The 72,089-nt window shown below is 44.7% G+C and overlaps 1 protein-coding gene and 1 long non-coding RNA gene across 2 annotated transcripts; one reads left to right on the top strand and one right to left on the bottom strand.

Annotated features, from left to right (window-relative positions):
- Positions 1–14,668: 14,668 nt before the first annotated feature.
- Positions 14,669–15,568, top strand: LOC135376191 (uncharacterized). The gene has a single exon (XM_064608790.1). It carries the CDS (start codon positions 14,669–14,671, stop codon positions 15,566–15,568), a length of 900 nt encoding a protein of 299 aa, XP_064464860.1.
- Positions 15,569–55,924: 40,356 nt separating this feature from the next.
- Positions 55,925–66,762, bottom strand: LOC135376186 (uncharacterized). Its single transcript, XR_010417570.1, has 3 exons — positions 66,685–66,762; positions 64,847–64,970; positions 55,925–56,087 (listed from the first exon to the last, which is right to left on the bottom strand). It is a non-coding gene; the product is annotated as an uncharacterized LOC135376186 (long non-coding RNA).
- Positions 66,763–72,089: the final 5,327 nt, after the last annotated feature.

Genomic DNA, 72,089 nt, shown 5'->3' with positions numbered 1-72,089 from the left:
AGCAATGGAACAACGTTTTTTTACTTTTTTGACCGAGTGACCTTTTATTCTTTTTCCAAGAGCAGCAAGCCAAATATTGGCTGACCTCTCTCAACACTTAGGTAAGTATAAAGGGTGGTACCTATTTCCGAGCGATCCGCCTGCCTGTCTGGCGGCACATGTTGCTCGTGCGGTTGGGGGGGGGGGGGCGGGGGGGGGGGTATCCTGGGCTAACTTCATAGGGAACTCCGCTGACATTTGTCTGAATGTGCTTGAGGAAGGTCCAGCCTCATACTGCACGGCCTGCGCCCGGATTCGAAACTGGGTAACTTTCGGCAATTACCTTCTGGAAACTTTTGCCACCATTGGGGAAGGCTTTGGACTATTTTTAATGGCGGGAATTTATTTTTGTCAATTGAAAATTGCCAAGCGAACCTCACTTTTTTACAGAAATATGAGGCTCTCCACGGATAACCGCAGACCCAACAAAAAGTATGCGCGGTACTGCAACCGAAAAAAAACTGCAATACTCGAAAAAAATATGTAAAAATTACCCTTTAGCCCCACTTCCTTTTTTTATTTTATTTATTTATTATTGCTTAGAAATGGTAAGGTACAAGTACATAGAAAATTGGGCTGAGAGGGCAAGCCCTGTCGAACAGCCCAGGAAGAAACATGGGTATATAACAATGTTACATGAGTCTTGTGAGGATTGTTCAGACAAAAAAAAAAAGAAGATAAAGGTGGAGGTTAAGCAGCAGACGAAAAACGGAAATACGAGTTATTGTGACAATAACAAAGTAGTCAAACCGAAAGCAAAGAGTAAGTACATATGTCATTCAGCAAAAAGGAGTTGGTGCCTACAAAACAAGCTATTTGTAGGAAAAAAGAAAATAAACAAGGTCACACAATATGAAAGGCACAAAATCTCAAGTGCAAAAAATCAATTGATAAAAGAAAGTTCATACATGTGAAAAACAAACAAACAAACAAAGCTTTTGTAACCGAGAAAGAAACTGTCAAACAAAACACGGTTCATGTCATATGAAGAAAATGGTCCCGAACGGCCTGTTTGAACTTCGCGGGGTTTGAAGTGGAGCGTGATTGAAGTGGTAGCTGGTTCCACAGTTGACCACCGAAGAAAAAAAATAGAGAAGAAGCCGTAGTTGGCACGACTAGTAGGGTATTCTAGACTGTACATTGTATGCCTAAGAGGGTAAGGGGTGTTGTAGTTTTGTACGGGGATTTGGTGCCTATTAGAAGGCGAGTAGAATAAGTTGTGCATGATGCTTGCTAGTTTACATCTGAGAAGTTTATAAATGTTGAGTATCCGTATGTTTGGGAAGGCAAAAGAAACAGAGTCACGAGGCCCCAGCGAGAAGATTAACCGAAATGCCCGCTTCTGTGCTATGAGCAACGGATGCAAGTTACTGGAATATGTGAGCCCGTATACCTCGAGGGTGTCCTTCATTTAGCCCTGCCTGCTGCTCACTTAACGCCACAGAAAAACGTCACACGCGATGTTGGCAAACCCTTATCTCGGTATGTTTCAAGATCTTGTTTTATTTTTATTTTTCATTTCTTTTGTTCTTTCATGTGTTCGTAGTCGCTTGCCGTATCAGCCGTTTCATCCTGCTGGGCACACTTCTGGCCCTTCCTGGGTAGGATAAGTGCTGACACGTAGTAGATATGCCCAAAGCTCTTTGCAAGCAAACAAGAATAACAAAACAAAACAAAGATCGTGAGGCATTGCGTTTCTCAGTGACGCTAAGTGAGGGCGGAGATATCGACGTCACCGTCGCTCTTTTGCCGACCACTTGGGGGCGCAACAGACGGCAGAACTGAAATAATTGGGTCTGCGGCAAGCCCTGCGATTAATTTCGAGCTTCGTCAGCGGTTCGAGCGCATCATGTGAAGATCAGACTTTAATATTAAAAATGCAATGTGCTTCCAAAAGCGAACAATTAAAATGTTGAGTAAAATATATCCGTTAATTAGTCCCCTAAAATTGATAATCTATACGGCTTCCTATGGTACAAGCCACGCCCAGCAGTCAAATGGCGAAAGTAAAAGCGTCCTAAACCAACTCCCCTTTTCGTGAAAATGTGTTGCAGATAAAAGGAAACGCCCCGTATGTGTCGCTTATCCTCCCGCATTCCGGATAACTTGTGCAGGACAAACGGCCGTGTGAAGCACAACTATTACTGGCACACATAGAGCTGTGTGTGACGTGTCCGATTCTTGTCTGTCTGTGTTCTTCGCTTCTGGCTTTGCACTGCATATACTAACTAGAGCACATCGCCGTCGTCGTTGTACTTTCCTCACAGGTGATTTTTATTCAACTCTTGAAAAAAAATTAAAAAAATCAAGACAGAACATGTGAGAACGCCGATCGTGGACCCCCATCAACCGCGTGCACTCTAAGAAAAAAAAGTAGTAAAACGGGGAGTAATTGCAGCTTCTACTCCCCTAGTATACAATTACTCCCCATTTTAGTCCCCTAACCCGACATTTAGTCCCGACATTTACTCCCCAGTACTGTAAATTGTCACTAAACTTCGCGAATGGTGTTCCGAATGCAACAGCCTGCGTAAATATGTGCCCTTGGTCAATTTGAACGACATAAGGCTGTATAACTCAGACAACGTAGCAATTTTCCAGCCACACAGTGTAAGAAACTGTTAGCGCATCTTTCTTCGCAAATTTTGCCCTAGTATGGTGCAAGATTTTATATCACTCGATATATCACGGTTGACGGTTTGCTTCAAAGTATTTTCATGCATGCATGCGAATTATGTACTTGGGACTCTTACAACAGCGCGTGAAATGTAGCCTCCACTCTGTGACATTCATTTACTCCCGTGCATTTACTCCCGAAAGGGATTATTTTTTGTGGCAATACATTTAGTCCCCAAAAGAAGTAAAAGTACTCCTTTTTTTCTTAGAGTGTAGCCCGCCTTGGAATCCGAAAAAAAGGACGACTCTTTCTTCCTGCGCAGCGTATTTGAGGTAAAGGTTATGGTTAAAAATCTGTAGACACGATTTTGCACACTGCACTGCATTCGCAGTCGGGGTATGAAATCGGATCGCAACGCACCATCTCCTGTTTGCCTCGGTGTTTCACGCACACGTTTTCTTACCTGCAGTTTCCGATGTAGTCGACACATATGACGAGAGAACATAGGGAAAACTGTTTGGCAATGGAACGGCGCAGATGTAAACAAACGAATAAATTATACTAGAGCACCAGTGGCGAAAATCCCCATTGGACGAATCAACTTTTTTATTACAATATTAATTTCTGTTTCTCACTCGATGATTATCGAGAGCCGTACATCGGCGCGCACACCCTTCGGCCTTTAGGATCAGGGATACAAACGCACCGTTCAAAGTTTTCACAAACTCCAGGAACTGGCGTGCACTGAAACGACATTAAAAGATGTGTGTTGATATCTGTACACCACACGTCAGCTCAATCCAGCCCGTTGCGTTCCTCTTCCTAATGGCAATATCTATATATGCAAGATATTTATTTGTAGCTTTTGCAGAAACTTTGTTTAAAAAGAACTATCAGAGCTGCATGCCCTACCTATCATGGTGAGCGGCACATCCTCCAATCATCTCCATTGCTCCAAAGCACGTGACCCTCTGACGTGAATGAGCGCTGTACCCCCCCCCCCCCCTCCGATCTGGGTCGCCGCTGTTTCGGCTCATTTGCATATGAAAGTTCTAGGATGAATATTTTAACGCAAGTGCCTGTTTCATGATTTGTTACACGTAAAGTGGCTTGACTAGCATAGTCTCTCAGTCTCCATCTCGCTTTCGCACGAAATCCTTTCATTAAAATCTTCACTAATGAACTTTAGGTAATCAGTGATCTGATAGTTGCACACTTACTCCCAGAGGATGTCCGCCTATAGCACTTAACTGCAAAAGTGACATCTATGCTGTTGCGTAGCTTTTCTTTTATGAAAAAATCTGTAAAGGCTAAAAATAAACAACCTGTTGCTTAACCAATGCATGATGCGCAATTGTTCAAAGAACGGTCAACAAATTACCATAAAGCACACTGGCAGTTCGGTGTACAATGCGGTGTCCGGTGTGTTCGGTTCGCGGTATAATGTGCACAGGACAAAGTAACACTCTCCTGAGACAGAGAGAGAGAAGAGATATGCAAGGATAGAGTAGGATCTGAAAATAAGAAGATAACATTTTCTTGAGATTGAGGCAAAAGAGAGATGCATACAGAACATCATGTACACAGGGCATGAGTTCATACACACTGAAAGAAGAACAAATAGAGACGCAAGACAGAAGACAAGTCACACGACAAAATAACAGTTGTTTGTGACTGCTTCAACGAACAGAGGGGTAATGCAGAACACGAAGTACACAGCACAAGGTAACGTTTTCTTTAAACTTAGGGAATGGATAGTCCAGACAGAACACTATGCATGCATGACAAAGCAACATTACTCTGAGACACAGTTAAGAGCAAGGTTACATAAAACAAAGGAAACAAGGTAGATACAGATATAAACACATGCAGGGAAGAGAGAAACAAGATAGAACACCAGGAACAGAGCACATTTTCTTGCGACTGAGAGAAGACGGAGACGCAAGAGTGAACAAGAGGTGTACAGAGGACTAAGTAACATTTGCTCTAGACTGAGCCTAAGTGAACGCAAAGCAACCCATGAAATACACAGGAAAGAGTAACATTTCGTTGGGACTGCAGTCTTCAATGATTATTGTAACTAATGACCACTCAACATGCGCGTAGCTCCACTAAGCGTGTAAAATGCAAACTCGGAAGAAAACATTAGATCCCATGCTCCTTGAAAGGTTTCCGCTCTATAAGCTTAGAGGCCCTACCCACACGTCCTATGGTCATTCGTTCCAATGGTCATTGAGGACTGCAGGTGTGTGTGTGTGTGTGGGGGGGGATGGTTACATGGGGGTTCGGCGAGCGCACGGTCACATAGTTTTTTTTTTGCCTTTACAGAATTTTAAAAAGCTACGCCAGCAGCATAAATGTTCTTTTTTTTAGTTGAGTTCTTTTTTCTTGACTTTTAAAAGCTAGAATGAATTTGAACGAGGATTGTCTGCCGTTCTCTTTCCTTGCTTTGGCGCGAAATTTCCTAGTTAAGGAGTTAATTAATACTCTTTTTCCGGAGGATGCCCGCCTTGCCGCAGAACTCCACTACGAAAACGACATCGATGCTGCCTGCTCTCATAGCTTTTTCTGCAAGGACTAAAAAACAATCTGTATGTTGTCAGAACTCCTTAAGCGGATACATTCTGTGACCAAGCCTTTACTAGCTGTTGTCGCTTGTAGGCTGTCGCTGTTGTCGGTTCCAGGGGTCGCTTCTGCCCAGAAGAGTACGCGTTATCATGCCTGCCGTCACCGTAATCATATTGGTTAGTAGTATTCAGTCTGGCAGAACCGAGCCGGTGTCCAAACTACGGCACCCCCTGCCCTGAGCCTTGCGCGTATTTTTTCCTGCGCGGCGCGTCCCTGCGCGTTTTTTCCCTGCGCGGCGCGTGTGGGGAGGGTTGTCCGCGCGCTTACCGGCGGGGGAGGGCTGCGCGTGCGCTCATCGAAGCGTATTTTTCAGCCTGGGCAGACTTCTTTGGTCGACTTCACATATTTTTCCGATACAGCAGGTGAGCGGTTTACATGCAGAGACATGCAAAGAAGGGTCATACACAAAAAGTACAAGTGAAAATATATTTATTAATGCCATTCAAGTTGAGATATATTTATTAAAGCCAATAGTGCTGGGAATTGTGACGCCAATCAGGTGAAGGAGAAAAACCGAGCCGAAAAAACCTTCACCACCTGTAACATGGCGGTGCTCGGGTGGAGGGTTGCTGTGGTGGGCGGAGCGTGACCGGAGGGCAGCGTGCGTGCTTACCCTTCACCCTGGGCTGACTTCTTTCACAATTTTCCTACTTGGGCGTCGCGTGGCCGGAGGGCTGCGTGTGCGTTTACCATTCAGCCTGGGCCACCGACTTTCGTCGTTTTTCAGCCTGGGCCGCCGACTTCCGTCATTTTTCAGCCTGAGTCGACTTGAATCGTAATTTTTCCAGCTACAACAGGTGTGCAGTTTACATGCAAAGGATAGCCATACACAAAAGTACAAGTGAAAATATATTTATTAAAGTCATTAGGAATTATGTTATGACTCCGCGTGAATGGGAAAAACTTAGCCAAAAATCTGAAATAGAAGGAACACAATACACGTAACAATACTTATTACAGGTATGATACATTAGCATTGAATAGGTATCACAAATCAAACACAATATTTTTATTAGTGGAAGTTTTCAATGAATCAGAATTGATAGCGCATTTAATCAAAGAAGATATTCTTAATCAATACGATTACAATCAAAATTACAAACTGTATTATAAAACGTCTAATATTCCTATACGTGAGAACGATCAGTGCAATAGCGGGAAGTTCTGATAGTTGTATGCAGTTAAATGTGAACAGCAGAGACTCTGGAGGACTATGGGACACGAACACAAAAGGAAATAAAATATATACCACTACATTGGTTAATCAAAACAACATAGTAATCTGTCATTCAGAAAATGAAAAAATCAAACTCATCAGGAAATAGACATGTTAAAAATGAACTTCACCACATAGCACACTCCCAGCCAACAAGCAGAACACGAACGACAAGAACACATGAGGAAATAAAATCTATACCAATACATTGTCAAACTCATCAGAAAATAGACATGTTAAAAATGAACTTCACCACATAGCACGCTTCTAGCCAACAACCAGATCTAATGATATCTACCCTGATTTGTTGAAGACGGGTGCCGATAGATGTATGGAGACCATGGAATACGAACGACAAGAACACAGGAGGAAATAAAATCTACACCACTACAAAGAAGTTATTCTTAATCAAAACGACATAGTAATCTATCACTCAGAAAAATCAGAAGACAAAATCAAACTCATCAGAAAATTAATATTCCTATACGTGAGAGCCATCAATGCAATAGCATGAATATCTGTCATAACATTTCGAGCGCAATAGGGAATCTCAGTTTCATATTCCAACATTACTCAACTTTTAATTCCTTATTAAGTGAATATCATAGACGTAAGGAAATAACGAGAAACAACACAATCAACAGCTACAATTAATAGAGAGCCAAAACCTGCGCACCATCCAACACATAGAGAAATAATAGCTAATCAATCTATCAAAGGCGAAATAGCACAGACTTAACGCTGAAGGACAGAGGAACACGCGGCGACACGTAAACATCAACAGAGGAAAATAATCTATCATTGAACCATCATAAAATCGAACAATATACAATTTTCATTCTAACAAACACTACGAACCTTGATGGAGGTATCCAAGACATAGGAAATATGCACGGTTTTCACTCTTTTCCTCTAAGCCGGGAGACTTTATGTCTCTATCTATGTGACCATAGCACAGCGCATGCTTTATCACTCAAAGGGTTAGGGGCTATATTACTTCGTCCAGCAAACGGGGCGCTCTAGGGGTCAGATAAGAGAGTTCAAAGGCGATATATTTTATTGTGCAGCGCAAATAGATGTCGATATCTCTCGCTGGGGTCACTATCTTTTCGCATCCTTTCCCTGAAATGGAAATCTTTCGTCAAAGTGGTTGTCAAGTCGGCTAAGTTTGTAGAGATGTGATATTGTTATTGAACACGTAGAGAAAGTCCAAATTATTAATTGATAGCAACGATACTCAATCAAAAACGAGAAACAAATTTAATATCTTGCAACAGAAATTTCTAATGAACCACACAGAAATATCAAATGTGAAATGCAACTCAGAGTCATGAGGCATTCCCATCTTAGAGGTACTTACTTATGTCAATCGAGTGAACAATTGAAACAAATACAAGACAATAATTATCTCGAGCGGTAAGTTCACAACTCATAGAATATCAGTCGAGTGAATACTTGAAACAAAATCAAAACAATAATTCTCACGACAGGTGGAGGTTATAGCATTCTAAATCAGATGATAAAATATTAATCAATAAAATAAACATAGATATGCTTTTAATTAAGTGTAGTCATGCACTTGAAAACAGAAGAGACTATTGCTCTACTTTGAAAAGATGGACAGATTTTGTACTCGATACCATAAGTCGTGGGAAGATGTGATAAAAAACTGCTTCGAAAAGGAGGAGCCGCGAAACGATTTCATTATCGCTGCATTTCAATACGTCCTAGACATGGTCGTATTCGGAGATATTGTACAAACTACAGAACTGAAGGTGCAAGAATTTATATGCCGAATCTACAATACTTATAAAAATATCTCCACATCAACGTCGGAAGGGCCATTGGGATTGATGGCGGAGTTTTTGAGGTTTGCCAACGAAGAATTGAAATACACTAGACCAGATGTAATTGTAATCATTGCAATGAGCATTGCGTACATCAAGAAAGCAGTCGGATCAAATTATCATATACAAGCGGTCTATATCGCACGATTCATTACGGATTTGTTGAAATTACACATGTCTGAGATGGAAAGTACATAAAATCTTATCACGTGATATATTCCACTACCACGGCAACGCAATTATTTTCTTCTACCAGTCTCTGCAACAATGTCGAATCAACAGGTGTTCAATATTGTCGTGCAAGGTCTGATGTATTATCACCTGTTGAAACTCAACAAACATATCAATTGCGGTGGACCACCGGACGATTTTCATCTAATACTCTCTTGCACGCCATTCAAGAACCTTCATACAAAGAAAGGAAGCATCAATAAGAGACTGTGCAAGTTCATCGCGACACAGTGCAAGTTATTGAAGCAATACAAACACGGCGACAACATAGCGCCTGCGTTAATCAATGCTGGATTCAAGCGCCCAATAATCAGAATAAACTATTTAATGTCTTCGGAATTCATCAATGAAGACAACAAACGAAAACTTCAGAGTTTGAAATAGAACTGTAATTTATCGAAATAAACAAGTGTATAAATGAAACAATAATTGTAATCTTTGTCATCATTATAATGAATTCTTCGCATCACAATGAAAAACACTTTACATTTAGCATGGCTAGACTGAGAACAATGATCGCTAAGGAAACGAGTATTCCACAATTTGTGTAAGAATTCTCATATGGAATGAGACCTGACCACCAAATAGGTTTTACTCGACTACACTCTATACAAATTCAACACCCAATGGATAGAATTGCCGGAGAAGGATCGGTCATTGAAATTTAGAGACATGATACATCAGTCTATGATTACAAAAAGGATCACCATTCTGATGTGAAAACTTATCATATTTTATGAATTAAATTCCACAGTGCATGTATATTTCTCAATCAGTTGCACTATCCCAGACTTAGTAAAAGAAGAAAAGGCCTCTTTGACATGCAGCCTGATTGGAGTGCGGAACAAATAAATAAATATTTTTGTCAACACAGTTGTTCATTGTTTGAGTAGGAAAAAGGAGCCGTCCAAGGCTTGCATTGTTGCAGTGGGGGCCAAGATATGGCAAAACGGGAAATAAGGCAAGATAACTGATTGCGGCGGGTCGTTCGCGACAACTTTTACAATCGCATTGGGGTTCACTGCCTGGGAGATAATACGAAGCCTTCGCGAAAAGCGAATCTATTATCAGATGCCACAATGCAAACGAAAGATTTTACGAGCACGACGTGCAGGCCAAGTCTACATTTCTAATCACATAGTCTTCGTAACACACGGCACACAAACGTATATGAAATAATTTCCAAGTGGCAATCAGATTTTGGGAGAAGCGGATCACACAACATCCATCAGAAGTGTTTAACCAATGTACAATGAAGATAAGCGTTATGCATAAACACAATGGAAGATATGTTATATTAATTATAATAACCAGATCAGCGCAGGTCACACATAAACGTTGATCCAATTCACAAGATATACTCCAGATTTCCCGTAATCATATAGAAAACCTATCACACTATTTTAGTGTCATAGCATCCGTGCACTACAAATGGAAAGGCCATACTTTAATTTTATAAGTCTTTAGCTCATAACGTTGTAACACGCAAATTCCACACTAAAGTTAATTTTCTTCTTTAAATTTTCAAAATCAAAACTGCACGCTATTTCTTGCATTTTTCTAAAGATATAGATTAAAAAGTTGTGCATATGCTCACACATACTACACGAGATATTTGATTGTGGATTAAAAATAATCCACATTTTTTAAATAAATTTATCGATCCACATTCAGGAGAAGTGGTGACTACCACACATCAGTAAGAGTTTAATCACAATTTGAACAAGTGTTGCGATTTATGATTAGTGTTGTAGAATGTGTAATTTCACAATACGCAAGCTTTAATTCGCTCACTTTGACGAGCACTCTTTCATGACGTCAGGGAATTTAATCGAATGGATTTATATTTTCTGTATACACTATAACATAATGCGAATTCTTTATGTCGTGGATATTAAAAGTTACGAATATTTTCCGAACGAAATTTACTTAAAACTCGAAGAAAGGATCACCCGCGTCGTCGAAGACGTTTCGGCAACACGCCGGGCCGCGTTTCCCCAATGCCGTACCCGAAACCGAACGCGATTCTGCGCCCGACGCGTTAACGCGGTACCGCACGCGAGCGTGTTGCTTTTTCCGGAAAACGAGTTCGTCGACGCGAGTTCGTCGATGTTATAGTGGATACAGAAAATATCAATCCATTCGATTAAATTCCCTGACGTCATGAAAGAGTGCTCGTTTGCGTGTTACAACGTTATGAGCTAAAGACTTATAAAATTAAAGTATGGCCGTTCCATTTGTACTGCCCGGATGCTATGACACTAAAATAGTGTGATAGGTTTTCTATATGGTTACGGGAAATCTCGAGTATATTTTGTGAATTGGATCTACGTTTATGTGTGACCTGCGCTGATCTGGTTATTATAATTAATATAACATATCTTCCATTGTGTTTATGCATAACGCTCATCTTCATTGTACATTGGTTAAACACTTCTGATGGATGTTGTGTGATCCGCTTCTCCCAAAATCTGATTGCCACTTGGAAATTATTTCATATACGTTTGTGTGCCGTGTGTTACGAAGACTATGTGATTAGAAATGTAGACTTGGCCTGCACGTCGTGCTCGTAAAATCTTTCGTTTGTATTGTGGCATCTGATAATAGATTCGCTTTTCGCGAAGGCTTCGTATTATCTCCCAGGCAGTGAACCCCAATGCGATTGTAAAAGTTGTCGTGAACGACCCGCCGCAATCAGTTATCTTGCCTTATTTCCCGTTTTGCCATATCTTGGCCCCCACTGCAAGCCTTGGACGGCTCCTTTTTCCTACTCAAACAATGAACAACTGTGTTGACAAAAATATTTATTTATTTGTTCCGCACTCCAATCGGGTTTCTTATCAAAGAGGCCTTTTCTTACTAAGTCTGGGATAGTGCAACTGATTGAGAAATATACATGCACTGTGGAATTTAATTCATGAAATATGATAAGTTTCCACATGAGAATAGTGATCCTTTTTGTAATCATAGACTGATGTATCATGTCTCTAAATTTCAATGACCGATCCTTCTCCGGCAATTCTATCCATTGGGTGTTGAATTTGTATAGAGTGTAGTCGAGTAAAACCTATTTGGTGGTCAGGTCTCATTCCATATGAGAATTCTTACACAAATTGTGGAATATTCGTTTCCTTAGCGATCATTGTTCTCAGTCTAGCCATGCTAAATGTAAAGTGTTTTTCATTGTGATGCGAAGAATTCATTATAATGATGACAAAGATTACAATTATTGTTTCATTTATACACTTGTTTATTTCGATAAATTACAGTTGTATTTCAAACTCTGAAGTTTTCGTTTGTTGTCTTCATTGATGAATTCCGAAGACATTAAATAGTTTATTCTGATTATTGGGCGCTTGAATACAGCGTTGATTAACGCAGGCGCTATGTTGTCGCCGTGTTTGTATTGCTTCAATAACTTGCACTTTGTCGCGATGAACTTGCACAGTCTCTTATTGATGCTTCCTTTCTTTGTATGAAGGTTCTTGAATGGCGTACAAGAGAGTATTAGATGAAAATCGTCCGGTGGTCCACCGCAATTGATATGTTTGTTGAGTTTCAAAAGGTGATAATACATCAGACCTTGCACGACAATATTGAACTTCTGTTGATTCGACATTGTTGCAGAGACTGGTAGAAGAAAATAATTGCGTTGCCGTGGTAGTGGAATATATCACGTGATAAGATTTTATGTACTTTCCATCTCAGATATGTGTAATTTCAACAAATCCGTAATGAATCGTGCGATATAGACCGCTTGTATATGATAATTTGATCCGACTGCTTTCTTGATGTACGCAATGTCCATTGCAATGATTACAATTACATCTGGTCTAGTGTATTTCAATTCTTCGTTGGCAAACCTCAAAAACTCCGCCATCAATCCCAAGCATGTGTCCTGTCACATGCTAAACCATCGCGATAATATTGTCACAATATGACAACGCTTACCTCGTTATATTTCTGCTTAAGGTTCTTCCAGTGAGCTCTGATCTGCGTCCAGGTGAACGAATCGTGCCCTATTTTTTTCATTCGTTGTTCGACGTTTTGGAATATTTGGATTATTTGGAAGCTGTGATGCAATATTCATTTCCAGGATGATACACAGCATGAAGGTCGTGCTCTCTTCATTCCAAATGCACCTTTGCTGGTTGCGAGGAGCTCCCGTTTCCGCCATGTTGCTTCTTGCGAAAGGGACGCGACTCGCGGAGAGGAAGTGGCGTAGCGGATACGACTTGCAAAGTCGTCTTTGCCGGTTTACATGGCAGATGGCAGTCGACAGCTGTCGCCTAAACTACGCTACGTTGTCGATTGAGCGACGTTCAATCGACGGCTTATTTAAGTCGTCTTGCAACCGTTTACATGCAAGCCGTATGTCGCCTTCTGTGACTAAGTCGCCTTCTACAACCTTCATGTAAACGCAGCTGCTGACACACGTCTCGACACAGTCGACACACTTACTTCCTCGTCTTCTTTCAGCAGCTGCTATGATGCAGTCTTCATATATATGTTTCCACTCCTCTTGCGTTTGCCGTCGTGGAACATTTAGCGCTACCTTAGAGTCTTGATTAGAATTTCGTAGACCAGGTTACGCATCCGCCATGTTTGCTGTCGACGCCGCTGTTCTCCCGTCCCAGCATTCTCGCTCGCGGAGCGCGCTGATTGGTCCAGACTCGCGTCTTTCCCGGGACTCCCGTCAAAAATAGAAGCAATGTCTACTCTCGCGCTGCGGCTTTCGGCACCCTCGTGGCGTCCGCGGGATTCACGGATTGCTGTGTGAACGTGACAAGTTCCACCGGCATCTCCGTCGTTCGCGACAAACGCGGCGTTCACTGACGTAGTGTGAACATAGCATTACGCTACTTACGCTGAAGCTTAAAATAAATGGAGCTGCAGGCGCCCACCAGGGAGACCACATAGCTCCAGACACCATCCAGTTAGATGAAGAATAAGAATAAGAAAGATTCAACTTGCTCAAATTACTCAGCGGCACTTTGACACTCCCCGTCAGCCACATACAATAAACGGCTGGCAAATCGCAATATCCTTCTTTTGTTATGGAAGGAGCTTCACTGCTGACACGTTAGGCCGCCTAAATTTTTGTCTCCCGCGTGCTACCCTGCGGAACCCCCCAACGTTCTATGTCAACCACTGCTGTCCTAATGACCCCCTTACACGATGCCAAATCTTGTTTAACTCGCTCCCTTCATCTCTTGATATTTTGTCAGCATCATGTACATCATTCAGGTGTCATATCTCTTCTCATTTTTCGGAGATTTCTTTTCTTTGACTTTTTCAGATAATTTCCCTTTTGTTGCAGTGCGATTGCATGTGTTTCTCACATTACAATGTGCGTGTGCTCTTTTCTCGTTTTCAATTCAAGTCATGTATTTTTTTTTCTTCGTGTACAGTCTCTTTTGTTTTTGTTTTTGTGTGTGTGACCGCGTAGATCGTGTCTTGTTGTTAGTGCATATTGTATTACTGTATTTGCATGTATATTGGGTCTATTTGTAGTGCATTGTATTGTATTTGTGTGCGCCAACATTAGGGTCGTCACGACCGTTCTTGGGCACCAATAAAACATTATTATTATTATTATTATTATTGTTATTGTTATTGTTATTATTATTATTATTATTATTATTGGCAGTCAGCGGCTTGGTTGACTAGCGCTAACATTGCATCTGATGTTTCTTTAGAACTATCTCGCCGGACCATTCCTGTCCTATCACCTGCCGAACGGGATCCTCGTGGGACCCAATCTTGTTCAAGTTCTTCAGTTCAAGGTTGCAGCGGCAGCACTGTGAAGCCCCGGAAGGTTTTATAAGCGTACCGTGCCTGTGACTAACTGCAGTCAGCGGCTTGGTTGACTAGCGCTAACATTGCATCTGATGTTTCTTTAGGTAAGGCGCACTATATTACTTACCGTGTGATACAACTGATTGTGCCGCTGACTGCACCATGAGTGATTGCATCTGTTGTAATAAGACTTTGCCTCGTGATGGTTATTTCTTGAGCTGTTCGAATTGTAAATACGAATTTCACCTCACATCACAATGTTCTGGAGTGACTGAAAAAACATTCCGGTCTATGAGTGTTTTAAAGCGCCAAGAATGGATATGTCGCACCTGTCGCACTCATGATGCCCGGTCCGGTGATGTGGTTTCAGGGTCGCAACCCAGTACGGCGTCTTCATCGGGTACGGGAGACATAAAAGATAGTATTGATAAACTAATGTGCGAATTGTTGTCAGTGAAAGCAACTGTGAACCAGATACCATTACTAAGCCAGAAGGTTGAAGACCTTGCAGCCCTCAAACCAGTGGTTGAATCACTGTTGCCTATTAAGGACGCGATCGATGAACTCAAAAATTCTATCACTTTCGTCTCGAATATGTACGATGAAGTTCGCGCTAACGTCAACAAAAATGCGGATGACATAAATGAAACAACTAAAAGAGTGACTGTGCTTGAAGATACGGTGGAAAAGCAAGCTGAAGAAATACAGAAACTACTAACATTACAGAACGATAGTGAGCAGCACAATCGTAATCTCAACCTAGAGCTTCACGGGATACCCGTACAGGAGGGCGAAAACCTCAGAGACATTGTTCGGAACCTAGCTAGTAAAGCTAGCATATCTGATTTTAAGCCTGAAGCTGTGCAACACATTCACCGTCTACCTGTGAAAGGTGGCAAGATACCGCCTATATTGGTTAGGTTTACTTCGTTGGAAGCCAGGAACGCTCTGTTGCAGAAGCGCAAGATGATAAGAATGCTTTCAGAAAATAGAGATTTGCCTGATAACCTGTACGTGAACGAAAACTTAACAGGTTTCAACAGAGACCTGTTATGGAAGGCAAAGCAACGTGCGAAAGAACAAGCATACAGGTTCGTGTGGACAAAGAACGGAAAAATTTATGTCAGGAAGGTTGAAAGGGATCCAGTGTTGCGTATCACAGGCCACAAAGACCTCGCTAAAATTGTCTAAACCGTCATGAACACTTGCTTTGTATTGCCAAACTTTGATGCCTTGTTGGAGGTAGTAAACCCACCTAATCTTCGTACTTCCTTTGGTGTCGTCCATATCAACATCAGAAACATGCGCAGACACTGGTGTCAATTACAAACAATTATTAGCAAATTGCAAGATTGCATTGACGTGTTTGCTATCTCTGAAATAAACATAACCTCGCTGGAGACAAACCTTTATCAGGTTCCTGGGTATCAGCTTTTCTTCTTAACACGTGACACGAGTCGTGGGGGTGGCTTAGCGGTTTATGTTCGGAAGGGTTTTCATGCTCAGATAGCCCCTGTTTCAGCCAATGAAATGGAATGTATCGTGTTAAATGTTACTGGAAATAACACCTCGTTGACTGTGCTTTCTGTTTATCGTCCCCCTAAGAGTAATGTCACGCTGTTTCTTGATGAGCTAAAACATATTCTTTCTAAGTCTCTGTCCACGGACATTTGTATGTTTGGAGATCTTAACATAGACGTTATGAAAAGCACCAACCGTGTTGTATGCGACTACCTTGATATCCTTGCAGAGTTTGGTATGAATGCATTGATACAACAACCGACTCGTGTAGAGCCGTTACGTGATCATATTGTTTCCGCGTGCTTGGATCATGTAAATGTAAGATGCCGTGATGGCTCTGCATGGGGTGGAGTTGTTGAAGAAAAGCTGTCTGACCACTACTTCACTTTCGGTTTTTTGTGCAATCAAGGCCAGGCCGATGCCAGTTGCTCAACAATCGCTCAAGTTATTGATACTGACTTATTTGATAGACAACTCGCACAACAAGACTGGTCGGATGAATTCATGCATCGCACGCACCACGAGATGTACAACATCCTCGTAGGAAAGTTTACGATGTGCTACGAGAAAGCCAAGCGTCCTGTTAGATTTACTAAACGAAAGGTGGATCATCACTGGCTTGACAATGATATTCTGTCTCTAATCAAACAGAAAGAAATTTGTTGGCAGCGATGTCGTAGACACCCAAGTGATACTGAATTAAAAAACAAATTTCGTGCACTGAGGAATAGGGTGACGGCACTTATTAGACTGGCAAGAGGTGCTTATTACCATAATAAATTCAATAGCGCTAAAGGGAACATCAAAGAAACCTGGCGTGTAATTAACCACTTACGTGGTCATTATGCGGAGCGTAGCATTGATCAGCACCTGACCAACAGTTTTGATACTGTACACAACTTGGCTGACAGGTTTAGCGCACATTTCGCTAATATTCCAACACAGCCATGTTCAGGTAGAGACACTAGACTGGCCTCACCTAATAAAAACGCATGTGGATTTCCTGATATGAAGGAAGACGACCTGCTTCTCATTGTTAGTAACTTATCCAACACTAGGGCCCCTGGCTGTGATGGGATCCGTAGTATCGATGTCAAAAGGAATATTCACGTTATGAAACATATCATTGTATCCATTTTAAACGGTATTTTTTCAACTGGCGAGGTGCCTGCGATGCTTAAAAGATCACTCATTAGACCAGTCTTTAAAAAGGGAAAGCGCGATGATGTGGCTAATTATAGACCAATATCTATAGTCCCCGTCCTGGCCCTGATAATGGAAAAATATGTGTACTCTGTCATGAACAATTTTGCTAACCGGTTTAATCTCATATCTGATAGTCAGTTTGGCTTTATTGAGGGACGAGGCACATTGGCCCTATTGGAAGACTTCAGTGATTTTCTATACAACGCGTTAGAAAAAAAGCAGTTTGCGGCAGCCTTGTCTCTTGATCTTTCTAGGGCTTTTGACACCATACACCTTGATATATTGTTGTCAGTGTTATATGACAATGGATACAGAGGTCGTATTTATCACTGGTTGGTAAATTTTCTAAACAACCGCACTCAGATTGTCTCTGTTTGCGGTAACATGAGTGATGTTGTCGACGTAAAAATGGGTGTCCCGCAAGGTTCCGTCCTTGCTCCACTGTTATTTAATTTCTATGTCAATGAACTCTGTCGAGTTGTTAAGTACTGCAAAGTATACCAGTACGCAGATGACACGCTTTTGGTCTCCACGCACGTGTCTCAGGTTGAGGCAATCCGGATGCTTCAAGTTGATGGTAATACCGTTAGTAACTGGTTTTCTGATTGCGGCATATGTCTAAATTTTGACAAAACCCAACTAGTATGTTTTCATAGTCCTCTAAAACGTTTTGATGATTCTTGTGGACTCTGTATATCGGGTCACCAGCCTTTGAAGTATGCACAAACACTGAAGTATTTGGGTTTGTACTTCGACTCCGATATGACATGGAGCACACAAGCTTCGCATGTGTGCAACAAACTAAGACAAATTTCCTGTTTATTATTTTCTTTGAGATATGTGTCTCCCCTCAGAGTTCGCAGAACTATTCTTGATGCCCTAGGTTACTGCGTACTCCGCTATGGCATTACCCTTTTTGGCCATTGTAGTGAAACTTGGAAGACCAGAATGAATGGGATCTTGAGGAGTTGCTTAAAGAGTGTAGACTACAAAAATTCAGCTACAAACGTCTCTTACGACCTATTCCGACGTCTTGGTTTCCCCTCATTCTCTAACCTTTTTAAATACGTTGTCACTTTAAAACATTTTTGGGACCCCTCATATAGGACCCCGGTTAGCGAATGCTGCCCTTCTAGACGCAGGCGGGTTAACTTTGTTGTGCCATTTTCACATACAAAATATGGATTCTGTCGCAGGCAATGCTACGTACCTCGTATCTTCAATGAACTCCCTGTTGACATTTTCTGTTTGGAGTCTAAGTACAAACTAAAAAAAGCCCTACGGAAACTTTATCATAGGATGTAGTTCTTCTATATGTTCGTATATTGTCAAACTGTATGCTGCTGATTGCCTCAGGCCCAGTGCCACAAGCCTTTCGGCTTAGACGGGCCTGTTTTGTTATATATCTATTTTGCTTTCTTGAATAAAAATTATTATTATTATTATTATTATTATGTGTGGTATGTGCAACGAAACTCCTAACATTTTTCAGTTTGTGAGTGGGCAGAAGCACATTCTTATTGGGAAACTCTTCAAGCGTTCAGCAAAATCAAACTGCGAAGCCGACAGGGCGGTACTGCAGACAGAACTGAAGCGGATTCCACGGACATCTGCCCCGAGCGCAGTGTGCATGAAGAACAGAGCACCGACCTGCTTAGTGATGTGTACTCTGCTCAGCCTCTCACGGATGACCAGAGAATTATACAGGACAATGTGCAGTACTATTTAGCATGACGCCTCGTTCACCTCTTCCTCCTGAAGTCCTCATGTGCAATCTCCTCCCGCATGTTGGTCTCTGAAGACCAAAGCCTCCATTCTCAGAACCAGTTTCTCGCCGTGTTTAGTGCGGAAGATGTCGCTTGGGAGCTTTTCACGGGAGTGACATTATGTTGCTGTATTCACATATTTTTTCCCGTCAGCTCCCTAGTCGGGTTATCTGTGATAATTGCCTGATTCTCAATCACCTCCTTCGCATATGTTACGGGCCACAGTCTTGCAGCAGTGTAAAGACTGCTTCTACACCGTTTTTTTATTCTTTTTCTCAGTGACACTTGCAAGCAGTTGTTTCTGAGAATCATGAGCAAGTTGTAAGCAAATGTGTGGACACCAGTATTATATTCCTTGCTAGGAAGTTTATTTCAGAATGTCGTTCAGTCCTTTAGTCCAGGCATCTGTGATAACCTCTATATCAGTTCACTATTTACCATAGCTGGGCGAACTCACTCATGAGTGCCCTCATGAGTGCCCGTCACCCTCACCTCACGCCTTTGAGGTGAGGGTGAGTGAGGGTAAGCCCGCGATTAGCCCATCCGTGAGTGCACTTGTGAGGTTCTTAACCCTGATGAGGTCTCCTGTGAGTGCACTCATGAGGTTTTGCCCCTCATGAGAACTCCTGTGAGTGCACTCATGAGGTCTGAGGGGCGCCAGGTCTGTGTGAGTAAAGTCACTGGTGAGGCCTGAGGGGAGTGAAGTCAGTATGAGTGTATTCAGAAATGAGGTCAAATGACGCTTACGAGACGTGGGCAAATTAATGAAGACACTAGTGATATGGTTCCAGCGATCCAGCTACCGGCAGAGCGCACTTTAAAGGGCTGAAGTTCCCGTTTTTAGCAATTTCGTCTACGTCGCGCTGGGAACACAGCCAAGCGTCCTGCATGACGGATTAGTTGGTGATATGGTTCCAGCGACCCAACTACACGCAGTGTGCACTTTAAAGGGCTGGTGTGCCCGTTTTTAGCAATTTCGTCTACGTCGCGCTGGGAACACAGCCAAGCGTCCTGAGCTGACGGATTAGTTGGTGATATGGTTCCAGCGACCCAACTACACGCAGTGTGCACTTTAAAGGGCTGGTGTGCCCGTTTTTAGCAATTTCGTCTACGTCGCGCTGGGAACACAGCCAAGCGTCCTGAGCTGACGGATTAGTTGGTGATATGGTTCCAGCGACCCAACTACACGCAGTGTGCACTTTAAAGGGCTGGTGTGCCCGTTTTTAGCAATTTCGTCTACGTCGCGCTGGGAACACAGCCAAGCGTCCTGAGCTGACGGATTAGTTGGTGATATGGTTCCAGCGACCCAACTACACGCAGTGTGCACTTTAAAGGGCTGGTGTGCCCGTTTTTAGCAATTTCGTCTACGTCGCGCTGGAAACACAGCCAAGCGTTCTGAGCTGACGGATTAGTTGGTGATATGGTTCCAGCGACCCAACTACACACAGTGTGCACTTTAAAGGAGCTCTGAAAGCCATCTCAAAAATTTTTCGGTCCGAATGCGTTGTGGAAGCAGGTAACTTAACTTGATAATTAACACGAAAATTTTCTCTGTGCGCGATGTTTTTCGTAGAAAAAAAGACACTTGAACATCGCCGCGCGTGTTCCCACTCGACTCGCTCCGCCGGGTCAAACGAGGAGGAGAAAGAAAAAAACGTCATTGGTGACGTAATAAAAGTGGAAAGCGGCGACCGCGCTTCTATCCGGGTCAGTGCTGACTGGTTTTCTTTTCTTTCTTTCCGTTTTCTTTCACCCTGCTTTCTCTCTGTCAAGGGATGAATAAGCGAAGACTTCGGACCATTTTAAGAACGGGCACACCTGCCCTTTAAAGTACACCCTGCCGGTTGTTGGGTCCATGGAACCATATCACGAAGTAATCAGTCAGCTCAGGAGGCTTTGCTGTGCTCCCAGCGCGACGTAGACGAAATTGCTAAAAACGGGCACACCAGCACTTTAAAGTGCACTCGGCCGGTAGTTGCGTCACTGGAACCATATCGCCAATTAATCAGTAAGCTCAGGACGCTTTGCTGTGTTCCCAGCGAGACGTAGACGAAATTGCTAAAAACCGGCACACCAGCCCTTTAAAGTGCACCCTGCGTGTAGTTGGGTCGCTGGAACCATATCACCAACTAATCCGTCAGCTCAGGACGCTTGGCTGTGTTCCCAGCGCGACACAGACTAAATGTAAAAACGTGCACACCAGACCTTTAAAGTGCACCCTTCCTGTATATGGGTCGATGGAACCATATCGCCAAGTAATCAGTCAGCTCAGGACGCTTTGCTGTGTTCCCAGCGCGACATAGGCGAAATTGCTAAATACGTGCACACCAGCCCTTTAAAGTGCACACAGCCGGTAGTTGTGTCGCTGGAACCATATCATCAATACCTTCATAATTTAATTTGCGCACGTCTGGTATGCGTCATTTGACCTCATTTCTGAATGCCCTCATACTAACCTCACACATCTCGGGCCTCACCAGTGACTTCACTCACAGAGACCTAGCGCCCCTCAGACCTCATGAGTGCACTTACAGGAGGTCTCGTGAGGGGCACAACCTCATGAGTGTACTCACAGGAGTCCTTATGAGGGTAAGAACCTCATGGGTGAGGGCTTTCTTTTGTGAGTGCCGTGAGGGTGAGGGCGAGTGAGGGCATGTGCCCGTCAGGGCCGTAAGGGTGAGGGCGAGTGAGGGCATGTGCCCATGAGGGCGGTGAGGGTGAGGGCGAGTGACGGCCTGTGCCTCTGGGGGCGGTGAGAGTGAGGGCGAGTGAGCGCATGTGCTCATGAGGGCGGTGAGTGTGAGGGCGAGTGAGGGCCTGTGCTCGTGAGGGCGGTGAGGGTGAGGGCGAGTGAGCGCATATGCTTATGAGGGCGGTGAAGGTGAGGGCGAGTGAGCGCATGTGTGCGTGAGGGCGGTGAGGGCGAGTGAGGGCATGTGCCCGTGAGGGCCGTGAGGGTGAGGGCGAGTGAGGTTTCACCAAAATGCCCACCTATGCTATTTACACATTCTTTTGTTTACCTCCGTGTTCAGGTAAAGGCTTATATCAACACATCTGGTATTGCTTGTCAATGCATATATTTTATCTTTTCTCAACAGTGTATATCAAAGCTGTTCAAGTGTTGCTTTGTCATGCTTGTCATGCACGTGCTTGTCAAATGCATACATTTTTTCTTTTCACAGCAGCGTATAATTAAGCTGTTTCATTATTGTTCTGTCAAACATGCCTACTTCCGAATATAACAGTCTTGTGCACTTCGAAATGTTTGAGCAGGTTGCTTTAATTTCATTAGGCTTGTGAAGCAGCCGCAAAGACATGGCGCACGCCGAGGTGGAGAAACTATGAGATGGGGAAGTAGTGAGAGAGGAATAACGAGCGAGAAGGGGGAGGAGGGCGAAAGTAGCAGTGGGCGGATGACTTCTCCCTTTGGGGCGGGTGGCAGCTTGCGCCACCTGTGGTTTAACACGTGGTCTTGAACGTCAGCGCCATCCATTGAGAGAGGCGTGCGAACCAACTACCCGATGCGTCCTCCACTCTTACACTCCTCCTCGCCACAGAGCTCATTACCGTTGCAGAAGCTACAGTGGGGCCTGGTTGGGCCCCATATACTCCGATATACTGCATTCCTAGAGCGGTGCATGAGAGAGGCTCTACGTGTATGTTGGAGCATGTTACTTTAGCCGTATGTCGAAAGTAAATTACCTTTATTCCGACAGTTACTGAATATTTCTGTTTTGGAGCATTTTGCTTCAGCCGCTTGTCGAAATTATCTTACCTTTATTCTGGCAGTTATTTTATTGCAACAGTGAAGCACGTTGCTTCATCCGAATGTCAAAATTAAATTTCCTTCATTCTGACAGTTACTGTATCATTGCTATTATAGTACTTTACTTCATCAGAATGTCGAACTTAAGTTACCTTTATTCCGACAGATATTATTATGTTTATATTGGGGCATGTTGCTTCAGTCCATGTGGAAATTAAGTTACCTTTATTACCACAGTTACCGTTTCGTTGTCGACGAACTGACCATTGTAGAGTTCGCTCATCTTGCACAAATCACGAACTCCCCATCTCTCATTCGAATCGTCAACCGGTCTGTCTAAAACACGCGAGTTGTCGCGTACTAGTTTCACAATGTCTACATGTTTTGTAATATTTTTGGACTTGTCCCTTGGGTGAATCACCATTAAAGTACATGGAATAAGAAAGGGCCATTTCAACTGGCCATCACAGCTGCTTTTGCAGATGCGTACATAAACATGCATTCGACAATCAATATCATAACCGCTATAGACCACATTCACGTCCACCTCTATCTTGATCGAGTAGCCACAGAAAACAAGTGCGTTTGAGCTTATTGTGGAATTCCTTCCCTTGGAATTAACAGTCATTTCACACCATTCATGGATATCAAACACAAAGCAGGCTTCGTTGCACTGTTTTACCGCGAAAGCTTCCATGTCGCCCAACCTTTTTTCCATCGTGCCGAGTCTCTTTGAAGTCTCAAAAATGGCTTTCGCGATTGGTTGCGTTTCACTTTGTTCGCTTTCTGCGTTTATGAAGGTCATCACTTCCTGAGAGCACCGCTGCAGCATACCCATCTCTTCGGTGAGCTTTTTAACAGCAGCGCTGACTGACTGTGGGATATCACAGATGTGGGACATCTGTGGGATAACACGATCCCTCACGTCCAAACAGAGCATATTCATCACCTCCCCAATCCTTGCGAGAGACTTTCTTGATTGATCGATAGAGGCCGTATGAATATTTAGATGGTCTTCAACGCCACACATTTTCTCGGCTAAGGACTGCAGAGAGCTATTGATGCTTCGTCCGATCTCATGCACATCGCCACTAATTCGCCCCGTTTGAGACACAGATGGTTCACGCTGACATTGCTGCTCCACATGACCCACAATGTTACGACGAAGGACTTTGGCATTGCATCCAATGTACGTAACGGCATGAAAATGGCATTCGTTTAACAAGTGATGCTGTAATTGCGCTACGGAACCAGCGAAGTCGCAACCCAGCGTGGTATTACAGCAGAGAACATTAAATTTGTCCGCTTGAGTAGGCTTGAGGGGCAGTCTTGTGATGTCACTTTCTTGAACCGTTTCATTATCTAAAGGGCACCGTCCTGTGCTGTTAACAATTTCTTCGTAACAGAGTTGGCATACAGCGTGTGAGCACTCCAGCACAATGGTCAGTCTTGGAATCACATTACACAACGAGCACGACCTCACAGAAGGTAAATTAACAAACTGCATGGGCCGCCAGTCTAAGGCCTCAGAGAATCCAACCAAGTAGTTTTCGGTACACATTGCTATACTCGAAACGACAGCCGACTATTTTCAACTCCACGTACAGAAACGCACTGAGATAATGCGTAGCGCCAGACACTGGAATGAGTGGGCCCTAAAAATAACAGATAGCTTATCGCTCGAGCACATGCCTCCATTGGTTTCCTGTCGTCCATGTCGTACCAGCCTGGAGCGAACAGTAGGATTGTGAACATTACCAAGACGAAAAATTATTATAGAACTTCTGGATTTTCTTTAAAAATTCCGTGTTAGCGCCGCGAAGCAACTGCGGATATGAGCGGCGTACAGACGTGGACTGACGAAGATAGGACAGCAGGAAGGAGTGGGGGACAGGGGGCGTAGTATGCGTCCTGGGCCAACTTCAGGGGGAACAGTGCCGACATTTGGCAGGAAAGTCTTCGGAAAACCTCAGACAGCACAGCTGGTGACAGGCTTCGAACCCGTGTTATCTCCTAGTCTCGCAGTGGAAAGCGCTGATCCTAACCACTACGCCACGGGAGCGGGCCCTGGAAAGAAATAAACAATGCGACTGTGAAAAACTGGGCTTTGTGAAATGAATGCGCGATTTTACAGAACACCGGAATGCTCTAAGGAATCTGAGAACATTTTACAAGGAGTTTCGCGTACAGTTGACCGCTAGTCATTACTCTGTAACACATCCGCACTTGAACGCGTTTAGGACAACGCTATATATGCTGTCAGTTTTTCTTTTTTTTTTCAATACTTGACGACATGTCGAACTCATACCCTATGTCCGACGGCTTAGTTCGCGACTCCGGACTCGGAGAGCGCCCACGTAGAAGCTACTAAAAGTCACTCGTTTTGACAGACACCAGTAGTTATCACGGTGTTTTTTTTGTTTTTGTTTTTCATCTCTCTCTCTCTCTGAGCCTCAGCTTACGTTTCTACAATGGCGAACATGTGATTTAACTTAAATATGTCGCCATACGTGAGGCAGCAACAATGCCAGCGATATGAAACACTTGAAGCGTCGCTACGGCTTGTCTGCACAGTCGGTGTGTGTTATCTGTCGAGTGTGTCTGGGCTATTGTACACCGTCGGTAAGCCTCACAGATGGAGATCTATGTTCAGAGTCCAGGAAATGCCGTATTCACCGGACTGCGTGTTTGGCCGCGGTGCTCGTTTGCAGAAACGCTCTAGCTCACGTGCATGTCATGCATGAACTCGATTACGAGTGATGATCAACACTGTAAAAAGAATATCTGAAAAGCAAACATTTCTGGGAACACACTTAGAATATATTTGCTCTGAAAATGTTTTATTTTTGTTTAATTTCTTTGCAGGGCATGTAAAATTTAAAAAAAAGAAATAGCACTACCTCTTGTACCTCAAAAAGTAAGTGCGTTTGTAAATTTGCATATTTTCGTTTGTGAATAGCGCGTACGTAGATATGAATGAACAAACAATATGCTTCCCGAGACAGCGATAATTTTTTCACCCTTTTTCTCGGTACAGATGGGGAACACCGAAGATTAGCATAGCGCTGAGCCGGGCTGAGCCGTTGTATTTGGCGATGGTGGTGGAAGGGCTCGCCGTTGCCGCTCTCACAGAGGATGTACTATTTCGTAACTTTGGGTAAAACTTGTTTTATTACATACGATGTGACTGGTATCTAATTTGTCATGCTCCTAGTTCCGTATATGACAGTCAATACAGCAGTCGTGGCATCCTTCAAGCTGTCTCAGCTTTCAGCTCGGACTGCGTACATCTTACTGGGTGGAAATAAATAATTAAAATTAATTATCAAAGGGAGAAATGCCTTCCTGCAGGTGCAAAAGGGTATCCGCCACAAGGAATGACAAACTTCTTTGTGCAGATCAGAGGTGTTCTTTGAGACAGTACATGCCATCAGCGTCTCGCCTTATGAACTGGCACTGAATCTCCGAGTGATTAGAACTTAGAAGCTTCCCCCCGTTGGTGGTTATTCCAAAGTCGTGCTGAAGGCTTCGAGGTGTTGCGTTCCAACTCTCCCACCGGCTGTTCTGTCTCAGGTCTTCCCTGGGTTTTACGCCTGACTTTCCACAGCAATATAGGCACTGTTCCCCCTTAGGTCGGCCGAGGACGCATACTAAACTCTCCTGTCCCCCAAATCCCTCCCACTGCCGTCTCTCAATCTGTACACGTGTGTCCGCTGCTCATGGCCACGGTTGCTTCGCGGTGCTAAAGCGGAATTTAAAAAAAATAGGTACGGATCTTCATTTTGTTATAATAAGAATCTCATGAAACGATAAAGTTATTTAGCTCAGTTTCATGAATATAACGCCACACCATGCCGTAACTCGAGTGGGTACATCAAATTTCTTATTACTTTTACGTGTGCCGTCGTTGCCTACGATGTGCCATCTTTTCCATTTTCCCTTTCGTACTATTTCTGTATAGCATGGATAACGAGTACCATGAAGGTGAACTGTCTTATAGTCTCAGGATTGGGAGACTAAGTGAAGTGCTCCAAAAGCTGTTGAACACAGGAATAGACAAGTTAGATCATACAGGTTATTTCTGCCAACAACTGTAAATGTGAAATGTGATAGTAATAGAACCATCTTGGACCCGTAGAACTTCGGTCCTTACAGTAAGGCGACTCATTACTTCACTTCTCACATTACTACCAGCTATGGGGTAGAGTATGGTCCCTGGCTATGAAACAATCCTGGACATCGTCATAAAATAAAGTTGATGGTCTTAGCAAACCTGGAAAGCCTCACATCTTAGATGTCGTAGCAAGCAATTGGAGAACATTTTAGCCTCCATTAAGTAACACCAGTTTTTTTGTTCTGCATTCGTCGTTTACCTAGTGGACGTGCTAGCAGTGAATGACTTCACTTCTTGGGATCCGAATTAGAAATATCTCCCATAGATTTTCTTATTACTCTGCGCCAATGACTCGCCAACACTCTGCGACAATAGTAGACTAAACTCGTTTTTCTGCCTGACTAACGAGACTTAATTTATCATTTCAAAATCGATCGAACGAACGAACTTCATTATGCCTCAAAGAAGAAGCTGAACAATTATATTCTCCAAGGAACTTTCATGAGTCACGGCTACTACATGTGCGACGAGGAAGCAGGAGAACCGAAGCAGAAACTTAAACTGAATTACGCAAGAAATAACTGAGGAAACAGTGTTTCAGAAAGAGTAAGTGCCCTCGTTTATAATTTCGCGGTCACTTACTGCTCAGACTGTTTCGAATTCCCGAAAACATCAAGGAATTGCATTTCTCCATTTTCTCCTGATCGTTCCTGTAATCATGTTCGTGTCGCTTGCCATAGTGTTTGACTACTACCGATAGCTGGAACGGTACACGTTTTGGTACGGCATCTGTAGGTTTGGTTTATATTGTAACGATGGCATGATGCATACAACTGGGAACATGAACATGATAAATACGGTACAGCGGTTAGTATACAATATATGTATTATATACATAGTATTATACAGCATATATGGTACATTTTCATACTAGAGGACAGTAGCACTGCTGGTATCGCAAGATGTGTTAATGCATCTTGCACGTAATATTTTCGTTTCGTAATTTTCGTCTTACAAATGGAATGAATGCGGATATGCGGAGTAACTCGAATGCATTTTGAGGAGTTAAAGACCCGTCCATAAATATTTTTGCAGGATAGCAGGGTAATAACAAACGTGCTCATAATAACACACACTCTTCTACGTGTGCCTGCCAATCATGGGTGCATACCACACTGGTACGTAACATAAACGCTACCCAAGTTACTCTATCTTAAATAATTTTGCGAGTAACTTGGTATCTTACAGATACTTCAAAAATGGCAGTACTTAGTACCTTAAGTTACCTTAGTTACTTTATTTTTTTTGTGGAGATCGGTTGTGCGGAATGTCACTAAGATGTGCATACATTTCATGTCAGGCACCCCTGTCAACCACCCATGACAACCCCTGTCATTCTGTGGTCTAGCCTGCCAAAGCGCGCGGCACCTTAGGTTTAGCGAATATGGGGGACGCTCCGTATCGACCTGAGGGAAATGCTGGCGAACGCTCGGTTCGAGAGCCAGGGAAGAAGAACGGCACTTTTCCGTACCATAGAATGTACTGATAGCGAGCAGGGACGGTTATAAATGCTGGTACTGGAAATGAACAGTTAATTAAACCAGGAGGTGTAATTTAAAGTGGGTTGCTTTCTTACGTTCTTCATTTGTGGCTCTTCCTCTTCCTCTGAAAATACTATCGCGTATCCGTGTAACCGACCTGCTGGGCGAGACGACCGCGGAGCATGTTCGTGCTGCCGGGAAACGAGTGTAGAAGAACGAAAACCGTTTTTTTCTTAACTTTGTATTTGTTTGACCGTAAATTTCACCAATTGTAACTTGACGGCATCTTGAATGTAGTGTATTTATTACAAGGATCGGGACTGTTTAGTGATCGGTTCGGTACGGGATCTGATGTACAGCAGACTAAACAAAGGTTCGAACCGGCCCACCGCAGCAAAAAAAATGCAATTGACCGACATTACAATTGAAACATGGCTTCCGCCCATCTTAAGTTCTCAAAATATAACTTTCTCTCCACTGAAGTGTGATTTCATAATGCCCTGTAAGGAGAAATTTGGCTTCTCATTTAGGTGTGGTGCTATATGTGTTTCATTTTAAGCATTTAATTTTCAGGGTTGCAACAAACTGTGAAAACACTGAAGCACATCATAAAGGACCTGAGAAGCTCGAGAGAGGTCAGCACGTGTGAACTGAATAAGGTAAGCAGAGAGGGCATGATTATACTACCTTTCCTGGTTGTATTGTTTTACCTCTGTAATTAAGAGTGAACATTACAATTCATCTGATGTGATGTCAGTTTCTTTCCTAACATTCTCCCTAGATTGTATTATCTGCCTTTCAGAATGTGGACTTTGGAAACGGCATCATGGTGTCAAAAACCACAACTCACCGGGCTTGAGGAAACACATAAAGGTTCCCATTCCAAGTTCGCCCGCTCCTTGATGAGGGTTCTCTTCACAAGAGCTGGAGAAGAAATCCCTGTTTGGGAAACCCCCTAATGGTCACAGGGGGCTTGCTACAAGGGCTGCCCTGGACACCAGTCGTGTGAAATCTGTACTCGGTACATACCTATTGTGTTATTAACCTACGGCGCTATGCCGTGCAACATATTCCAAGCTGCGATACAGTCAACCCTCGATTTATGGACACACGACTTATCAATTCCCGAGGATTATGAACAGCACCTCTCGTAAACATATGTTCTCCGTGTATTTTTCCTCAGTTGAAGAAATTTCCCTTCATACTTCCCTACCGGATCCCTGGATTCCTACCCGTCTACACCCTGTGTATTTATTTATTTACATACCCCAAAGGCTCTTACAGGGAATTACGGAGGGAGGGGATAAAGGTTGGTAGGTACAATACGAGGGGGGGGGGATATGTTTATTAAAGATAAAGAAACGGGCAACTTCAACTGTGAATACACGGTGAGGGAGGCTATTCCATGAAATGGATGCGCTGGTGTTATGTAATGTCTACAAAGAGAAGGATTGCGATACAACCTGTGGAATAAGCATAGTCTCGCCATGAACCTACGATGTTGCAGAGATGGAATAGCTAATGATGACTTCATGCTTGAGGCACTTGATGAATATGAGTAATTAGAAACAATGAACCGGACCACAGCGTTCTGGATGGACTCGATATGGTGTATTCCAGTTTCGGTCGAACAAAAGTAGTGTATGCGATATGGCGAACTTCAGGGGAAGGAAGCTTCAAGTTACGGTGAAGGGAACCAATGGTACGAGAAGCATTGCTGATAATTGAGGAAACGTGAGCATTCCATGTGAGGTCAGAAGTAATAATGACTCCAAGGTATCTGTACTGCCTATTAATAGGAATCGCGGAGCCGCATAGGGTGTAGGAATAGTTAAAGGTTGACGTCTTACGTGAAAAAGGGATGTGGCAGCATCTAGATATGTTGAACGAACGAAGCCACTTATCACATCAAGTTTCCTGTGCCTGTAGGTCACGTTGTAGAAGATGTTTACCTTGTGATGAGCGAATTGATCTGTAGGTGATACAGACGTCAGCGAACAGGTGTATACTTGATGAGACACAATCAGGGATGTCGTTGATATAGACAGCGAAGAGGAGGGGACCCAAGACCGTACCCTGTGGGGCACCATATCATACATGACAGAAGGACGAAGAATGATTAACATGAAAGAACTGATGTTCTGAGGCTGGAACAACATAGAAGGGACATGAGAAGACACAAGAAGACAAGAAGACACAAGAATGAATGTTAGCGAAAGTGGACTGAAAGGCGGCGGGGGGGGGGGGGGGCATGTTTATTATTAAAAAAGAAGAAAAACGGACTGAAAGGGGTCAGTCAAGAATGTATGTATGTGTGTACGTATTCATATATGTATGTATGTATGTGCGTGCGCGCGTGCGGGTATGTATGTATGTTAGAACATAACGTATGTGTGTATATGTAGGTGTTTGCATGTATACAGGGTGTTTATTTGCATTCGTTACAGAATTTTTATTAAAAACTAGAACAGCAAAATAGATGCCGTTTATGCAGTTCTGTTATATGGCGAGGTGAATATCCTCTCGGAGAATGTATGAAACTAGAAGATGTCTAATTACCTAAAATTTGTCAGGTAACTCTGCAATTAGGGGATTTTGAGCAAAAGCGAGATCACGGAACGGGAATATTTCTCGTCGAAAGACATTCCACGTTTAATTATCCCTTAAACGCGCACGTGTGTTGAAATATTCATCGCTGAATTTTGCTCTGCAAATGATCCGAAACAAGTACTACGTACTTTTCGAGCGCAGAAATGACGGGACTTTCGTCTTATATGGGTCGAAGAGCGGTCTATCTGGCCAGCAAAGCACGTTCAAAGCTAGCGGCCCTCTCACGAGGATTACCTCTCGCCCTATCGGTGATCGAGGTGTGCGGTTCCATACGGTGTGCCCCGTATTGAGAATTGCCCCAGTTGGGCAAAATCAAAATTAATGGCGTCATGAGGTCCCTACGAGTAATTTACACGAGCAGCCATCGTAATTAGGATTAACTAAGACAACCAATTGGAGTATGACCTCCTTCTTGGGCACTGGCCGGCTTGAAAAGTGGCTGCGAAGAACCTTGGGAATTTTCTTTTCATGTCCAAGAGCGCAATTCGTGACTGCTGGCTTCTGACAATTCCGCAAGTTTCAACCCAAGTAATTAGTAATGGCATCACGCATTATCCGATTAAAATGTAACGGCATTATATTACAGATTTGCTCATTCGCAAAACATAGCGCATTACTGGCACCTGTGAACCATCACTCCTCTCCCCGACGTGAAAATGAATATGCAACAAAACCGGAGACTACCGAGACAAAAGGGAAGAACAGTGCTTGTGTTTTCTTGATGTCGACATGCGCGGGCCTGTCGGGGCGCTGCGTGTTTTGTCGATGAATACTTTGCATACGAAAGCTTTGAATCGGTATGGAAAGTGTACAACATCAAATCTGAAAGGAGAGCCGTCGAACAGCTGCATTCATTTGTTTCGCCATTAGGTATCTGGTTGTACTTTCTTCAACGATGTGTTTTGCTGTGACAAAGACCACACAAAAAAAAGAAAGAAAAGGAAAAGAAAACGATCGTAATATGCGGACGCGTGTGTGAGCAGACAGATATAATTTGATATTTCATCCGGCTGCAAGAGGCAAAACGGATTCCTTACAATTTCCCGCAGTTCTAACACCTCCTGTTCTGCTTAGTGCCAGAGCTCAGCCGTTGTTGAGCGTAGGGCGTTTGAGCTGCAGGATGCCGATACACATACCGATCGGTATGTTTACCGGTAAACATAGGGCAACAGCTACACCTGCGGTGAACGTTAAACAAGTACATGATCAGGTTTTACTGGCGTAGAATATCCATTAAAAGATACTAGACCTGAGTTCACGTGTTCACCACTTTGGAAATTACCTATAAAAAGCTGAGCTACTTCTAGTCGCGACCTTACTAGTTCCTTCTTCTTCAGATGAACTGTACGTGTAATGTGAACTGTAAGTGTCACTTGTAAAAGGAAATGTTACATTTCAATTCATTTTCTCTACTTACAGCTTCTACCTGCCACAACACAAGAGCTACGTCAAAGATATCAACAGTGTTTCATCAATGGCACACGGACATCCGAACGATAGTAAAGTACCGAAGGAAGCACAATAATGATGGTCATACAGGTGTCATGCAAGCGAGCTGCTGTAAGCTTGTAGTTGCGTCTTTAGTTAAATTTGTTCGGTAGTTCCTCGTCCTAACCCCGTACTCAGGGGTATTATGGCTGCACCATAAAGTAGTTAGACCTCCTCGTATATAACAAGTCATTGATGTGGCTGGACATGAAAGTACACGTGACAATACTTTTGACAACAATGCATGTTTATTCTGTGACAGGCGTGCACAAAAGACAGCCTGGAGTAACCTTAATTCCGATAATTACTGTATCGTTAACGACGAACCCACCACTGGAGAGCTCGTGCGAAGCGGCAAACCTGTTTGACTTATACGGCTCATTTAAATCAGTAATTGGTCTGAAAAAGAACTGTCTTCGTCTCTTGAAGGGAATGTTACTTTTCTCCCAATGTTTTTATTCTGTAGAGTTGGATGAACTACTACTAAAGAACATGGAATACGAAATGGCCATTCCAAGTAGCAGTCTAGCGAGCTCCTGAGAAATCTCAACTGCACACCCAATTGATGCGATCTCCCATAAACACCCAGGATAGCCGTTATCTGTATGGTATAGCCACACAGAACGAGAGTATTCGAGGATACGGAGACATTTCGTAGGGGGTCCTGTGAACACTGCTGTAGCAATCTGTTGAAGCCTGTCAACTCAAAGAAGACATCCTTGCGCTGTTTCGCTTCGGAAAGTTTTGCCAAGAAAAAAAGTTCCGTCGTGTCCAGTCTCATGGAAATAGCGGTGAGGTTCTCAACGGCTTGCATTCAGACGCTGAACAGTGACGGAACGGTCAGGCATTTGTGGGACAATACGATCCTTCACGTCCAAACCGATCATGTTCACCACTTCCCCAATTTTTGCGAGAGACGCTCTTGCTTCATCAATGGAGACCGTATGAGTATTTAGCTGATCTTGAAAAGAGTACAGCTTCTCGGCTAAGGAGTCCAGAGAGCTATTTATGTTTTGCCCGATGCAATGAACATCGCCACTAATTATCTGCGTTTCAGACACAGGTGATCCACAGCGACATTGCTGCTCCACGATGTGACTCAAAATGTTACAACGAGGCACTTTGGCGTTGCATCCATTGCAGGTAACCGCGTGAAAATAACATGCGCTTAAAGCTCAGCTCCGCCGATTTTCAACTGCGACAGAATGGAGCCATGCTTGGGCTATGCGTTCGTTTCCGCACAGGGAGCATACATGTGAAAAATTTTCACCCATTTGTTTGTAGTTTTTAAGAAAACAATTTTTTAAATTTCCCTGGCACGGCGGTCCTGTGGTCGGCAAACCCTGACCAATCCCGGCTTCGTCCTGGCTTAGCCGCGCTCGTGGCTTGGCTAACGCCAAATCGTCGATGCGATGGCGGAGATCTATGGGCGAAGGTGAATGTTTTGGGTGTGTTCCGTGATAATTGCTGTCGTTAGTAGCCTCAAAGATAGTTTTGCAGGTCTTCTTTAACAAGCCTTACAGGATGGCCTCGTTGTGCAACGACGGCCGTCGTGAGCGGACATTCTGTGCCCGCACTGTGCTTCATGCTACCAACAAGACCTAACACCTAACGTGTGACGTACACTTACGCATTCTCAATAGCTTTGGCAGCGCACTATGCGCGGACTTGCTGCGCGTGCAGAAAGCACCACCAAAGCTATTGAGAACGAGAACGTGCTCGAAGACGAAGTATTCCTTATAAGAAACATGATAAAACGGTGCGGTGGTCCCCGATAGCTCGTGACAGCTGATTCAGCACGATACAGCGGCCATGACGGAGTGTAAACACAAACTGGTTGCCAGGCAGAGCTGGCTAGGTGTGGCTATCCAATCCGCGCAGTTCCAAGTATGACGTCACAAGTGGAACCGCCGCCCGGTAGTTTTCTCAAATTTCTCACGAAGGAGTATGGAAATTTGGAAAGCAATGTGCGTTTATGAATGAAGTTGGGACCACGGTTCTGAATATCACAACGTCTTCATACTTTCGGAACAGCAGGGGAGCTGCACTTTAACAAGTGATGCTTTGCTTGCGCTAGGGAACCGATGAAGTCACATCCCAGTCCGGAATTACAGCAGCGCATCTTGAATTTGTCTACCTGGCTATGCTGAAGGGACAATCTTCCAACGTTGCATTCCTGAACCGTTTCATCATCCAACGGGCATCGTCCGGTGCTTTCAACAATCCCTTGATAACATAGTTGGCAGACAACGTGCGAGCACTCCAGCACAAAAGTCAGTCCCGGGATCACATTGCACAAAGAGGACGACCTCACAGAAGGCAAACTAAGAAACTGTATAGGACGCCAATCCAATGCTTCAGAGAATCCAACCAAGTAGTTTTCGGTACACATTCTTATCCGCGTCACTCCAACTCGCACGTACAGCAACGCACTGATATAATGCGAAGCGCCAGACACTGGAATGAGCTGGCTCTAAAGATAACAGATAGCTTATCACACGGGCGTCGCGAACCCATCCGTTCCTTTCCTTTCGTCTGGTTTAGCTGTTTTAGCGAGTAAATTAGCAGGGTCAAAAATTATGTTCGTTTGTGACAGTGCCGACAACGGTAATAATTTAAAGAAAAACTGAATGCATCAGTAAGAATGTGAAATGAATAAGCGAGTTCACAAAACCTTGGAACACTTTTGAAAAGTTGACAGCATTTCACAAAGCATTTTGCCAAACGGAACTCCATAATTATACGGCGTTTGAACGCATTTAGCACAATGCGAAAAGATGCGATTATTCTCTACTGTTTAACTGTATGACTCAGTCTTAGCTTCTTGGCTTCGTTCGCGACCCAGAACTACGAGGGCGACCACATAGGATCTACGAACAGGCATTCGTTTTGGCGGGCACCTCTAGTTATCATTATGTTTGTCTTTCCCCTCAGCGTACCTTGGCACAATGGTGAAGATGTAATTTAAGTGAAACATCGCGTAGGGAAAGGCGAGTATGGCTTATGATCCACACTGTAAAAAGAAACACATGGAAAAACTAAATTGCTGTGAACGGAGCATGGGCCACATATTTGCTCGAAAAATGTGTTGTCTTGCCTTGCTGTACGTAACAAACAGCACTATCTCTTGTATGTATATACAAGTGGTATGTTAAAACACTAAAAGGAATGCTATGGGAATCACATCTCTAGAAGCAAGTGCTCCGTGGGTTGTGCTCAATGCTCTGCTCAGTGCAGTATCTCTGTGCTCAGTGCTTTTAACATTGTGTTTGCAAAGCTGCTAACTGTCAGACTTACGAAATTTTTGGAGGATAACAAATTAATCAGTAACAGTCAACATGATTTTCGAGGGTGCAGATCGACTGCAACAGCGGTTTTATCTGCAGCACAGATTATTAACTATGCTTTAAACATTGGCGAAATTTGTGTTGGTCTCTTTCTGGACCTCTCAAAAGCTTTCGATGCAGTAGATCATGACATTTTGATTTAAAAAATATGGAAATATGATTTAAGAGGTCATTCTCTGAAGTTTTTCACGAGCTACTTAGCAGATAGGATACAAGTAGTTAACATAAACGAGTCAGTGTCGTCTCCGTTACCGATACACAAGGGGGTCCCGCAGGGATCCGCACTGGGGCCGATCCTCTTTCTAGTGTATATTAACGATCTTCAAACAGCAGTAAACTACGTAGCGCGTTTAAGCGCGCACAGCGTTTTTTGAGTATACGTGTATTAAAAACATTCAGTTCAAAATAACTCAGGAAGCCTCTCGACTATCTTAATGGCTAGAAGGAAATGCCCTCACATTAAATCTCACAAAAACAAAATATCTGGTTTTCCGATCACATCATAAGTTCCTTGATTTGAACAATTTTTCAATACGGATAAACGACACAGAGATAGGGAATGTAGACAGCATGAAATACCTTGGTGTTATCTTTGATGTATTTTTGCACTGGTGACCTCATATTGCATATACAGTCAACCCTCGATTTATGAACACCCTCGGTTCCCCGAAAAATCGTTCATATATCGAGGGATTCATAAATCGAAAATTCCTTTAAGTGAGTACTATCGAGCAAATGGAACAGTATTTCCGAGTTGGTATTGTGTTTATAATGCAATATATTGTGTAATTTTGTTTTCGACCATGCCTTCTGCTGTATCAATCTCACAAAGCACAGATGTTAGCGCATTCACACTCTGTTTATTATGCAATACTAAATAGTGTAATTTTGCTTTGGACCATGCCTTCCGCTGTGTCAATCTTGGAAAGAGGCGATGTCAGCACGTTCGCACTCAACTGGTCTCGGATTTCCTCTGGGGTTTTTAACCTACCTTTATTAATCTCCGCGTGACAGCGGGCACCTTATTCATGAATTGAGGTCAGGAACACTTCTGCAAAAACCCGTTTGTTGTTCGGATTTTGAGGGGTTAAGAACCGAGGGTGCAATACCTGGAAAACGTTTTGTCTGTTCAGGCGTCATTCATAAGACCACGAATAATCCCTTTGAAGGTTTTTGTTGGCCTCGGAACGACCCGCTCATAAATTGAGGGCAAAAACGCTGGGCAACTCCTAGTTGGTTCCCAGAAATTCCATTAATTATTCGAATATCGAGGTTCATAAAACGAGGGAAAAATGCATGTAAAAAGTTTGGTTCCTCGTGCTAGTGTTCATAAAACGAGGGAATTCATAAATCGAGGGTTGACTGTATATGTACTAAACTTTCCCAAGCCTGTGGTGTTTTACTTACAGCAAGGCAGTTGTTCCCATTAACCGTGATGAGATCATTATAATTTTCCCTTGTGCAGTGTCACCTGTTATATTGTCTAGAATCATGGAGTAATACTAACAAGACTTGTCTAGCACCCTTACAGAAGCGTGCACTCCGTATCTTATCAAACACACACCCTAGACAACCAAGTTTTACGCTGTTCAAAACTTTGAAAAGTTTACCGTTGGACCAGCTTTGTTTCGAAAGATGTGTTTTACTTTGTGGGGGCGCTGCAAGACAGTCGACATGTTATGCTGTGTGGGGCGCTCTTGGTCATGTACGGGGGCGGTGCTTAAAAGGAATATCACGACAGGCAGACATCGCATTTCGGCAGTCGTCGGTCGGAGGCCTTGGCGGGGAAGGTAAAATAAATGCTGTGTAAGTTGTAGCATTGTGTTTGCCTCCGTGTGCCTTCACCGGCGGGACGTGTTGGGCGGGCAGCTTCCCGGGTCGTGGTACACGTGTCACGTGCCCACCATTTTGAATTTCCCGCCACTCGTTAGCTTGTAACGATCGTAACGACGATGAAGCTATTAAGCGCCCTGGATTCTGCTCGTTCGGTCGTCCACGTGGAGGACATGGAAGGCTCAGTTTTTTTTTTTTTTCTGTTTTGTTCATTAGTAGGTTTTAGCCGATCAGTTTTTTTTCCTCCTTGTCGGAATTTGATGGGGTATTGTGCGAGTGTTGTTTGCCGGGCTGTCTGTTGCCCTTTCCACGTGCTTGTTTGGTAGGCATGGGCGTTTGTAGCCGCGTTAGTTTATCACATAGCTGTTGCTGTTGTATCAGCGCTCATGGTCATGTACGGGGGCGGTGCTCAAAAGGAATATCAGGACAGGCAGACATCGCATTTCGGCAGTCATCGGCCGGGAGCCTTGGCGGGGTAAAATAAACCCTGTGTAAGTTGTAGCATTGTGTTTGCCTCCGTGTGCCTTCACCGGCGGGACGTGTTGGGCGGGCAGCTTTCCTGAGTCGTGGGAATATTTCCCACTACTGGTGCCGTGACCAGGATTCTGCTCGTTCGGTCGTCCACGTGGAGGACATGGAAGGCTCAGGTTTTTTTGTTTTGTTCATTAGTAGGTTTTAGCCGATCAGTTTTCTTTTCCTCCTTGTCGGAATTTGATAGGGTATTGTGCGAGTGTTGTTTGCCGGGCTGTCTGTTGCCCTTTCCACGTGGTTGTTTGGTAGGCATGGGCGTTTGTAGCCGCGTTAATCACATAGCTGTCGTACTTTCGTTGTTTTATTGTTTTTTTTTGTGATTGGCAGATAGGGTGGTAGAAGACAGCGCGCGTTGCTCGTTTCCGGCAAAGATTGTTTCGTTAGGGTTTCCTCCTCCCCTTCGTCTTGTTTGCTCCCGCTTAAAGGACGATTGATGATTAACCTGTGCCAGTATAACCAGGCGCTCCGGTTAGGGCTAGGGAACATGCAGTACCCCGCCCACAGAGTACTTTGGCACCTGCGGGGCCGTTGTCAGACCCTGCTGTTACGACTGTCATGTGCGACTGAGTTTAGCACACCAATGGCGGAGCGACTTCGTCCCGGGTTGGCTATGCCATCCGCAGGCACAAGCGCCAGTGTGGTTCAATACACGAGTACCACCCTATTCGGGGTACACAGACAAGGAATATATCTGTTGGGTTAATCGTACTATTTCAGAACCGCAACGTGTCTATCGGCTATCAGCTGACAAACTGAGTAAACTGCTGCGTGCAGCAGTCGTGAAATTAAAAGCTAGCCATGCAGGCGGATTGAAAAGAAAAGGAGACTCTTTTGCTCCTTTTAGTTTTTCTGTTCCGAATAACACTCAGGATCGCGAACCAAACATCGCTGTTCGAATTTGGGTTGAGATTGCATCACCCTTATCGAAACGGGACGTACGCTGTCGCTTGTCGGCGATTCTGTTTACGAGCCCTGCCTGTCAAGACACGTGAATCTGTAGACCACCGAAGTTCCGATGATGTCCTTATAGCACAGACTGCAGTTGTGCTTTGGCTTCGTTTCGATGAGAGACGGTGAAGGCAGCGCTTCCTTCATCTTCCCGACCTGGCAGTGCCCGCTATCCTTGGCAGGGATATCATCATCCGGCAGATGCTTGCGCTGGACCCGCCTAATGTAGGATACCGCTCCCGCATATCTGGGATCATTTCATGTACAGGGTCGGCCAACACTTAAAAGTATCGTGGGAGCGCATGTTTTGATCAGTGCGTGGCGCGACGTAATCTTTCTTATCGGAATCGAGAAGAAAAGTGAAACAGACGCATGTCGTGGTATACGCTGTGTTGTTCGCTGAAAATTGCATGATAACAATACAATAAACAGTCAGTATCACTGGATTACAAAATGGAAAGATTCAACAGCACCAAACGGCCATTGTTTCAGCGAGGCGAAGTGCTTTCTCTTTCAATAACAATTCGGGGTTTATGTCGCGAGACAGCTATGATCATGAGCGATGCCGTGGTGGTCGGTTCGTGAATTAATTTTGCCCATCTGAGGGTTCTTTAACGTGCGTGAAGCTTATTCTTTTACTTTACTTTATATATTCATTATTATTTTTGAGGATTGATTAATGACTTCATGGGGTCACAAGCTCAACGCAAGAGGATTTTTACTGATTTTTATTGCCTTTTTAATTTACTACTGGTGAGGCTTCAGGCTGTTAGCAGACAAATCCAAATAAATAAATATTTCAGTCGCGCTTAAAAACGTGTAATGCCTCCGGAGTTATTTTTCACGGCAGCCATCCTTTCTGGAAGGCTCTCATACAAGGCGTTCACGACATCTTGCTGGGTTCGCAGACATTCCCATTCTTCTTGCATAGCGGCCCACAGCTGCTCTACGGTGATCAGACTGAGCCTTGTCCGCCTCGCAATGTTTGACTTCATGGTCCCCCACACATTTTCAATTATATTTAAGTCGGGGCTGCGACTTCGCCATTCCAGTTGCATGAGCCGACGTTCTTCAATGAGGCTTTGGGCGGCTCCAGCCGTTTGTATAGATGCGCCGTCCTGTTGGAACCAAAAGAGTTCATCGGGGAACGGGCCATCTAATACATAGGGCAGGAAAACGCACTCTGTTATGTCGGCATAACCGCTTGCGTTTAGCCTTCCCTCGACCCTATGAAGCGGCCCGAGCCCCTCGTAGCTGATGGCTCCCCAGACGGTGACAGCTGTGCGGCCGCTGGATCTGAAAGGCCAGACGTATCGCTCGTCGTACCTGTAGTGGAATAAGAGTGCGCGATGCGAGTTAGGCGCCATCCAAAGACCTACTTCGGGAGAAGGAGGGAGGGAGGACCCAAATGGAAGATACCTGCCGGAAACAGTCTCGGCGCCAGAGCCTCATTCGCTGGTCCCACCTGATGCAAAAGCTGCACTCATCGGTGAAGACAACGTGCTTCCAGTCGTGGGCGCTCCAATGGTCGTGGCCCTCAGCGAAGAGGAGTCGCTGTTGCTTGTGGGCGGCGTCAAGTGGCGGCTTTGTTGCTGCGACGCGCGAGTGAACCCCTGCGTCGTGCAACCGCCTTCGGAGGGTCCTTTCGCTCGCCTCAAGTTGCAGCTCGTCGCGAATCCACGGGCAGTCATAAATGGGTCGTCTACGGCTGCTGCGACAATCCCGAGGTCCTCCTCTTGGGTTGTTGCGTGACTCGGGATACCCCGGGGGGCGTCTCTGATTCTACCCTCATTTACGTAAGCACGGACGATCCTGCTCACAGTTGCAGGACGGCAATCCATGACAGATGCAATTTCGCGTTGGGACATCATGCCAGCCATTTCAATAATGGCTTGTCGCTGGGTTTCTGTTAACCGACGGGGCATGATTGCAAATGAGGCCACGGGATACTTCAATGAAGCTTTTATAGTTTGAATTTAACCTTCCTTTCTCTCCTCATACCATTCGCGGTTCTGATTTGTTCCTGCAGCTTATATCACCTAGAGCTGTTAGTCTGTGGAATGCGTAAGGAGCTGAGAAAAAGAGAAAAATGTGAGCAACATTTAAGTATACTCAGTTGATACGTATGCACGTGTCTGTTTATTCTGATAAAGGATAGCATTAATGGTTTTCCTCGAGCGAACGGTCTCTAAAGCGAACTGGGATTCCTCGTCGTCAAACCTACGGTGAGCTTTGTTGCGCACGGTTAGTTCGCCTTTCCGTAGGGATGGGGCCTATTGTTTTGTGCGGACAGTGATCAGCTCAATGAGCCTGTACATGCGAGGTTAATGAAAGTCACGAATAAAGGCTAGCACCGACGTCGGAGCATTTGACGGAGAATGAGTGTGAGGTGCACTAATGGATGGAAGCAGCCCGACACGTTGATCCACCAAACTTTTCATTTAGAGGTGAATTCAGCGACAAGTTACTCAAGTTTTCTATTGCCGAACACAATTCAGAGCTGGGTTGCCCTGAATCGCCAAATCCGCATCTCTTTTGTATACATGTCACTAATCCATCCTCAAAAATAATCACGAATAGATAACATTAAAAGCAAGAAGGCATTCTTCGCGCGAGAACGGTGTTAAAATGGTGTTGTTAAATCTTCCGATTTTGTAACTGTAGTAACTCTTTATTGTAATGTATAGTTATCTGTTCGTTTGCGAAGAATGCATCGTATGTCATCATATCCGTCTGTTTCACTTCCGTTCTTGATCCCGATAAGACGATGATGTCGTAAAAGATTACACCACGCCACGCACTCATCAAAACATCGTCAGCAGAGATTGAATAGCAACAGCAGGTGGGTCTCCCCGCCCGCCGGCGCCACGAGAGCAATGACGGACCCAACCGAGAGGTGGCGAATGTTCGCTAGGCGCGAGGTCTCAAACCCAGGAGCATCCGTTACGCAGCGCCACTCACGAGAGAGGCAGCTCTGTCCCACATGCAACGTACCGGAACTGCACCGGGCGACTCATCGACGTGGACAGCCCCACAGGATGAAGTCGAAGGCCGCCCGTGCACCAGGCGACGTGGATGTGTCAACAGCTCTGGAGACACTTCGCCGTCTTCGCCCAGACCTGCTGCTGGAGCCCCCGAGGGGCGGCATCTAGCCCTTCCAGGACGTTATCTTGGACATGTCCGACGAAGTTTGAACTTCTGCCCAGTGAGTCTGCAGTCGGACTTGCTTCACGATTTTTTTTAGACTACTTGTGAATGTCGTCTTGTGGGTAGGGGGATGTGGGGGGCGCTGCAAGACAGTCTATATGTTATGATGTGTGGGGGCGCTCTTGGTCATCTACGGGGGCAGTGCTCAAAAGGAATATAAGGACAGGCAGGCATCGCATTTCGGCAGTCGTCGGCCGGGAGCCTCGGTGGGGAAGGGAAAATAAACGCTGTGTAAGTTGTAGCATTGTGTTTGCCTCCGTGTGCCTTCACCGGCGGGACGTGTTGAGCGGGCAGCTTTCCTGGGTCGTGGGAATATTTCCCACAGCTTGTAAGAAGGTGCGTTTTCAACAATGAACTTGTTGGTTACAATTCACACCAGTTGCTCGCACTAGTCGAACTCTATTCTCACATCACTTCCAAATCCAGCGTTTCACAAATGTATATGGAAAAATACTTTTTGACGCAATCATGTGGAACTCGTTGCCGAGTTCGGTTGTACTATCTATTAATTTCCAACTCTCCGTCAGGAGACATCTATCTCGTGACTAATAAGATAATGATTATTGCAATGCGATCGATGTTATGCCTTGATATGTCATGCTTATAAGTATGTTTTTCCTCATGTATGCACGTTTTTCCATATTGTTTTTCTTGGTTGTAAAGGCTGTAAAGTAAGCCACTTATAACTTGCGCTTAACACGTATCGCACTAGCCCATGCTATGATCCGTATAGATTCTTTGCCGTAACTATGTTGTGTATGTTGGCAACAGATAAAAAAAAAATAAAAAAGGTGCCTTGTAAATCGCTTGTACGCAGATACAACTAAAAAATGACAGTTCGCGTGACTGAGATAACTGTTTGTGCACTTCTCTGGCAGATATTACTGTTATAGTCGACTACTAACAGCTGCGCCGAGACGTTTGAATCATCTACACCGTCTGCACATTGACACGTTAAAATACCTTTGAGATATACTAAGCTGTTTTCGTTTGTTGATGTCACTTCACTGTTCCTTTTGCATGCTACTTGGTCGTGGTACTTAGTGCTTAGTGCTCACTACATCGCACACAAAGTGATTGGTACGTTGATCTGCTTTGTCAGATTCCTAATTACGTATATCACTGCGCGTGTGACTGATATAACTAATTACTAGTACGACCTGTAACAGCCTCTGCACTGTGTAATTAAGGCAGTCGGGACATCCCTCAAGCCGTGTCAGTTGTCTCGTATTTTTATGGAGGACACCGTTCCTCCCAACATGTTTCTGCAGCGCATCGGACCAACGATGGACTTTATAAGGGTCGCGCAATGTGAGGAATCAAAGGGTATCGGGGACTGCTCCGCCAGTATAAACAGAGGTGCTCGTGTGAGCTCGGAGTGAGAAATTTGAAGACGACGTCAGAAAGACGCCGAAGCCGCAATGTGAGGTATCCCTGGGGACGAGAAGAAAATGACACGCTTCTCTTTAAAAGCAGGAGACAGGAGAGCTCCAGTAGACTTGAGTGGCTTCATGTGCTTCAGCAATGATGACGTACAAACATATTGTGAGGTAGGAGCTGTCTGCGCCCAGTAGCCACGCGATCGTCGCTACCTCCCCCCCCTTCCTAGTCAAGTCCATAACATCATGATGCAAACCTAAATCAACAAATTCTTGGAAGTCGAGGGCTTTTGCGAGGGGTGTACTTCTCAAAGCCCCTGCTCGTGCTCTCGTCTGATCGTGTTTCGTGCTTGAGCACACTTGTTTCTCGGGCAAAAAAGAGCAAGGAAGGGACGTGTGCTTCACTGCCCCTTGAACCATCTCTACTGTTGTGTATGTGACGAAGGTAGCGCACTCTGCAGTGATTTTCCCAAGGAAAGGGTTGTCTACGTTATGTGCTATGTTCTTGTTGTTAGTCCCTGGGTGACTGGACACCTGAGTTTTGGCATTAAACCAACCGTGATCGTACAGCCTCTCCTGTTATTGTAAAGTTGAACCACGCCGCTTGGGCCTGCAAGAACACACTAACAGCCACCTTGGCTTTAGCAATTTCATTCCCAGCCCCATTCACATTCCAACTTCCACCAGCCCATTATTGTGTACTTATGCGCATTAATTGCCATTATCTTGCAGGGAAGTCGACTTAGACGCCCTTCTCATCAGAACAACTCAGGCAGAGGCTGCTCTATTCGAGCCAGAGTGTCGTCTTACCGGACCATCACTATGGACGCATCTAGACAATCTGCAAAAACAAGTAACTTTTGTAAGTAACTACGACTTGAATACTGTAGATGTTTTGAAATCGTGTTACAACATAATTGAATGCCTCCGACTGGGGCTCCGTCCCAACTCGACCTGACGGACGTCTTTTCAGTACGTTCGAATATTATACAGGGTGTTCAGAAATAAGCTTTCACTAGCACTTTATAAATTGGCGAACAAAAGCAAAACTGGTGTTATTTTTCTGTTCTTGAGTAAGAAACAGGTGCTACATAATTAGCAAGTTATTAATTTAGCTTTTATAGCATTTATTTATATTTTAATTAAGTTAGCAATAATTACACAAGTAGCGTAAAGTTATCATCCGGTTTCCTGTCATCACTGTTTGCGTAACGCTCGTGAAAGCTTAATTTTGAATACCCTATATTGGAAGAATGCATCTAGGGCGAGTTCACGGAAGTGCTGCACCTGCTGCAACGCCCGTGCAACATTTTGTGCACCGTTGAGGAGGTGACGTGAAAACTGCATCTGTGAAACATTGTGCTTTTCGACGCGTTTTTTTTTTTTTCATCCACGTGGTGCCTGGTGATCATTAATGTGCTATAGATAAGCCGATTCTACCGCCGCGAGCCAGTTTGGAATATCACGGTACTCTACACAAGATAATTGTAATGTCATATCGTGATATGTCCTCTGTCCTCTCTATGTACTCTGAAGAAAGCGGTTATGATTATTCAGAGCCGTATATTAAAAGGGAGTATATTAAAAGTTGGAAATACAACAGGAAGGACAGACTGGCATCGTGGCGGACAGTATGGGAACTGGTATTCCGTGGAATAACACTTCACAGGCTTCAACTACAAAGTATGCACAATAACTGAGACTGTTACTGAACAGAATCTGATAAAGTGACACCAGAGAATGATGTACACATCCACTGACAGTGTCTGACAGTGTCTCTCACATCGGGAGTGAAGCGAAGACGTGTCTCTCGAACAAAAATAGAAAAAAAGTGTTCCTTCACGAATTTTTTGCGCATCTATCCAACGGATCTTTGTTCTGAAAGCGGCTACGGGAGCAGGTGACCGAAGGGACCAGATATTCTCACTGGGACAACTTCGTAGCCATTATAATTAAATAGTTAATCATTTAAAGTCAATTAGGACGTTTGATGGTGCCCTTTAGCATATCCTATACTGCAACTGACTTTTTATTAAAAAGTTATGTGATAAAAACATGTTCGAATTTTCTTGGACACCCTGTAATATATGCCTTGGGGGTAGTTTCATTTATAATCGAATGATGCCCGCCGGTCACATGACCGCAGGTCTCTGCGATATTTTCGTCTCCGTCCAAGGCGCTTCGAAGCAACCGGCGCGATTTCGCGCCTCAAATTTTTTCCAGCTTTGTGACCTTGTATCTCAAGAACGAGATGCCCCGTTTGAACGAATTTTTTTTTTTCTGAGAGAGTGGATGGTGTACGTTCCACCGTGGGCTATTAAATTTATATGGTCAAGAAAAAAGTATACGAAACAAAATCCCGAAAACGCAACATAGCCTTTTTAACGCGCGTCTGGAAGGTCATGACCGAGGCCCTGGGTCTCCGACTGCGATGGTCTTTGCATGAGCAGAAAGATCATTCTTTTCTCTTTCGTTTGACGTTAAACACATTGCTTTTTCTTTAGCCATTATCCCGTAACAATGCCGTGAACACGGAAAGGTAGGGGAAAATTATCATTTTCGCGGCAGTTTTTACCCAAAAGGACATCTTTCTAATATTTTGTACTAACATAGCTGAGACATAGCTCTTTCAGGATATGCAATAAAATGTTTCCTTATTTGGTCCCACAGGACGCGCATTTTTTTTTTTCGCACTCCTATTTTGCAGCGCTCGCAGGGGTCAAACACACGTACAAAGGTTGGACTTCTACCCCGACCCCTGTCTTTCTTTTTTCGTTTTTTTTTTTTTGGGGGGGGGGGGCTTTCAGTGAGGGTGCCGTCATGCCGAAGGCAAACTATAGTATTATGCACAAATCACTGTGATGTCCGCAGATAAGCCAAAGTTCGTTGCTTAGGCTTTCGCACCTGGTTATTCCCTTCAAGGTTACGCGCTTGAAGGAAATCGGACGTGGGAAGATGTCCTTTTTGGGTAAAAACTGCGTCGAAAATGATACTTCCCCCCTACCTTTCCGTGTTCACGACATTGTTACGGCATAATGGCTCAAGATAAAGCAATGTAGAAAAGAATGGTCTTTCTGCTCATGCGAAGAACATCACAGTCGGAGATCCAGGGCGTCGGCCATAACCTTCCAAAGGTGCGTTAAAAATGCTCTCTGTTGCGTTTTCGGGATTTTGTTTCGTATGCTTTTGACCATATAAATATCCCACGGTGGAACGTGCACCGTCCACTTTGTCAGCAAAAAAACTTCGTTCAAATGGGACACCTCGTTCAAGAGAGACAAGGTCGCAAATTTGGAAAAAAATTGAGGTTGCTTCGAAGCGCCGAGGACGGAGAAGAAAACATCGCAGAGACCTGCGGTCAGGCACGTTTTGCATCTCTTTGCAAATGTGACCGGCGGGCATCATTGATTATAAATGAAACTTGTTTCACAGGGAAGCATGTCCTTATCAGGAAGAATGACTGACGTAGATTGCATTGGACTTGTGTTTTTTCATGCAGGTTCAGTCGTTGGAATTTGCAAGGACCGTCCAGCTTCCCTCCGATCTACGGATATTGCTCTCTTTCAGCTGTACCGGGTTCAGGACATTTTACAAAAGCCTCTTGGCTCACTTGAGTAATCAAGATATCGATAAAATTCGGCATGAGAAGTGTAGAGTAAGCCAGTTGGCGAAGTATGGAGAGGAAAATGTAAGCGTGCGTATGGTTCACCTTCCGCAGACTCATGGAATCTGTTTGCCATAACGGAGACCCAGTGCCCACAAAAATTCATGCACGAAGCTTATGCTGCTCTCTGTGCAACAATCCACTATCAGTAGTAAACATGGAAACGAGAAATAGTTGTCGAGGTACCTTCACGTCGAGTCAGACAGGGTCTTCCGGAAAATGCCAATCATGCCCTAATACGCATGCAGTTCACTGCCCATAAAATTACCCCAAACTTTTGAGGAGTTATATTATTTTCGTTGTTAAATCGGCAAAGTTAAAGGGGTCAGTCTAGAGTTTTCCATATTTGGCATTTTCTTATCTTTGGAGCTTCATGTCTCTGAAACTGCTAAATATAGCAGAATGAAACCTGGAAATAAACGTGGCAGATAGACTTAATCTGTGCCGTTCCGTCCTTTATATACTATTCCGTTATATATTAAGGAAAGCGAATATCCCTTATCGCACGGATAATGCTTAAAATAATCGTTGGAAATAATCGTCACTGGAGCTGCAACGCCACCAAGCGTATGAACCGTGAAACTTCAAAAGGAGAATTTGGTGAAAAGTTACCTAAGAGGTACCCACGTGACATGGCTTGTGACCCTGCTTGGATGAACACTTTCACCCAATACCAAGTAACCCTAGTGGTGAAAGTTGGTCGCTATTGGTTGTTTGTTGTCGAGCATCTATGAGCACAAGCTGGCCATAATGGGCCGTCATACAAAATATTTTCAGTGTGCTATCTGTTTGTCGCGAATTCACGGGGTTATTACGTGCCAGGCATGTCGCAGTGGCGCTTTCCGAGCGCAAGAATTTTCAAGGTAGCACTTAATACGGCTGGATTCGATACGTCCATGCACGGAGTTGCTCAACGATATCCGGTGTAGTCACATCCGCACTGCGAGGGCGGCGAGGGCGACGAAACCCAAAGACGAGCGGACGCGGTGCCCATATCGTGATCCAAGTTCCTAAAACCGCTAGATTTCTGACATTCATGTTCGGGTCACAAGGGTCACGTGATCCATCTCGGGCGCCAAGGTAGCAATTCGCGAGCGCCGGGCCGTGTTGCCATAAAATCACCACCCGTATTCGCCATTTGTCGCTTTCTAATCAGTCAAAGGGGCGAGTGATGAAGCGAGTGACGTCTGCACGTCTCCGTATAATTCTTTCTTCTGCTCATTCGTTTTCAGCTCAGGCGTCGCTCAAAACTGAGTGCTACGCTGAGTCACATCCCAGGGAAACTATGTACGACACCGCGTGCCTCCCTCCATTAATCATTCTCCGAAGCGCTCTTAAGTGAAACATATTTATTTATTGAGTGGTACTCATCATATGAGCGTCGATGTGCGTAGCAGAGCTCTCGCTAGCTTTCATGCAACCTGCGCCCGTCGTGGTTTTGCGGGATCTAATTTCCATATGCTCCAATATTGGATGTCAGCGTTCGCGATCCTTGTCGCTTTTGACATTTTGTTTATCTCATCTCCTGAGCAGAGTTGTAGGAATTACCCAACACACATGTCAACATTACTCCTCAAGGGTTCGTACATCGTCATGTTTCAGAAATGCCACCAAAGCAAACTGATGGGCATGGAAAGCAACAGCATGACCAATTATGTCGTCCATGTAACCCTTAGTTCGCGTCGCGAGGATACCGTAGACATGTTTGACACCAACGTGACATACAAGATGAAGGTACGTCGCACTGCTTAATCAATCAATTCTCTATGGGTCAGATTAAATTACAATAAGTTCTTATGTTCGCTCTCCTTCTGCCTGGACATTGATTCCTGCAGAGTGATGCTTGTAGAACATACACGGCGTTGAGAAGCAAACGTGTGCAACTGAAATGTCTTTATGCGTAGCTTAGTCATGACCGACAAAATGTGAGCACGAGCACTAAACCATGAATGACCGCTCTGTGAGCGTGCAATTATAACGAGAAAGAACGTGTTGTTTTGAATTCGAATGCCATAATTTAAGACAATTACAATTTGTTTAGTCTTAATCAGCTGACGGAATAAGTGGATTCGGTTCCGTTCTGGTTCAGTTCCGTAGATAGAACGATTCGAGCTGGTCTGTTCTGGTGCATAACGGTTCGGCGCACTGCAGAAAAAGTTGTGCCAACCAGTGATGGAGTGTGCTTGAAATAGCCAGTAGTAGGGGCAGATGAGCACATTTTCCTATGCCACCGGACCCAAATCGATGCGCAGAACTCGTGGAACACGTGGTGAAAACTGCTCATTCTTTGGAGATTCCAAGAATTTTGGCATATCTATGGCAATAAGAATGCTTGTAACACCCACAAATGACCTTTGCCCGATTGCTACAAATGCTTAAAAATTTTCCATATTAGTGTGTTCATTTCACTTCTGTATCCCAGCTGATGAGGACTCCAGTATAGGCGTCGAAACGTCTTTGTATTTTTGCTTATTTTGTTACGGAAGTCAATGTACCATATGAATACGTCTCCTGGCTTTTTGCCTGTTTCCAACATATCTGAGCATTTCTTCTGCATTTTTTTTGCTTGCCTTTACCATATCCCAAAATTGCGTACCTGGAATTGTACTTTCCACCCTATTAAATGCCCAAGTACCCTACTGGAACTCCAAACTCTCCAAAATCTCCCAAAAACCTAAAAAAAAACACTGAAAATGATTTTTGTGTCATCGAGAACCATTTTCTGGAAGACAAAGGCTTGCTGGTTATCTACACTGCAACCGGCAGCACGAGTAGTGAAGCACAGTTGTCTGTCTTTTAGTATCATGTCTGTCTTTTGCTCACATTTGTCAATGTTTCCCTGCTGCTCGTCTTGCATTATAGGTTCGCAACAACTTTCACGCATTGTTCCTGTAGTGTACTGGGAGATTGCTCGCTGAGTCAGGCAGGGTGGTCCGGTCGACCTCTCAGCTTTTTTCGATGCAATATATACTGAGGCCCTGTCCACCCTGGTTTGTCAATCCACCCTGAATTACTCTGCGTGAAATCACCTACAACATTCGCGGGTAATACGCTGGACTGAACGGAGCAGGATGCAATCTTTCTCAAGAACACATTATTCAAACAGCGTTTTGAGGTCAAGCAGCGACTCATTTAAGATACGCCTGATGAGTTGATGACACCGCCAGAAAGCACTCGCGTTGTTCAACGCAAGCAGTAAGAAAATCCTACTAACATAACGAGTATGTCTTCTCTTAGTACAGTACCTACTTTCCGTGGTACCCAGATCACCACAAGATCAAATCGAGATAGGAACAAACTAAGACAAACAGTCACGAAGCGCATAATCGTACGCGATAACGGGCGTCTTGTATGACACTCGCATGTAAATCCACGCATGAATAACATTTTCCAAGCGGCGCAACATATTGGGACAATATTGGGCCCACGTTTGGCCAAGATGTTGTGCTGCTTTGGTTACAGTGTATACGGTGCAGTAGCAGCGCTACAGTTGGATGTTGTATTGTTTTAGTTCCGGTTGAGTTTGAAGACGACAAAAAATATAGTGGTTCACTGTTTGACACCCTACTTTTAATAATGAGCTATACATATTTATGACTTGCGTTGTGGAAGACATACAACTGCGAATTCAAACATGTCAGGCAAAAGAGGTGCGGACGCTAGGGATCGAACCTTGTTCTTCTGATCTGTAGTCGTCGTGTTTTGTCGATGCGCCACGAAAACTCTAATCATCATCATGATCTCTAGTCCCCTCTGTACATGAGTCACCGAATAGCTGTACCGGCTAGCATATCTGACCATAGATCAGAACATCCCGGTTCGATTCCTAGCGTTAGCACCTCTTTTTCCTGAGGTTCTTCAAAATGTATTCATACCCTTAATGTGGATTGCCTTGTAGTACCGTGCAGTCTATACTCGTGTTAGGCGGGTTACATTCATCGATGATCAAAACCAACAGTGCTTGTGCTTGAAAGTAGCGCCACCAAGCGTTAGGTGTGTTACCCACTAATGTAAAAATGGTATAGGATGTGTGTAATCCAATGGACTTTGAGGAACGTACACACGCCACCGCTAGATGGGCTATGCTCACGGTCATGGTTGGATTCAATGATAATCCAGGAGTACCTGTGAAAAAGGGATGATTAAATCCATCATAAGAAACATTGGATGGTTTTTGCTTCGCAGTCCTCTCTCTCTCATCCTGCCTCTCAATCTCTTTTTTCTATTCTTCAGATGTGCAACGCTCAGAAGATATACGGCTTTCAAGGGGGCTATGTGCTCTTCGACTTCGAGCAAATAGACACAGGAAACAAGTGCGGGGATACCAACTTCACTCATGGTTACGCGGACGCGTACTATATCAAGACCTACATGAAAACCTCACTCACGGGTTGTTAGAAGGCACATGTCGATGCATTCAATTGTACTGTTGCAATCACAGCTCCATTATGTTTGTATTTTGTATTTTTATTTTTTCTCAAGCACAATCGCAATAGATGTCTTTTTAGATTAGATAGCGGTAGAACATTTTTTACTATGTCATTGAGGGATGTCGTTTCACATGAATGCATACACAGTTCTCCCTGGAATGTGTCTCCTTCCTGACCATTGACTTGAGATACACTGCGCGATACTGTTTTTTTTTTTGGGGGGGGGGGGCATCATGTCAAAGTAAGCTATTAGTATTATTATCATTATTACGAGATATTCCTCATTACAACGTACACGTGGCATTCGAGCAACGTATTACACTAACTTGTCTTTATTTGTCTACACTATGTAGCGTTTGGGGGAGGGTTCCCCCGCCCAGAGCGCCGCTTTCTCTTCCTCTACCTCTTCTTCCTCTAGGCGTCCGACCTAGCTCGCTACATGCACCCCAGTCTGCAGTGTGTTCCTACGGGAATGGTAAGGGACCATGTTCCCAATAGCGGCTGATAAAAAAGGTTCCCAGTGGCCTCTTCCCCTGTCTCATGGTCGTGGTGGAGCGAGAGCCGGGTATGCCTTACCAGACAAGAACAGCAACCCGGTCTCGGATATCCGGTATTTGGGGGATGAAGCGGTTGTCAAAATTGCGCTTCATGTTTTGTCTGTACTTTTCTCCTTCCAACGGAATCATAAGGTATCCACTCTGGTCAAGCGAACCGACTATCCCTAACTGTTCGTAAGGCGGAAAGGTTGGGACCTTTTGGAAGGCAGCAAAGTTGGTAGTCCACGCCGTCAATTGCTAGAGCTTGAACTGTAGCCCTGGTAGTCTAGTGAGGCCGGTGCCCGTTCCTGAAGTTTGCGTCGGATGCCGTCATGCCCTTGGACACTGATGGGACGGCCGGACGGAAAGAGCTTCCTCTTAACGATGCTAACACTAGCACCGATGCTATCTACAGCGTAAAAGGACAGACAGCCAGACAGCCGCTGTTGGGTGCCCTGCTAGGTCCCCTCACATGCTGTGTCAATACTTGAGGTTTCCCCTTCCCTGTCCACCGAATGTCTCAGTGTATAGGACTTTCCTACGATCTTGGATATTTCAGGCAGTCCTCATTTTCTTCCGAGCATCTTTGACTTTCGAACCAACATTGTCTTTTCCTGTGCTCGTGGACGCGGATCCTTGCACGGCCGGTTGCGACTGCTGGGGACAGGAAAACTGAGGGGGGATCCTGTCATTACATAATTCTTTGAAGCAAACCAGGAGGTCATCGACATATTGCGGTGCTTTGATCTGCGCTTGCCGCTATAGGGTGTAGAGAGACTGTGAGAGAGATGTGGTCGTGCCGGACATCGGCCCAACATAGGCTTTGCTCAAGGCGCGCTTTTGGCTCCAGTGATCTAGCCAGAACTCTTGTTGCCTTTGCTGGACCATGAGTAAGTGTTCAGCCTGTCGCTGCTGGCGAATATGTCTTGCAGGCTAAAAGGTATAGTCGAACCGGAACTGGGAGGGGTCGAACTGGGTTGTGGAACTGGGAGAGATGGCAGCTGTTGGCCTAGATCGGTTCCTCCGAAACGGGTCGCTTTTCTGCCGTCTTCATATTAAGCTTCATAAGGCGCTCTGATCGAACCTCTTCGCAGACGACTTCGTATTGTCCAGAATGAACCGGGTGAACTGTAGAGGAATGGCTTCGTTCCCGTCAACTGGGTAATTGCCAAATAGCAAACTTTATCCAAACCGTTCTATCACTCGTGATGCTAGCCGACTGCGCCAAATATAACATGCGTTTATTCGTCTACACTATTTTAGCGTATGGGGAACTGTTCCCCCTGTCCAGAACGTAGATTTCTCTTCCTCCTCTCCTCCTCCTTCCTCAAGGCGTCTGACCTAGTTCGCTACAATAGGTAAGTCGACCTACCCGGTTATTGCATACAGATACTCAGTTGATGAATTGGGTGCACATTTGGCAAATATTTAGTATCTTCTCCGCTTGAACGTTTGTTGTGTTAAGATATCTACTTTCTGTACCGAAGAAAGGCCATCGCCCATCAATGCCAAACAGCCAGCACGCATTGAATTTCCTTCTAGTCATAATCTGCTCCCAACCTATTAAGCTGATTATGAATCTCCTGTTGCACGACAGAGTTTTTATTTGTGTATGAGGACAGCTTCAAGTGTGCCCCATGTAAGGCCCTATGTAGAAGAGACGTAAACTGTGGTTAAGCAGAAAGGAAGAAGTTGCGTCTGCATTGGAGCTATCAATTCAATCAAGCTTTAAATATTGCCTGCACTTACACTGTAGCAATACCAACATTCGAATTAGTAAGAGGTGCTCGCAGGTGTAGAGTATGGGGGAGATTGTTTATTAACGATTTTGACTGTGTTGAGAGGAGTAAAGCTTTCTTTTCCCAGAATGCCTTGCTTAGTATTACTTACAGCGATGACTCTCCAGTTTAAGCATTTTATTTCGGTCCTGCGCATCATAGCCACATTAGTTAAGGCAGCAGTGCTAGCCACATAAATCGCGTGTGGATGAACGAAATCAACTGATGACCTAGCTTGAAAGCGGAAATATTGGAGGCTCTGTCCCACTGCACAGCGTATTTCAAGTACCTGATATGACGAAAAATACGTAGACTTGAAAACACGATTTTGCACATTGGACTGCATTTACACTCAATGCATGAAACCGGAACGCAACACAGCGTCAACTCCTGTTTCTATGAGGGTGACTCGCAGACATTTTCTCATGCATAGTTTCCGGCGATGTAGACCCATTGTGGTATAGCGCGCAAGTGAGATTTGGACATGCTCATCGTCACGGACAAGAAAATTGAATAAAGTGTGGAATGATGAGGGAAGTTGGTGCATGCGTAGTTTCAACGATACCGCACCCATGATGAGAGAACCCGGGCAACACCATTTGACAATGGAACGACACAGGCGTAAGCAAACGAATGAGTTTGTGATCAAAGTGAAAAACCGACGAAAAAAAAACGATGACGAACTAGCAGTGGGAACGGGACAGAGAGAAGAGATGACAGGATAGGTGCTAGACTTCCAAGAAAGTAATTCTTTAGCAACATGGTACTGTCTTGTACACACTCAGATGGCTGATACGTCATCCGCACACTCGTCATCCTTTTCCTTGTCCCACATTTTGAGGAATTTTACTTCGTTATCAAACAAAGTGATAGAAGCATGACTTCCACAATGTTGGTTGTTTTTACTTATTTCGAATGCCTCTATTATTTCTCTAGTCCCCTGGTTACAAAAACGACCTTTTATCCTCGTCTCCGGGAATCTTGGAGAACAGTCACACGAGCAACAGTGTGTGAGTCATGCTTCTATCACTTTGATAGGTAAGCAAAACTAAAAATGTGTGAGGAGGAAAAGGATGACCAGTGTGTGGATGACGTATTATCCATCTGAGTGTGATATTTAAAGACAGTACTATGTTGCTAATAAACTATCTTTTTATCTAGCACCTGCCCTGTCGTTTCTTCTCGCAGTCCCGTTCCAAGTGCTGGTTCTTCATGCAACAATGAGTTTGTAGATGGCGGCAGGCGAGCGCGAGGCTCGAGTGTCGCGACCGGCAGCGAAAGAGCGCCGGGGTGCGGTGAACGTCGGGCAGGAATGATGGTTGATGAAGCTGTGAATCGCGTGTGTGCCGGTTGTTCGTGCTTTGTAGGATAGAGTCAGTAGGTCGGTATGCAGCAGGCCGCTTGCCGATCTCAGGAAGCCATTCGGGAACGAGAAGATGATGTCGTATGCAATGCCCGGATGAGAGTCGTGACAGTGAGTCTGGACTGGTGAGGGTGAGGAGACGTGGAGAGCATCAGGCTCGATCGGTTGCCGTATTCCACAGCAACTATAGCTGTTCATTGTAGCGCCGGAAATGGAACAGCGTTTCCAGGCTGCGCGGCAGCGTGCCGCCGGTGCTGGACTTGCGGGATGGTTGCCAAGCATGGGATGATGAAAAGGGCTGAGTCCCGTCCGGGTCACCAAATGTAGAGGCCGATAGTGTTCCCCTACACCAGTCCCGACCGGCGATGATAGTATGCCACGGAGAGGAGATGACGGTGGCCCACCTCCATGGCCACGCCGGTGAAACTCAGAAGCGGGTGCTCGAGGCGCGTGTCCATCATCGTCATTGTCCACCGGCCGCCACAAGTTATAGCAAAACACCAGTGACCAAAATCTTCGTTCGAGGAGGCAACATTTTTTTTTATTGCGAGGCTGATTTCTGCTTCTCGGTTGCTGATTATCATTAACCGTACCTCGGGGCGCACACCCGACGTTGACCACCGATGAGAGGGACACAAACACACCGAGGATGGGTTTCGCAGCCACCTATCATTCCCTTGCACTGAAATGATATTTAAAAACATCGTGTTGATATGTTTGCATACTACATGGCAGCAGAACGCAAGCCGTTGCATTCTCCTTTCCAACACTAATCTAAAAAAAAGAAAAAAAAGAAGACTAAGAAGAGGCGCGCCTGAACCGCATAACCCACATTGTGAGGACAGCTGCGCCGAAGTATTTGTGAGCCGGACGAGCGCCTTTTTATGAAAAATAGGTCAGCAAAATTGTCACAACGATGTGTCGGTCATCCGTTATCAACAGATTAGGAAATTCAACGACATCGTTCTGTATGACGGTTACTTCTGTGGCTTTCATGCGGCCAAGTTCCGTTTGTAGTGTGCAGCATTGCGAGACCGAATTGCGTAACTGTCAGATCCAAGAGAGAATACGATATACCCATGACAAAGTGAGATTTCGTTGGGACCGCTCGAGCGGAGAAATGAAACGCAGAACACGATGTACACGGGGCACGGCAAAACTTCCTTGGGGCTGAGCGCAAAGAAAGGCGCGTCACAACAGCGAAGGAATATTTCTTTTATACTGCGGGAAAAGGGTGACGCAAGACAGGACACGAAATACACAGTACACTTTCGTTGAGACTGACGAGGAGACATAAACAAGACAGAAGACGGAGTACAGAGGGAAAAGGAACATTTTCTTGAGGCCGAGGGAAGAGAAAGACAGAATACAGAACACCGTATATATAGGACAAGTAACGTTTCCTTGAAAGTGAGCAAAAATGGACACGGAATACCGGACACCATGTACAAAGGCGACAATAGCATTGCCTTTGGACTGCCGTTTGCTGTGATCATTGGCATCAATGGCTATTGAACCAGAGCCCGATATTACACTCTTAACTCGGTACCCTTTATTGTAACATTTAGCAATGTGTAACCTTTATATAGACGTAGATTTCCAAATATCGTACAGGTTACACGTTCGATACCTCTATTTAGAGGTTAAACACGACTTGTAACGTGATACTGGAGGAGCAATAGAGGTTACTTCAGTGTTCAACGGAAATCCAATCTTCGTAACTTATAAATGTGCCCTTTATAGGAACGTTGTAACTTCTAAACGAATTCCGCGTTTGAATTTCCTTCGTTTGTTTCTCTTATTTCTTTGCAAGGTAACCTGTATAAAAGATACTGGTCAAAAGTCACTGCGTTCTCGTTCAAGGCGCACATTCAATCATTCAGTACGAGAGTGTCGGATCAGTGTGCGTTACGTTATTGTGTCTCTGCGTCTGTGCGAACTGCGGATCGTGTTCAGAATTGTGAAGAATGCAAAAGGGTCAAGTGACGGAACTTTATCCGGTTATTTCTACGGTATGTTCACTACAAAGTTTACGTGGTTACGTTTTTGCTGGACAATCTAGTAACACTGATCACAGCACAGTCTGTCTCTCTAACACGGTTCAACGGTTCAACACAGTGTGTACGTGTGTGTCTTACGTCCGTTATTTGCTTAGTCCTTTGTCATCCTTGTGTTTTAGTTCTTCGTGTGCTTCTGCTAAACCATAGCCACGTCGCTGATGTGTCATTCAGACATATCAGAAAGGAATAGAAATGTTTTCGGCGTACTGGAGAGGAAGTTGCAACAACGTGAGGACTGCAAAGAGTATATCTCCTTGAAACTGAATGTCGTTCATCACAGCTGAAGTGTTGGTATCGTGACGTACTCGCGCTCTTGCCTCAGCTGTAGTTCCAGGCTTGCCAATTAAATACTACATATGCTCCAGTTGCAATTATTTCTTTCTTTCATTTGTTGTGCATGTGAATCTGTACATGTAGTGATCACTCACTTTTCGTCCGTGGAAGCCCTTAGATGAATTACGTATATTATAGCTATATGTTCCGAATGACAGTATGTGTTCTGCACTGATGCGAGCTGATTTTGAGCACCATTTGTTCTGTAGTGTCTGTGAAGAGGCGAGCGTCGTAGAGAAAGCCATGCCTGGCGAAACTGTAACTTTTAAGTCGGTGTGGCGGTTAGGAGACAGTAACCTCTATTTATAGGTGATCTGTGTAACGTTTATAGAGGGTATTGCCCACAGGTTACAAGGTAACTTCTGAAATAGAGGGTAACAATTTTGAAATTTTTACCCTTTACTAGAAGGTACCAGGTTTAGAGTGTAGAAAGCGAGTCTGGCCATTCATAGGTCGTGCCTATGCCTGAACGACCACCCACTTTTTTAGCTTTCTGACCAAAGACGTCTTGAAATACGGGGCACGTTATTTTAGGTGATAAGTGGACTGGATAGGACCAAAATGGCTACTCGTTGCAGTTTGCCAAACTAGTGGATTTCTGTGACAATTTCGTGAACGCCAACTAGACGACGCAAGGCATGTTGGGAATTGTTGTCTTCCATCCGCTGTTCTTCAACTGCTCTTGTTGTTCAACATACCCTGTCGTCGGTACGATATTAAAAAATAAATAAACGACATCATTAGTGGGAAGAAAAACGGGAATAATGGCATCCGTAAGATCCAATAACAAATTCAAAAGCTTACAGTATACTGCCATCTTTCTAATAATATCGTTGTAATTGCGCTGTTCACTAGACCTAACAACAACTCCAAAACGCGTTGTTTTTCGGTTAGATTTCTGCAACTGAAAAACTTTGAGAGGAAGTACGTCTGCAGGGTAAACTGGGAGTGGTCTGGGTAAACTCTTCTCATGAAATTTGCGCATCACCGTGTTTGTTTTCGTCCCCATTTTGGGTGGCAGTCAGGTGTCATTGCAGCCCCGTGGTAAAAACCAAACTAATCAGCGGTGCGTGACTCTGAATGACAGGTCGAGCCTTTTTGGGGGGGCCTCCTCCAAGTGTCTAGAATCTCTTTCAATACACCGCTCTGTATCGGACACACCCTTAGCGCTTGCAAGCCTGAAGCGTGTCAACTCGTGAAAGAACATTAGATTAGGTACTCCCAGACAGTTTAGGACACTACACGTTTGGCGGGGCTACCCACAAGTTGGTTGGCCATAGGTGTCATTGACTATTGAAGACTGCCCGTTTGGCAGGGGTATGAGGTATTCACGTTATGCATGGTGCCTTGGTTATTCGTTGCATTATGTTTACACGAGCTATAAATAGAATGTCAAACATGTAAAAACTGTATACCTCTGAAAGCCTGGAATTTGGATGCTTCACATACGTAATAGCTCGGCTCTACATTGGGCGATTTTTAAGCAATCGAATCTCAAAGATTGCTGCGCCAAACAAAGCATGTTGACACCAAAAACACATCAAAGCTGAGGCTACTCGCGCGCCCTCTATTGAAAATGCGAGGAAGATGGCGAGATCAGGGTCGTTCTGGCACGTTTGACATGGCACTGCACGCTTTACCGTCACAGGTGCACGGTCTGCGTACCCCAGAACACAAGAACGTTCGTCATTAATAAATAAATCGGCTAGATAGATAGATAGGCGAAGGTTTGCAAACAACACCCAGACAGAACACTTTCTCCTGTGGACGTCCGAAACTGATCCCAAAGTCCATCTCCGGATATCTATATCCTTCGGATATCACTGGGAGCCTGATACATGGACGTCCCAGGATCTCTATCCACAGGATGTACGGTCCGGGCTGTTTCAAGAATTGTTCGAGTTAGATCCCTGTCGGGATGTTACACGGATCATTTATTGCGGGAGAGAGAGAAACGGGTGGCAATGTAGCACTGCGAAGTTTGACTTTCCATGTACCAGCTGACTGTCTCTAACCAAAACCAGTAGAAAACACAGACGTCGTCTTGATAGCGAGTTAATACATCGAGCAATTTCTCACTTCGTTGTTGTATTCGTGGGTAATCGAATTAGGCTTAGGCAACTCACCCATCATTTTGATTCACAGGCGAGAACGTATCTGGAATATGGGGATGCTCGCGAGATAAGCAGTACATGGTATCTGTTCTCTCTTTGGAAGGAAATGCACTGCCTTTCGAAGAGAGCTTCTGGGACTGGGTGGTCCTGTCGGAGCTTTTGTATATATTTTTTTCTGAGTAAAACGCTGCGTTCGTTCTCCGTCATGGTATGTACGAGAAAGAAAGAGGAGCAACAGAAATTAAAGGGTGCGGAGGCGGGGATTAAAAAATATGGCAGGCAGAAAAATGCTGATTTCTACGAAAACTGAGGATAAATGTCTATCTCCTCTACGGATGTTTGTATATCCACACAACGTGTGCATGTACATAAGTAGGTCCGTGCAATGTCCAGACATCTCCATGTAACATCCTGTGAGGACAAACGACGGATATATGTGGGAAGTCCGAACCGTGGCCACTCGGAGATGTGGGGGACGGCCGTCGGAAAAATGTCTGTCTCCCAGGGAGATCCGAATTTCCGTGAACGGATATCCACTGGAACTCCCCGGGAGGTTTTGTTCTGTTTGGGCAGGAATGCCGCGAGCGATCGACAAAGATACACGGTTGGTGAGAAAGGCAAACAGGCGGCGCGGACCGCATGGGATATTTAGCTCGCAAGGTTACAACCGTTAACATTTTAAAGTGAACGTCTCAAGAGTTGCTGTTGTTTGTCCAAGCAGGTCTTGTCGTAATTAGTAACATGTCGTGAATGCCTTACGAAGTACTTGAATATCACGTGATATCTGTCCGCCAACCCCGCGCTGACTCCAGCGTGACTCCAGCTGACTCCAGCCTCGTCGGACGTCAAACTTCGCTACCTTTCAGTTTGTAGAAGTGTTCAAATATAATTTGTGCGAAAACTATCAAGGACTCAGATGTGACGACTTGTGTGTGTGTGTGTGTGTGATCAGACAGCCAAATTCTACATATCATTGTGCCTTGAAACGTTGCCATTAGATTTCACTTTACCGTTCCTATAATTATAAACAAAAACTTGTGAGAGCGGCATTGATGGTCTTTTCGTAGGCGAGTCACGCACCCAGATGGGCATCCTTTCGAAAAGCATATGTCCATCAAATAGCTGAACTTCCATAATTAGCTAATTAATTAAATATTTTCGGACAAATACAAGAAGCAAAATTGGAGCCAGTCATTATTTGAATATACACTGATTAAAATCTTAGAACGAGCACATACTTTCAAATATATATTGTCAAATTTTGCTATCAAAATTAGCCGAAACGAGAACTTGGCACTTCACGAGCGCGGGAACGACCTCACTCTCGACCTCGTTGGCTTATCTGGGTCTGAAAGCGTACATCTGGCGAGCACGTCAGCGCCTCGTTGGCCCAGGACGCCGTGCGAAATACGTGACTCTGACCGCCAGTACGAGGCCGACTACGGCAAATAGCTCCATCACCAGCGTCGTCGGCGGTTAGTGCTGTCAGTTTAGTTGCACGTGGCCCCTCGACGTGGAATGCACGTCGCTCTTTTTTTGCGATAGACAAGTGCACGTTTTTTTTTTTTTTCAGCTCATATGTATGACAATACGTACCTATTTCTGTCTCGAACTACGTGCTGTTCTCTTATGGTTATGCATGACTACTCATACTCTATGCCCCACTATGGGACAGTATGAACCACCTGCATGATTTATGATGTGCTAAGACTATTTCCTTGTTTATAGCTAAAAATTGACTCTTTATCGCTACTATCACTCTATTCACTACAATGGGATAGTCTGGGATTACCTCGGTGATTTATAACCTGCCATAACTATTTGGTTGTTTATTACTTCTATGACTGAGGCTTCACTAAGACCTATAATGCATTTGTATAATATCCCTGTCACAGGAAAAAAAAAAAGTGTCATGTTCGTGTAGTGCACTTGTCCCAAGCAAATGTTACTTTCACTACATGCTTACTACAAGGCTTAACTGTCATTAAACCGTGATTGAAATGAGGATAGATGATAATGAACGCCGACAAGACCTTTAGGCGTTGGCCACAATTCGGCCATAAGAATAGTTTTCGTCGATGTAGATACACTTTAGACAAATCTTCCAGTGTTAACAAAATTGGCCTCAAATATGTGCCACAAAAATAAGCCCGCGGCCTGTTGGCCACCCCGCGAACTTTTCGCGGGCTCTTAACGATAGTAATTACATTTAAAACGAAGCAAGGTTCGGGTACTCACTAAATTGATAGTCCACTTTCCGCGCACTGTTACTAAAGGAAACTGTGTGATAGCACGCGTATGACACTAGGCACAAATGACACTCGTTGAAACTGCATTAAGTCAGTCCTTTTGACGAAGGTATTTACTACCCATATGGTTCGTGACATGTTATTTCCTTGCTTACAGCTGCAATTTGATTTTTATAACCACGGGTACTTTTTGCACTGTTATGGGACGGTACAAAGCTTCGTGCCTAAGTTATCACATGTTACGATTATCTCTAGATTTGAGGTAGAAATGGTCTTATGACTACATTTTGCACTACAAAATCAAAAGGATAGTATGAGACAACCTGCAAAAACTACATATTGCATATAGACGTAGTATTAGGGACGCCCGCGCTATATCAGGAATCTGAAGTCGTAAAGAATTCGATTCATGCTTCATAGTTGCATACATGAATAGAAAGGCGACAAGCGTTGACCGTAGCTTCCGTCGCTCGACCTGTAGCACTGCTAAGATGAATGATTCTCCGCTGCAGGAATTCATAGAGATGGTCGTACACCGCAGCATAGTAACGCACAAAGTAGGCGTCTGAACGCCAAATGAGGTAGTCAGAACAGGTATTTATCACGCAGATAGTTCCGTATTATCCCGCAGCAGTGCACAGAAGAGCCGTCATGCAAAGTCAACTAAAGGCCGGCCCGCATAGTGCGTTTTTCTTGCGTAAAAGCTACGTTCTTTTTTTTTTCTCGCCCAGCGCGAAATTTTGTACGCGTTATTCACTGCATCAGAGCAAGTTTGATATTTCACACAGCAGTCAGTTCACGGTTGTCCATAGCAACCAATCAATGCGCAGCAAATCATTTCTGGTTCCGGTCCAGCATCCTACTTCCATTGCTAGCAATGACTGCTCTTACGAAAAAGCAGCAGAGGGACATCTCCAAATACAAAAACTTTCGCTGGTGAGGGTTCATTTTACCAAATGCAAATCAACGCACACAAAGACAACCATTTCAGGACGGAACAGGGAGGAGAGGAGAATGTTGCTAACACTTCGTAGAAAACATACGCCAAACCCGATGTGCACGCAACAGCGAGATTTGCGCCCCATGCGGTTTGACAGGCGCATTTTTTTCACGGTGCCTGGTCATGCAGAGTTTTACGCAGCGCGATATTTACAGAAAAACGCACCATGGCGGGCCGACCTTTAGAGCTGCAAACAACACAACATGTCATAACACGTCATATATCATGCAGGTGGTCCCATACCATACAACTGTAGGGGTCGAGTAGTTGTGGTCGTAAACAGCCAATTTGTGACTGTGAGCGAGGAAATAGTCAGATCGGGTCGTAAATCATGCAGGTAGTCCCATACAATAGCATTGTAGCGCATAGAGTAGGCGCAGTCTTAAAAAGTCAAATTTATAACTGTAAAACGGAAATTGTCAATACAGATAATAATTCATGCAGGTAGTCCTATACTATCTCATAGTGGTGCATTGAGGAGGCGTGGTCACGGCAAGTCAATTTAAGCTGTAAAAAGGAAATAGTCGAAACAGGTCATAAATCATGCATGCAGTTCCGTGTACTATCGCATTGTATTAAAATAGTAATGAAAATATAAACCGAGAAGTTATGACGGAATATAGACGGAGTTCCACGGAATATGAATTAAAATTGGCAGCAAGCGGATTAAATTTAAACGAATAAGTATTACATCCCACGTCATACGGATTAATCCCACGACATAAGGATTAAAAGTCGCTGCACGATATCTAAGTTATAGGATTCAATTCCGCGATATAAGGATTAAATACGGCGGACAAACCTGTAAACGTCGTTCTGTGGGTTTGCTGCTTTTTGTGATTCCGCTTTTGTTCTACTTGAGTAGAGCAGAAACACATAGTCCAACATGGTTGCGGCAGGCCTTCATGCTATACATGAGTGGAAACAAGATTGCCATATCTCGCTAGTCGCGTTACTCTTCGAGACTACACATATCCCAGAGCATGAGGGATCACACACAATTTTTCGTCCGCTAGATGGATCGCGCCGGCAATTCCGAGCGGACTTACCGAACAATATTGGAATATAAAACTCCCCGAATTACTTTCTCCGCTACCCTAAAGGGGTTTTAAGACGATTGGTATACTGTCGAAAGAATCAAATGCGGTGATCTGCCTCGTAAATATAACAAGCGAACCTCAGCCTACACGGGATCTGGCGTTCAAAAGTTGCAGATAACCGAAAAAAATTTGGTTCATCGACAGAGGCGCCTACGCATAATTCCCTAGTCTGTGCGAATATAATACGTAGTCACTACCATACGGCCATAATACGTAGTATGGTGGAAAATGGCGCACGAGTCTCATCCTGCACACGTACATGGTGTATCGATTCCCGTGCCCTCACTGTATCTAAGGTTGGAATAGCCACATTTTTGCAAATGCCATTACAAAAGCATCGTGTGTGGGTGTCAAGTATGGCTTTGTGTATTCACGATCTTAACTAAAAAACTACAGTGTACTAGTGGCGTGCGATCACATAAAGTGTATGAACACTTTCAGCGTCTACACTCTGTGACAATGTATTTACGTAGTGTTGCCGCTTGTGGCATACTTTCCTGGTGTCGCTCCTATAATCAGAACGTTATATCCGAACACCGCAACCTTATTGGTTGCCTGTGGCTATGAGTCATATGATCTACTAACAAAGCCATAGCATTCCGCGGAATTGGACTGCCGGCCTTGCAAGAAGAGAGGAATGGAGTTCTGTGACCGAGCCTTCCCAAGTCTGCCAGCGAGATGCGGTGCCCCTTGCCTCGGCTCTACCTGACTGGAGGAAAAGATGCAATATTACGGGATATCTTTTCAAAGACATTGCAAAAATGTAACCTGTTTGCTTCCCAAAAACGATAAGTGTTGCCTAGGTATGCGCACTGGAAGTCAAGCTCAATATTGGTTGCGATGAGGATCGCACACATGTGACATGTTCATTAGTTTTCCAAACGCGACTTGGGTCACCACAATGTATGCACCATTAAATGGATGATGCTCATTATTCTGTTATTAATTACGTTAATTACGCTCTTTTCTGTGCGATCTTAGATTGGGTCGTGGCTGTTCTTGTTGGAATGAGCATAAGTCTGTTCTGCCAACGCCTTGTAGGTAACGGATCAGGGACGTGGATCGAAATCATTTCTCATATGTCAACTTGTCCATCAGAACCGCATCTAGACTTCTATGCAAACCATTTTGCTGCGCAGTACAGGTCACGGCACTATCGCACTTATAAGAATACCGGATGAACGTAGCCCGGAACCAGCGGCGTGACATCTGCATGCGTCAATCGCTAGCGTACCGTGTCTTCCTTCTCAATGCACGCGATTATAACAGTTTTTGCTGCCCTGGTCTCCATAACAATTCACAAGTCGGCTCTGCCATAGTGATCTTTCTCGTCACGCTCTCCATCCCCCCGCGTACTCTCTGCGTCCCCTTTTTACTGGCGGGCTTACAGCCAATGGGGAAAGATTCTTGAAAGGTGCGCGAAGCAGATACCTTGCACGTGCGCTGCATGTGACTGGTGCTAGTCAGCTTTTCGTGGGCGCGCGTTTATTTGTTGGGAGCAGACAAAAACATATCCTTGCCACCTCACTGGTCCGTTCCAGAAACCCCTCCCCAGAGGCGTCGCCTGGCGAGTTTGCGCCCGGGGCCGGGTAAACGTGAAGCCCCCCCGCCCCCCTCTCTGACTGCCCTCAGAGGCTCTCTAAACCAAGTAAAGAAAACGCTGATTCGCAGTGCCCGTATCGTAAATTCAAATTATCTTCATTCCCACTTTATAGTGAACAAACAACCGGCAAGGCTCTGTTGTTCGGCGCCCTCTCTGGCAAGGGCGCCCGGGGCGACTGCCCCTCTCGTCCCCCCCCCCCCATCGCTACGGCTCTGTTCCTACCCCTTTCTCGATTACTTATCGCCCTACTCGACTATTTACGCATCCAAAGCTCAGGTGTCGTCGCTTCAACCATTTGCAGCAGTCAAAACAGTGGACGAAATGTGCGGTTTAAGACAGGTTGTTTCCATGACCACGGTGGTTAAGCTGGTCAGTGAGACTCCTGACAACGAGGTGGCTAGCGACAGTACCTTGGTCCACCGATATCTGTTTGGTTGCGCACACATATTATTTATTAGAATGTAATCAACGTATGATATTCGTGATCCTGCAATGCGTGATTCGTCTCCCTTTTATTTTGCGTTAGCACCGCCAGGCAACTGTGGCTACGGGAGGCTTGTTGAGGTATGCAGGTAGAAAGAGGCGGAAGGTGCATAGGCGGAGGAATGGTAGATATGGCGGTTTCTGTCCGTCCTCGACTCACTTCACGGGGAACTGTGCCAACGTCTGTCACGAGAGTCTGCCGGAAAACCCAAAGAGAATCTGAGACAGCATAGCTGCGCTGATGATTCGGAGCCGACACATCCCTGTCTACAGCGCTAGCGTGGGGCTACCACCGATGTTGAGTAAGTAATGTTGAGAAATACCGTTGTCAACTTACCCGACGACGACAGCCGGTACCAATGCGATGATAACGAAAGCCCACGGCGCCATCTCCGACACTTTCGTCAGTGATTCCGCCTGATATGCAAGGCTGCCTACTGGGCGTTTATGCTGAACTCCTTGCATTTCCAAGCAATCTACACTGATTGAAAAGTGAAGCTCTCAAAAGCGCCCGTCGTGTACCTATCACGCAACTTTGTACGAAGATATATCACACATCATTTCTGGGTTGGAAAGGCCTTTCAAAAACTACCGGCACGATTGCATCTCCGCGTCTTTGGATAAACGACATAAAATGTACACGATGTGTATGTTATTAAATCTAACGACGTCTGGGTATGTGCTATTAGCGACTAGAGGCCTCCTAATAGAAACATAAATCAGAAACTGTCGCAACAGTCCCGGGTGGTCTGTATACGATGCTCGCGTCAAGTCTAACCAATAGAGTCATAAACCAACTCGAATCAGCATCGAAACGAGCGATGTTTCTGATGAATCATGTGTAGCTGTTACTTCACGTTTCCGCATGCTACACGGATGCCGGTTTGATACCGAATGGATGGGGCTATGTATTGGGCTTCAGTATGAGTTTTAGTTCTATCAAGGACCGAAGTCGCTTGTTTCTCCTGCTTCATATTATTCGTTTATTCTTGTTGTTGACCCACGCGGGTAAGCAACGTTTTTGTTTCTTTGTTTGTTTGTTTGTTTGTTTTTTTTCAATAAACGAAGTGTCTGCATTTTTTGGGGGAATATAAATATTCCTCCGAATACTCCCCCATTTCAGACCAATGCGGGTGAATTCGGATTTGTTTCTGAATTCTAATCGCGTTTTACGTTGTATCACTCGTCACGTAGGCCACGTCCGATGTCATTATCATTTGGGTACACCGATAGACTTTGGCATGCACGTTTAATGCTACACAATGTTGTGATTTTACTATAACTACTGGTTTTATCAGAAATATCAATGAGAATACTGGAAGTCCCACTGGCGACACAGCAAACCAGTCCATATTACTCACTGTGATTACCGGTATTTTGCTGGAATCACTGCATGTCTTACTAGTGACATTGATAGCAAGTCTACACTGGTCACTGGATATACTTGCATCTCGGTAGATTTACTGACACTCTTACCAGTAAAACTAGAAACCGTTTCATACTGTTTGATTGGCATACTGGCATTTTACTGGATTTATTGGGGCTTTTACCAGTGATACTGGGAAGAAAGGTATAGTGGCAGTTCTCGAAATTTACTGGAACTCGTACTGGTGATACTGGAGAACAGTCTTTACTTGATACTAGACATGGTGGCGTCCCACTGAAAATGCTGGGACTTTGAACATTAATACACCTGTATATTGAGTGCAGACCTTATTGAAAATAATGCCTGAGGTTATCGCACAGTCTGAAGTTTTGAGGTATTATGGGGCATCTGAAGTCGTGATGTTGCCTCAGGGCCTGACGTTTCCATAGAGTGGACCTCAATACATGAACAACACCGAGCGCACCATTTTGTTTTCAAATACTTTCTGTTGTTATTGAGGTCGTCAGCACTAAATACTCTTTCAGACACTTTAATTTGTCGTTCAATGTTGCCAGAGGCTCTCTTCAATTTCTTCGCCTTGCATTGCTGGGTGATGAACCTCTTATACCTCCTTCAAAAACGTTTAGCTTTGTTATGGATATCGGGTTTCTAAATGCACTATAATTTTCAACTTCTGAAGTTATACAGCCATGTTTATGCTACATTTTACGGTTTCTTTAACCTAATCATTTAAAACCACATCGTTTTAAATTAATTTCTTATATTAACAACGACAGACTTGGCGCTCTATGGCCCTTGTTCCTTTTGCGCCGGCAAAATCCAATCATCATCATCATCAGCATTCTTCGCCATGCTCCGTTCTGCTCTTAAAGTACAGGAGGTAAGCCCCTAGGAATAAGATTCACTTTAGGTACGATATAACCAATGAAATAATACAATACAATTCACGAAATACCGTGACCAGTGCCCACCAGAGTGACCATATCTGCATCTCCAAAAGTAATTTGCTCCTCGCCGTGACAAAATTATAAAGACCCATTACGGTAAATTGCCATACACAAAACGCAGACGGTTGTGACCACTGGCATACATAGAGTCTCGAAATAAGCTTAGTAGCTCTATGCATACCAATAATAGGTGTATACGTTTTCAGCAAGAAAATATAACGATAAACACTTCGTCGTTCCAGAGGGATGAACAGTCTGGTGAGGAGCAATCTCGGGAACATTGTGGAAGAAGAAGTTGGTGGCGATAGAGTCCCGTTCAAGAAATGTAAACACTCCGCGTCTTGCGTCCCGATCAAAAGCATCTTTTAAAATGAATCGTGACCTGCGATGAAACTTAGGTTGAAATGAAACCTGCAATGAAATCGAGTTCGGATCCAACTGTGGGAAACACTGCGCGCCTGTGCCGAAGCAAGCGAGCATGCAGGGGAGTAGTAAAAACGAAAGACTCTGCTGTCACCTGGCACGGTGTCTGCCAGTGTTTTTTGAAGGTATATCTAAACTGGTAGCGAAAACTAGCGAAAATACCAAATCAGACCCATCGGCAAGGCCACCAGCAAGAGGCGCGAGCGATCCTGAGTGTTGACAGTAGAAGTACGGTTCTAAACAGAAAAACTTCACAACATGGGCCTTGATTGTGTGTGTACTAATAGGTTATTCTTAATTTCACTGTAGAAAAAGCTTTCTGTTGCCCCGCTGGTGCACATATACGAGATCTACCACTCCAGTACATTTCCGTATCCTGCTCCTTTGCGCATGTGACACCGCTGGAAGGTGTTTATCCGTGTGTTCTGTATCCGTACCGTGTGTCCGTGCATTGTAATACGGAGTTCGTACACTCTTTGGGTTAAACAGGAAGCGACCTTCACATCTCCGTGCTGTAGACCAAGATTAACACGTGTGGACAGATGAATGCAATAATGCATCTCCTCTTGCTGGGCCAGCGAAAAAAAGATTTCGTCATGGGACGAGCGGCCATGATGGCGTGAGTACTAGCGGGAACCAACTGTGCACCAACGATGTTGTGTTTCGTTGGGCCAGTATAAACGTGCATGGTTAATTGTGCACTACTTATTATTCATACTAGTGACGTCGTCTCTGACGTCATTTATTTACAATCGTAGTAGTCCGCGCAATGAATGGATGGCGCTGACCGTCTCTATCATGGCGTCATTCTGAAGACACAGGGGCCTATGGGGGTTGCGCTACCTGTTTAAATATACCTTGTTTTTTTTGTTTTTGTTTTTTTTGTGTGTGGGAGAGAACCAAGGCTGCATTTTGTACATTATTTTTATAGCACGGTCGTTGTCCTATCAACGCTGAATGTTACTCTGAACCCTTGGGTGAGGTCAAAGTTGGTTATCGCAGTAAACGGCGTGACCAAGCAACACGTCACGTGATTCTCCATGACAATGAAAGCGCCAACTACCACACTGCAGCCGTCACATGTGCAAAATTAGGGGAAATGGGCTGGACGCCACTAGAAGTGTCTTCCTAAAGCCCTGACTTATCCCCTTCTACCTGTTTGGGCCACTCATAGAAGCTCATGCAGGGAGGCCAACTATTCGACGACGACGCAGTGGAGGAGTTTGCGCGGAACTGGCGGCTCACGCAGACCAGTTATTTTTCTGAAGAGGGGATCAAAAAGCTGACTACAGATAAAGTTATATAAAATGCAGTCAAGGGCAGTATCGAAGATACATATGAATTAGATACTATTTTTCGATACATTTTGTGTATCGGTGTTAGGTATCGCGTGCCGAAAATGAGAGTATCGGGGTATCGGTATCGAAAATAGATTTTTACTCTACCGTGTATTTTAACGATACTCGATGATAAAAAAAGACTGAAATATTGCGCTTGTTGTGAGACTCAAGGGCGAAACGCATTGGAAGTTTTCTCAGCGTCAAAACGTCGCGCGCACGCCATGGCATTGCACACAGCGCGAAGAAACGTCAGCGAGGCGAGAACCCGAGACTCACGGGACGCGGGCGGAGCGATTGACGTGCGCCACAGTTGGTATATTCGTCGACCACAAATATATGTTAGAACACGTTGATGATCTTGTTTCCTGTTGTTCCCGCGTTCCTTCATTCCAGGTACCATTAAAATGTTCACGTAAATTTAATATGATGGATAAAAGTCTCAAAATTTTGTGAGAGCTGCTCATACGCAACCTTGTCTGCGGGTGCATGGTTCTGTCTTCTCGGAAAATGCGCTCAGACGCGCACAAATATCTGTGGTCGACAGATTCCGGCGTAAGCCCTTAGCGCGCATTGAAAAACTGGTTTTTACGAGGTCACACGCACGCCGAGCGAGCGCGGGTCCTGAAAACGTCGGAAAAACGCTGCATGCGTTGAGGCCTTTAGGGCCAGTTCTCACATGGCGACTCCCGACACGACGTCGTGAACGAACGGCGGAAGTAGACGCGCACTTCCGGTGTCGGGAGGGGAGCGACGTCGAGCGCGTTTATTGAGGGGAGCGCGTCATTTGTTTATCGAGGGGAGCGCGTTTATTGAGATGACAATGAGGATGGGGATGACGGGCTCAGAGGTTGAATGACGTAGCTCACGTCAGAGAGGGCCCGGACGATTTTGTAGCGGCCGACGTAATCGAACAGGAGCTTGGGTGATATGCCAGGTTTCCGTAACGGAAGCCACAGCCAGACAAGTTGGCACGACGACGCACGGGTCTCGTCGAAGCGAGCTTTTGCGGAAGCTTGGACATCGAAGGTTCGGCATTCAGCGATTTGACGGCACTCTTCTGTGCGGCAGGTGGCGTCCGCAAGCACATGGTTGGCAATATATGGAACGTAGGGGAAGAGAATATCGATGGTGTGCACGGGCTCACGTCCGTATAGCAAGTAGAAGGGGTTGAATCGCGTCGTCGACTCTATGGCGGTTTTGTACGCGTAGACGCGGACGGGAAGGAGGTCATCCCAGTTGTCTTGCTGGGGTGAAACGTAGAACGATAACACGTCTGCGAGGGTATGGTTAAACCGTTCCGTCAGACCATTCGTTTGCGGGTGGTAAGCTGATGCAAGATGGTGAGAGACAGAGCAACTGGTAAGCATTTCGTTAACGATCTGCGCGACAAATTGACAGCCGCGGTCGCTAAGAAGGATCCTGGGAGCTCCGTGGTGAAGCAGTATATGATGCATGGAGAATTTGGCGATATCGTTCGCAGTAGCTGTTGGGAGGGCCGAAGCAACGACATATTTGCTAGAATGGTCGATTGCTGTCATAATCCACCGGTTGCCGGAAGCTGAGTGAGGCAGGGAGCCGAACAGATCCATTCGAACCCGTTCGAACAGGTGCCGCGGGGGAGGTAGCGGATGGAGATGACCGGAAG

Source organism: Ornithodoros turicata, unplaced genomic scaffold (genome assembly GCF_037126465.1).
Source record: "Ornithodoros turicata isolate Travis unplaced genomic scaffold, ASM3712646v1 ctg00001054.1, whole genome shotgun sequence".
NCBI classification, from domain to species: domain Eukaryota; kingdom Metazoa; phylum Arthropoda; class Arachnida; order Ixodida; family Argasidae; genus Ornithodoros; species Ornithodoros turicata.
The sequence above is the reverse complement of the archived record's forward strand: the minus strand, read 5'-3'. Positions and strand labels throughout refer to the sequence as shown.

Coding starts and splice junctions, on each gene's coding strand:
- LOC135376191 (XM_064608790.1), top strand. CDS start 14,669: ATGAGTGTTTTAAAGCGCCAAGAATGGATATGTCGCACCTGTCGCACT.